This window comes from Nomascus leucogenys, chromosome 2, assembly GCF_006542625.1.
Source record: "Nomascus leucogenys isolate Asia chromosome 2, Asia_NLE_v1, whole genome shotgun sequence".
NCBI lineage: Eukaryota > Metazoa > Chordata > Mammalia > Primates > Hylobatidae > Nomascus > Nomascus leucogenys.
The window spans coordinates 15,340,622-15,412,710 of NC_044382.1; the positions used below are offsets into that span (position 1 = coordinate 15,340,622).

Consider the following 72,089-nt stretch of genomic DNA (forward strand, 5'->3'; position numbering starts at 1 on the left):
TCATTAGGTTCTCTGTCTCTCTTTCATTTGCTCATTGGGATAATGTCATTCAGTTGAGAGGATTTTAATGAGATGATTCATAGTACTAGACAGTAAAAATTATCACTGCCAGCCACAAATGTTAAATCGAAAATATATATTTTTAGATAGGATGTCTCATAATTGTAAATATGTACGAGGTTCAGATTACCTTTTTAAAAAATACTATGAAAAATTATTAAATAAGTCTAAGGCAAGTCAATTGTAAAAGGAGGCTGCTTTTATGAACAACTTTTCTTTCATCAGTAACTCCTTGCCGTGTCTACTTTACAGGATGTTAGTTTGAACACGAACAGTTCAAAATCATATTAATTGCTTCAATTCCAGTAATAATTACAATTGATCCAAGCAGGCTAACATAACACATGGTGGTTACCTGGCATTAGCAACCACGCTGCTGAAGTGCTGTTTAATTAGGTAAGAAGGCTGGCACAAAACTTCAAGTGGGCTGAAACTAAGAGTAAATATGTATTAAGGATAACATCCATAGCAGTGATGAATCTAAGTGATAAAAGGGATTAATAATGCATAAACACCAACTTTTAATGCACATTAGACAATTATTTGTCATCATTCTATGTCTATTAAAAAAACATTAGAGGCTAGGCACGGTGGCTTATGCCTGTAATCTCAGCACTTTGGGAGAACGAGGTGGGCAGATCACTTGAGCCCCCGAGTTTGAGATCAGCCTGGGCAACACAGTGACAACACTGTCTCTACAAAAAAAAAAAAAAAATTAGCTGGGTGTGGTGGCATGTGCCTATAATCCTAGCTATTTTGGAAGCTAAGGTGGGAGGATCTCTTGAACCTGGGCTGCCAAGGCTGCAATGAGCCGAGATCGTGCCACAGCACTCCAGCCTGGGTGACAAGAGTGACCCTGTCTCAGAAAAAACAAAAAGTAAAGTGTCAGCTAATAGTCATACTATTAATAGGGATTTTATTGTTTCTGGTACTATGCATCTAACTTTAGTACTAAATTTAAATATACTCAGTAGAGATAGCTTTTTATAGTGTCTCAGAAAAAACAAAACAAAGTGTCAGCTAATAGTCATACTATTAATAGGGATTTTATTGTTTCTGGTACTATTCATCTAACTTTAGTACTAAATTTAAATATACTCAGTAGAGATAGCTTTTTATAATGTTGTTACCACATTGCTAAAAGAGTTAATTAAATCAGAGGAGAAAAAAGCCACCCAGCAAAGGATTGAATTTCATTAACTTTATTGAAAGGTATATCCCTTAGTACTAAAACGTAATGTAGTTGGTTAGTTTACCTCTGCCAACTCAGAATTAACAATGATGTATTCAAAATATTGAAATTTATCAGCCTTTTGGGAAAACTAAAAAGTTACCCATAAAACATGGTTTACAAAAGTTAAGAATAAGATATACTGTGGTTCTTTGGTTTTTCATTGTGTATTGATCCATATCGTGATGTCAAATTGGTTATAGCCATCATGGATGGACTCAGGCTATACATTGCACCGAGTAACTGTTTACAACACTTTAACACTGTACTTCTTACATTCACTAACTGACATGGAGGATCCTAAAGACTACACCTCAGCAGCTTCATTCATAGTTATGAAGGTGTCTACTTGCTTTTCTTAAGATTTTTGTTTTGGCACAGTAAGGGCATCAGTGGAAGTATATTCTCTATTTATAAAATTGCCATCACTTCTAACTTAAAAACAGTCTTTAGTTAAAAAAAAAAACTTCTGGAGTGTTGAGTCTAGCCTGAACTTACCTTAGTGTGGGAAAGCAAGTTTTCGAAGTGATAATTTATTTTGAGTTACTAATACAATAGAAACTAGTTTTCTTGATGGGATTCAGTTTGAGGCAGTAGGTTCTGTATAAAAATTTTTATCGTAGATACAAATGTCACCTGTTTTCTAGAAAAAAATATTAAAAGATAACTTAATGAATATGCCAAACTTTATAGGTCTGTATTTTTCTTTATATAAAATGCCCTCAAATTTAAATGTAATTCCCATATAGCAATAAAGTACACATCTCTAGATTACCTATTACTTGCATTATGGGGTGTGTTTATACTGCCTAGGATGTTAACCCTTATTATGCCTTAAAAGTACATTTGTGACATGTTGCTTTTGATATAAACCTCATAACTTAAAATTTAATATTTAAGTAGGAGTAGGATTAGAATAATGAGAGTGATTGAAGCTGTGGGAAGACTGATAGTTGATAGTAATAGTGTGACTCCTCCAATAGCATTTTCAATACCACCTAAATATATTGATCCAATATCTAAAGTTAGATCAATGATAGAAATGAAGATTCACAGTTTACCTTCTCAGGCTTGTCATTAGCATTTCACATTTAGGCTTTTAGCTTTGATTTGAATGCTTCACAGATGAATTCAAATCTAAACACAATTCCACTACAGCATAATATTAGGCAGTTTTCCCAAGTCTGAGACCATCATGCTTATCTCGTGATGTTTTGAGGCTTCATAGCTTAAATCCATTGTAACATTATGGAATCCATAGAACAAGGTTGTGGAGAAAGGCTTCAGAGAAGTTTTTTGGTGCTGTAATAATCCTATTTAAATAAAGAAAACAAACAAAATCCAACTTAACAGAAGCCAGTCTGCCTAAATACTACTAAGAAAATTGAAATGTTCGTGTCTAATATTCATAATCATATGTAGATGTATTGAATGTTAACATTTAGTTTTGAGTAGAATAAATCATCACTGAGTTAGGAAATTTAGATGGCAAGAATGTATATCACATATGCAGAAAGCAAGTTTACATTTTTTATGCATATAACTACTTTTCAGTAGTCCAGCTGCTATAGCAATGATAGGTTACTATAGTGTTGACACACTCTGGCAGTTTCCAGATACCCAATGCAGAGACCATCTATCATATCCTACTTTCTTTTTTTTTTTTTTTTGTGGCAGAGTCTTGCTCTGTTGCCCAGGCTGGAGTGCAGTGGCGCAATCTCGGCTCACTGCAAACTCCACCTCCCGGGTTCCCGCCATTGTCCTGCCTCAGCCTCCCGAGTAGCTGGGACTACAGGTGCCTGCCACCGCGCCTGGCTAACTTTTTTTGTATTTTTTAGTAGAGATGGGGTTTCATCGTGTTAGCCAGGATGGTCTCGATTTCCTGACCTCATGATCCGCCTGCCTTGGCCTCCCAAAGTGCTGGGATTACAGGCGTGAGCCACCGCGCCTGGCCTACTTTTTTCTTTTAAGTACAATATCCAAGTTCATATTGATTTTACTTATAAGCTAACAGTCTCAAATTAGTTCATACTTGGTTCAGACTTCTGGTGCTGTTGTCCTGCCCAGCTTACGTAATTTTAAATGAGTCAGATACATACAGCAAGATCATGTGCAATTAAAAAAAAGCATGATTTTAGTGCTACAAGGAGGATGCTGTTCTCTAAGCTGAAAATGTAATGAAATGGCTAACGTATGCATCAGAGGTTGGATAATTCCTTACTCCTAAGATGTTGTACCTTGTATATAGTAAAGGCCTTCAAATATTAGCTGACTAGATCAGTGATGTCATCTCCCCCTTTACTATTCCAACTCCATTTTGTTTATTTTGAAGATAATTACTCTTCTTTAGTTGAAAATTATGGCATTGGAAAACGTTCTCTATCTGGAGAATAATAATGGACCAAATTTACCAGTTAAGGGACCATTTCAGGAATTGTTGGAAGGTGAGTTATTCTGTAGTAGCTATGCTTCAATTGCCGTGCAGTACGCCCGGAAACAATCCATTTCAACTTCTGAACATTTGGTTTGGAACACTTATTTGATGAATATTCAGTTAAACACTTGGATACAAGCTCTTGCCAGAAGGTCAAATCTCTGCCATTTATCTGTACGTAAATTTTAAAAAATTATTACTCAAAGTAAGTCCCACCTTATTTAACTACATTAATAAATGCAATCCTATGAACATGTATCTTTGCTCATTAAAAACATTTGAGGATAGCTACTTAAGTTTCAGATAAACATATGACATCTCCTTTTACTTCAGGAGATAGAAGGGGTTTAGTTTCTTTTACAGCTGTTAATAGGATTTAGGCTATGTCCTTGACATACCTTGGAATGTTTCTGAAGACATTCTATTCCTTCTGTTAACTCTACACACTTCTGTGCTTGGATCTCTAATGCAATGATAGACAATGCCAACACAGAAGGCTGAAAGAGATAAATGTAAAGTAAATGCCAAATATAAAAACAGATCATATAAATAGGCGTAATCTTTATAAAATATTTACCTTTGCTTTAGAAAATATGATCCTGCAATGACATGCCTTAAGTTGAGCTTCTAGTCTTTCAAAATTAATGCTATTTCTCCTTTAAAAAGAAAATGGTATTACTTTTATTAGGTAATACTACATCTAGTCAAAAGATGTTTTTAGAAAAACATTGAAGTCAATTTTTAAAGTGAAGCTTATGCACATTTATCATAGCAAGTGAACTATTGAAAGGAATTCCCCTTCCATCAGAGATACTAACTTCTAAAGGCACCATATGGGAGTTTTAGATGATTTGGGCCAAAAAATTAAAATGAATAGTACTATGCCACAAATATCAAGATTTATTTTCTTTTAGTTTTAATAAATATTTCAACATCTACTGAAGGTCCTTTTTTTCCATAAATTTGTGTGAGATGCTTTCCCACTAGGTTCTACAAAGTCAAAATATACTTTAATCCCAAGAATTAGCTTCAATGAAGCTATTGACAATGGAACATTTTCTCACTTATGATGGACATTAAAGTTCAAGGAGCCACAGCTGTCATTTTACTTATTTTTATTAGAATTCTATGAGGATACTGATTTTATGCAATATCCATACAATACCATTCTGATTTCCAAATCTCTCTTGTTCAAAACAAAAGTCACTTACCTTTCAAGTGGCAAGTTCTCTTGAAGGAGTGAATAATACAGTTGCAGAAATTGAAAGGCAGTAGTAGCTTTGACTTTCCAACACACCTTCTCCAATACAATCTTTTCCATTCTCATCAAGTCGGAAACCGTAAATCTATATTGACTTATTCGGATCAAGTCAGTTGCCAATGGGACATTCCTTTCCTCTTCTATTGATTTTACAGCCAAATAGAAGCAGCTCAGTCCAACACACCCAAGGTGCTTCGGCTGTACCTAAAAAATCAAAAACAAAACCAGTAAGCCCATGACTCTACCTTATTTCAATTAAAACACAAAGGATAATCTAGAACTCAGACCCAACATTTTGAAAATGTATACTTGAGGTTTATTTATGATGGACTTAACACGATCCACTCATACCTAAACTATAGCCTGTCAACACTATGGACCCCACTTAGAACCAATTTTTGAGTAACTGGACTGAGTTTCAGTATAATGTTTGGCTCAGCATAGAAAAATTGTGTTTTTATTAATCACTGTAGACCTATAAGTAAACATTGTTCTAGTTTGATCAAATAAGTTAACTAGTCAAAGATATATGAGGACTGAAATACTTTATGGCTTATTTACAAAATAAGCCATTTCTTTCCAGGATGTTGTATTTTTTCCAGGCTCTTGTCTTTGTGGGAACACATATAAAACAGTTTTAAAATACTATGGCATATACTGTTTACTCTGCCTCTAAGAGCTCTATCCACTACTAATCTTTATCATTTAATTTTCTGAATGTCTGCCGTATGAGGCAGAGTCAAAACTTTATCCAGTTGTTTACTTCCAGCTCACATGAAACTAAGCTTTTACCAGTATTAATATCTCTGTGCTCTCTCTCTTCTTGTTACCTCTTCAGCAGTACACTTATGCCTCTTTAAAGGCATAATGTAGTTATTTTTCTTATTATGACTTGTACATAAGAGCAACAATCTTATTCTCACATAAGACTGAATTATACCTGAGGGACAGCTGTATATTATTCATTTGTGCAACATTTACAGATTCAAAGGTAGTGACTATACGTGAAATGTCTAAAGAGTTTAGTCTATTGAAGCAAATTTCTTGAATCTTCAACAAATATTGAAGTCCTTTTTTATGATGCACTGTGTTAGATACCGAGGACTAAAATATGAGTTTCCTTCCAATTGTCACATCATCTTATTTTCCTCCAGTGACCATGGGTGTACAGGAAAGGCAGATGCATTTGTAACAGTTAAGCTCTGAAAGTGACATAGTCTTGTTTATCTAGTATAGGAAAATAGTTGCTCCTCCTTCAGATACACTCTCCTCCCTACTGCATGTACACTGAAGCTGGAAATGCCAAGCATAAGCAAGTCTTGACTAGGTCTAAGGCTAAAACATTTACAACTTTATATATGGGTAGTGATTAACAAATATATCTCAATTCTTAGCCACAATGTAGCCTCTAATAAATTTCTGCCACTAATAAATTTGTTTATATCTAAAAATAGTAAATAAATGGACAAATCCAACCTATCAAGACGGATTTTTTAAAAACAGCCAATTTTCTTACTAGGAAACTGCAATTAGTTTCTTGGTATTACATTATTTTTCATTTCAGAATTTAAGTCTAATATCTGATGTATTACTCTTGATTATGATAAGACATATTAATGCCGTAGTAGACAAAATTAATGTTTTGGCTACGTGCTGAAAATAAAAAAGGTCAAGTTTATGAATACTAGCCAAAAGGTAACAATTCCATCTCCAAAACACACTGAGCAAAATTACGAGAATCTAGCTTCAAACATACCTTCATTTTAGACAGGAATCTGTCCAGTAAATTCACAGCTAGAGAAAATGTCTCTGTGTCGAAGCCAAAGAACTGAGTTAGACTAAGAAGATCTTTTACTTCAAAGTCCCTTAGTCTTGCAGTCATTCTGAGGCCATTATCGTGTGCAGACTCAATTAGTCTCAAACCACAGACCTTTGGCTGACATCTAGACTCCTGTTCCAACAGGGCATTCAGCTGGTGTAGCAGTTTCTGAGAGTCAGTTGTTGTCAGTACCTCTATCATCTATATATAGAAAAAAAGACCAGAAAGGAGTGTAAGAGTTGTCCTTCCTGCTTTCCTTGGCCAGCTTTGCACTGGGCCAAGAAATGATTTATAAGTCTCCCATCCCCCAATGTGGCTAGTGCATCTAAGTCATTGCAAAGTGCCATCTGTTATTTATTTCCCTTCTACAAGTTGGTCACATCCTAAATTGAGTTCCTAGAGGGAAGGAACCATGCTTTTTTTTTGTTGTTTTTTTTTTTTTTTGAGACCGAGTCTCGCTCTGTTGCCAGGCTGGAGTGCAGTGGGGCACGATCTTGGTTCACTGCAACCTCCAACTCCCTGGTTCAAGAGATTCTGCTGCCTCAGCCTCCCGAGTAGCTGGGATTACAGGCACGCGCCACCATGCCCAGCTAATTTTTGTATTCTTAGTAGAGACGAGGTTTCACCATGTTGGCCAGGATGGTCTCGATCTCCTGGCCTTGTGATCTGCCCGCCTCGGCCTCCCAAAGTGCCGGGATTACAGGCATAAGCCACCGCGCACGGCCGGAACCGTGCTTTTTAGAAAAATAAAATGCAAATCTTCAAGAAACACTTGTTCAAGTTATTGATTGTCAATAGACAACCACGAATAAACACCGTAAGACAGGACACCGAAAGTGAAAAGCAGATGGTAGTTAAGTATTCTGCCACATATTAACAACATGAACTGTTCAAGTTACTTAATTGTACTTAGTTCCTCATTTATAAAGTAGGGATAAGGTTTATGACCTACCTCACAGATTTGTGTGAGTTAAATGAAATCACGTAAAGAGCTTAGCACATATAGTAGACACTTAAAAAACACTGAACAATAATAATGAGCTTGAGCTTATTTCTAGATTTATAAAATGAGGGTAACAATATCTGTCGCTGAATGTGAAGACTGAACAAGATGATTCACCACTTAAAGAGTATAGCACAATGCTTGGCACACAATACTCAATATTAGTTAACTTTTATTGTCGTTAGGAAGGAAAACTTAAAAGGTGACATTAGGAGCACGTATTGGGGCGGGGGGGTGGGGTGCGTTGTTGCTAACCTAGTCTGAAAGATGAACCTGGGAATTCCATTGATTTAAGTGTGCATAACACAGCCATGTCCCGGGCACAAGCTAAGCCCTGGATACATGGAAGGTCCCTCCCACACCAACCTAAAGACAGGAAGGCAGGAGATCTTCAGAGCTGGTCATGTGAGGAACCTCTAACTGCAGGGGTTCCATTCTTCCTCCCCAGGCTAGTCCCTGGGACCGGGCCGCCAGACACTAAGGCACCTCAGGAGGCCGGATCCGGCTCCGCCCCTCCAGCCTCGGACTAGCCTGGGCTTGTGCTCACAGCAGCGGTAGAGTTTAGTGAGGAAAAGGGCGCGGGTCAGACCTACTCCTCGCCCCGCGCCCCCAACGCCGCTCCCCACCAGCACCTGGCGGTCAACTCCCGCGCAGTCCCACTCACCTTGACAGTGACTGCAGCTCCTCAGCGGTAACCACCCTCCCCGGGCCTGCTCACCTCACCCCACGATATCAGATCCAAGAGGCCTACGAGGAGAGGGGACTCGTAGGCAAGAGGAGGGAGGCCCGGGGAGGTGGGGGCTGTCCTGGGTGGAGGTCTCGGCAGCGCCGCCGAGACGACCCGGCCCTGATCAGGATCAGCTCGGAGCCGAAGGGGCCGCGCCTGCCCTGCGGAGGAATATATTGGAGGGCGGGGCTTTCTCGCGAGAAGGGGGCATTTTCGCCGCTGATTGGTGTAATTCTTTTGATGGATGGCCTCCGCGATCCGTAAACGGCTGGGCCGTGGAGTGAGAAGCCCGGCCAATCGGCTCACACTTCCCGTTATCTGGCGTCAAATTCCCCGGCCCCCTTCCACGCCCTTACCTCTAAGCGTCTCTCATTGGAGAATCTAACAAAGTGTCTTCATTCAGTGGGGCGCCGAACTAAATACTCTGTGCACCAACCCTTGCCTGGGTCAGGTCATTCGGCTGCCAGCCAGATTGGCCAGCGTATCATTCCAGAATGTACTGTGTGTTCTGTGGGGTTTAGGAGTTCTACAGTGGTTCTGCCCCATCTTTCTAAAAATACAGTGAGTAGTTAAAAAAAAAAAGTCAACCTTTGATTTTTAATTACAGATAAAGAGGTGGTGGAATTTATATGGTGTGGTGGTTTATCAACTTCCAGAGTGCTCTCTTCGTGAACTTTGGAAGTCAGTTGATTCTTGCCTTAGTTTGCTTTTTGTACAATTTATCAAATAATGGAGTTGGACTGTGTAATTTCTTGACCCTCTACCAATTTTCTGAATTTGCTTTTAAAGCAAATTTAAAGAGAAAAGTTGGTACAATTTTTCAGTCGCTTAAAATGAAAGGTATGTGGCAGACTGTTAACAGGAATAATTGTGGTGAATGTGAATCTCAGTCTACAGACCCGAGTGTAAAGCAGTATTACTCTTTTTATTTACCATAATGAATTTAATCTCTATGAGCCTCTCCTATGCTAGATTAGTGGGAAAATAATTAGCCTGAACTCTTCTTAGACTCTCCTCACTCTCACTCTCCCAGATCATCACAAGTGAGAAAAGTCCATTAGTAAAAGGGCCTGAAAAAGGGTGCACAAGGAGTCAGTTCTAAACTCTTATGAATTACACAGTAGTTGGATGTCTCTGTTCTCATGGCCCCAGTTCAGTCTCTCTTACTTTGAAAAAATGAAAATCTGGAAGATTTGCTGTCACTCTGCTATTTGCCCTGCCGTGTACTTAGCTAAGGCAATGCCACAGAACAAAACTCTGGAAAGGGGGAAAAAGGGTGGGGAGGAAGGGGAAGGAAAAACAAGAGAAAACATTAATGCCTCACAATAATACCTTAGCCACATAATCAGGTCAGTTTAAGAAACTGGGGCTCAAATGGGGAAGAGGCCTTTGTTCCTTTTGAAAATAAAAGCTTACCTAGTGAATATAAATTAGCAGTTTATAACCTTTAACAAGTGATTTTATTTAAAAATACTTTTTGCTGTAATGTGTGAGTTTATAAATGTAGTTTCTCCTTTTGGCTTTTAGTTCCTATTATTCCTAATTCCTAAAATTAGGAATGTATATGCACAATTTTTAAAAAATGGCTAAAAAATCATAAAATCTTTATGGCAGGCTGGGCACGGTGGCCCACACCTATGATCCCAGCACTTTGGGAGGCCGAGGCAGGTGGATTACCTGAGGTCAGGAGTTTGAGACCAACCTGGCCAACATGGTGAAACCCCGTTCTCTACTGAAAATACAAAAATTAGCCGGGCATGGTGGCACGTGCCTGTAATCCCAGCTACTCGGGAGGCTGAGGCAGGAGAATCGCTTGAACCTGGGAGGCAGAGGTTGCAGTGAGCCGAGATTGTGCCATTTAACTTCAGCCTGGGCAACAGAGCAAGACTTGGTCTAAAAAAAAAAAAAAAAAAAATTCTTTATAGCAATCAAAAGCATGAATAAATTAACTAATATTTATTGAACACATAGCATAGGCCAGTGGAGAACAAATTAGACTGGTACCCTTCCTTGTAGAACAGGTAACCTGTGGGCAATATAAACACATAGACTTTAGAATAAAATAAACTTATATTCATATCCAGGAATAGCTCATAACTTGTTATGTGACTTTCAGCAAGTTATTTAATCACATTTTCTTTTCTCAACAATAAGAAGTAAAAAATACATTATTCATGGGGTTGTGAAGAGGATTAAATAATAGAAAGTGCATAAAGTGGTAGTTACTATTCCCAGATCACAGTAGATTTCTTGATAAATGGTAGCGCTTAGTATTAAACTACTATTTCTTTTTAAATGTCTTGCTTAAACACACTTTGATGTGTTTTCTCTGTTATCAGACTAGTCCTCTGTTTTCAGCCTAGAAGGATAATCAGAGTATTAGAATTGTTTATTTAACACAGATAAAAATATCTAAATTGCATGTATTAATTTCTATACGTTTTTATACTTGAAAATTTCACTTGAGGGCTTTTAGGTAATATATCATTGTTCATATAATAAAATATTTTCTCGTACATTAGAATATTTTTACTTTTTATTAAAATCTCTCACATAAAAATATTTCACTAGTACTGGAGAGACATTAATTAAATATAAATCAAGTCAAATTGATATTCTTTTCTTTTCTTCCTCCCTTAACCCCTCTGCCATTTTCATTTCAAAATGTTAGAATATAGACCATCATTTAAATAATTGAAAAGACCTAATTAGCAAAATGTGGAAATGTAGTACCCAATTATCCACTCTTGTAAAATAAAGATAATGAGCCCTTCATTAACTATGATTTTATTTTTAAAGAAGTGTGGATTTAATCATGAATTCCTATTAAAAATTCGTTAAATGACTGACTTCTGGGGGTATATTCTAGGCTCAATGATGTATTCAATTCCTATCATCATACTTTCTTCTCCATTAACAGTTAAGTACAACAAGAACTAATGGTCCGAATAATGGCCTTGAGGCTGGGCAAGAATCCAGGCAGTAATGGGAAGATTTAATCATATTCTCCGCATGGTAGGCTGTAGACGTGCCTTTCAACAACGAAGATTATAACAAGCAGGTATAAAACAGTGGCAGTGTGTCAAATACTGCCTTGACTCACAGGGAAATTTGCAGTTGGCTTTGTTTGTTTCCATCTTGGAGATGTGGGAGTCTGTGCCTTCCCTCCTGCACACAATGTCCAATCACCTTACCCTCTTTTCAGGCTCCCTGATAAATGTCTGGTACTTTTGTGTGTAGCCTTGTCCAACTATGGTAAGGGCCAAGGAAGTGAGGGTCAAAAAGATCTCAGCTGAGTTCCCTTCTGCTTTCTGATCCTTCTTGTAACTACGCATTACAGCCTCCTCCACTTCTCTAGCTGTTCTCTAGTGCATCTAGTCTATCTTATTCATTTGAAGATAACTTGCTTGTCAGTGGCTTCTTTGATTCTTTTTTAGTTCCTGGGACACCAGTGAAATTAAGTATGGTTGGGAGGAGAGAGAGAGAGAAGGATACATAAAAAACATAGATTAATAATTCCGTGAATATCCTTCTACTCAGAGGTTCTAGCTACCACTTCCGTACTCAGATAAAGTAACCCCTTCCAATTAATTGAGGTTTTACTATATATTTCATGAAAAACTAAATTTTTGACTCATCAAGTAACCACTGCTATATAAAGGCACCGGGTCACATTAGAGGGGGATCCTCTGTTCTCTAATGGCTTTAGATTCTTTTGAGTACAAAGCTCAAAGCCAAGACCAGCCAAAAACATACTATATAGGGTTTGCATTTATTATATATTTCCCATGTGCCAGGTCATCGTGCTGAATTTAAACACACTTGCCTTTGACAACTCTGATATTTTTATTCTCTTCAGAAATGTGGGATATTGTATATATCTCATGTTTAGTAACTGTTTACTATTTACTAAATATACGCAAAACTTGAATTTGGATTTTTCTGCAGTTTTTAAAAATGTTTCTATTTCAGAACATTTCAAACTCATTACCAAGCTTCAATAATCAACATTTTGCCCATGTTGACTGTTTTGTTTGTTTGTCCATCAACAAGTATTTCTTGAGAGCTTTGAAAGTGCCAGACCATTGTATTTTGTAATCCCAGATAAAAAATGCTGCTATAGCTTTTGAGCCACAGGATGTGTTGGCTACTGTTCTCTGTGAACGTAAGAGGTCAGAAGGATCAGCTGGGTCATTGTCCTCCAGTCAGAAGCCAGCACTGCAGGTGTCTGTTGTCTCCTGCTTTGGAAGGAGAAGGAATGGGAAGGGGAGAACAACTTCCTTTCTTATCCAGATTTCTGCCTAGGTTGCTAACCTTCCTCCCCCAAAAGCAGAAACACACACACACACACACACACACACACACACACACACACACACCATGTACACAAAACGTTTTGGCAGAGTTGAGAATTGGACTTCAGTAACCTTCCTTTTCTTCCTTTTTCAGGTTACTACTTTCCTTACCTTTCTAGCCTTTGAATTCTTTTATCCCCCTCTCTGATTTTGCCAACCCTTTTCTCTTTCCTCTCCCCAGACCTCAGTTTTCTAATAATTAGTACATCCCAAGGTTGTTTTTCACTGCCTCTACTGTTGGTAGGGTCAGAGACTCTCCGTGGCTGTCAGGTTCTCTGCCTGGTAGAGGGCAGTGAGGAGCCCTCCCTTGGCATTCCAAGGTTGGTGGGTGAGTGTGGAGGAAAAACACCCAAGTTAGGATAATGTATTGCACATTACAGTTTGTCTTCAAATCAAACAAAACAAAGCAAAACAAATAAAAAACTTCCCAGGGAAATGTATGAATAACCATAAAAATAAGTGCTATGACAGAGCCATGCATAGGGTATGAAGGGAACACACAAGAAGACTTAAACAAAATCAGGGGGGTCAGGGAAGGAGTGAAGGGAAGGGATCTTTGTAGAAGTCTTCCAAGATACTGTGACTCCTGATCTGAGTTTTTTAGGGATTTAGCCAAGTGAAGAGGCTGGTGCAAAGGGCATTGCAGACAAAATCAACAGTATGTGCAAAGAAAGGCACAATAGAAAGAGAGAATAAACTGATTTCTGCAAATGAAATAGAGATTACTCTGGCTAAAGTACAGAGGCTGTGGAGGGAGGTGGTTTAGCAGTGAAACTGGGGAGAGAAGCAGTTGCTCATGTTGAGGGACCATGTATACCATGTATACCATGTATACCATTCTTGAAATGTTGGACTTTGCAGACTTTGGGGAACCAACCATGGAATTTAAAAAGAACACCACAATTGGGTATGTGATTTGTGATGATCACTTGGCATCAGGGTGAAGATTGGAGAGATGGGCCAAGACTGGAGGCAGGAAGAACAGTTTAAAGGTCATTGCCTTAACCTAGGAAAAAACAGAAGGTTGCACTGAACTTTAGCAAAAGTTTGAATTGGGGTTCTATTCATGTATTTACCAGAGAATACAGAAAAAAGGCCAGGTTTGCTGGAGGAAAACTTTACGTTCAAGATGTCTGAGGGACTTCCAGGGGGAGGTGTTGAAAAGGCAGCTAGAGAAACATTTGTTGCTGCAGGTATCTTTGGGACTCATCAGAAATAGGGAGTGATTTGAGTCATGGAAATAGATCAGTTCAGGATAGTTGAAGATGATAAATCTGAAGAGAGAATCTAGGGAAAAGGAGTCTCCAAAGGGAATCTAGGAGAAGAGAGAGAGGGAAGAGGGAAATAAGAAGAGAGGGTGTTACAGGAATCAGGAGAAAGTGTTTCAAGGAGAGAGTGAGCACCAGTATCTGATGCTGCAGAGATGATAAAACATAGTATGAACAAGAAGGAGATAATATGGAACCGATGAGTATATAAACCATTCTTGCAATGAACTTGACTATAAGGGGTAGAGGCAATGGCCAGAGGGTGGACATGGTGATGAGAAAGACAGTTTGCTTTTCAAAGATGAGCTAGATATGTGCCTGTTTAAATGATGTCAGGAAGGAACCAGCAGGGTAAAGATGTATCTGACTGCTGGAACAATCTGAAGCCTCATATGACACTGGTCAATTTAATTGACACTAGTCAATTTACACTCAGTCAGCTGTATTGTTATAGACGCTTCTATTCAAATACAGACTACAATGGAAGCAAACAACACAAAAGAGTAGAAATTCTATGTATTTAGCATGCTTAAAATTCTCTGCATAGATGTTAAGAATGATCACAGAATGTTTTATAAATGTTTGTGTCTTCTGTAGCGATTTTATATGCCTGATTTTTAGTTTCAAATTATTCAAAGGTCTTTTCCTGATTTAAAATATTCTCACTTGTCAAGTTTAGGAGCTTTACATCAGTATTGAAGTAAGAGTAATAAATAAAAACATGAATTTTATGTACCCTTATGTAGTGAAAATATGATGGAACAGCACATCAGTTTGTTCAAGCCTTCTTAAAATATCTAGCTTTTGTTGGAAGTCACCCATGCATAGATTTAGGTCAAATAGAATAAAATCTTTAGGTACATTATGAATGTTTCTATTTTTAATGGAAATATATATTTACATCATGTAATGATAAACACAGTATGTGTGGGTGCGGAAATACTTGGAGGTGATAATAGTGCCAAATCACATTGGTGTAGATTTTTGTATGAAATTTTCTGTAATTCCTGGCCTTATAGAAGAACTTTTAATAACTAATAGCAGTGATTTGGCTGAGGCGCTAAGGGACCGACTACAGTCTGGGTCCCAGCTTCTCTACTTACAAGCTTTCGGCCTCAAGATCTTCATATTTTGAATAACAATACTACCCAAAATATTGTTGTAAGGATTAATTGAGCTAATAGATGGAAAAAAGTAGATGTAAGTGCTCAACAAATGTTAGATATTATTATTTTCTGTAGAAATATGTCATCTTCCAAGAGACAAATACATTACAACCCATGGCACTGCTGACATCAGTAACTGGGCAATTTTATCAGGGTCTTTGTCCTTACAATAATGTTAGTCTTCCCCTTGTTCTGACCATAAATTGGACTTCATCTCCTAAGACCACATAAACTGGGAGAAGTTGACCTAATACAAATCAGCTAATAAACATAAGCCAATATTTTTGTTTTTTCTTTGGTCTTCTGTTTTCCTTAAGTGGATTGTCCCTTATACGTGAAGGCAAATGATGACCCCATGAGAGATAATGGTACCTTCTCTTTTTGGTAAATTTCATAGTTTACGAAGGACTTTCACCTTTATTTTGTCATGCAATCTTTCCAGAATCCTTACCAGATTTTCAGGACAGGTTTTATGTATTAGTTTGCTAGGGTTGCCAAACAAAATTCCATAGACTGGGTGGCTTAAGCAACAGAAATTTATTTTGTTGCAGATCTGGAGGCAGGAAGACCAAGACCAAGGTGTCATTAAGTGGCTTGCAGATGGCCACCTTCTTACTCTGTCTTCACATGGTCTATGGGTGTCTCTTCTTGTAAGGATGCCAGTTATATGGGATTTATCTCAATTATGTGTTTAAAGGCCCTAGTTTCAAATAGAGTCACATTGGAGGTCTGGGCTTCAACATATGAATTTTAGGGGGATACAATTCAGTCTATAACAGATTGTGATCCATATTTTTTTGGGAGAGAACAATAAAGCCAAAGAGGTTCAATAATTTACTCAAGGTCACTTGGCTTGTGGATCATGAGTTAGGACTAAGCTCAAGACTTTTCATTCTCCTATTGTTTCCCATTGGACATCTCACATTCCCTCTGGAATTACTTCTCCAGAAATGTTTTCTTAATGGCATGTGTTTATGAAATGATTTCAAGTTCATGAACAAAGAAATGCTATTTTATCTACCTATGAAAACTAAGCTCGGAATTTTATTGCTTAGTTGCACTTTGCTCTGTTCAACTGAATTCACTCTTAGACTTCACTATTGATATATATATATATTATATATGTATGTATATATTATATATATTATATATGTATGTATATATTATATATATTATATATGTATGTATATATTATATATATTATATATGTATGTATATATTATATATATATTATATATGTATGTATATATAATATATATTCTTTTTGAGACAGGGTCTTGCTCTGTCATCCAGGCTGGAGTACAGTGGAACAATCATTAACTCACTGTAACCTCAAACTCCTTGTGATCCTTCTGCCTCAGCCTTCTCAGTAGCTAGGACTACAGGCATGCACCATCATGCCTGGCTAATTTTTGTTTTATTTTATTTTGTAGATACAGGGTCTCACTGTGTTGCCCAGGCTGGTCTTGAACTCTTGGGCTCAAACGATCCTCCCACTTCAGCCTCTCAAAGCACTGGGATTACAGGTATGAGCCACCATGTCTGACAACTATTAATTTTTAGACAATCATTTCACAATAAATTTTGAACTATTTTGAGTAATTAAGGGCTAACTTGTTCAAATACTCACTAGCATATAAGTCCCTTAACAATAAGCATTTTAAAAAGGAAAAGGGCCTATTATGAAGTTTCTGGTGAAGGATATGATATTAAAAAGCCCTCTTGGGCCAATAATTAACTATTGCTGCAGTTTCAAATTTTCTTTCTTTTTTTTTAAAAAGCAGTGGAACTCCTAAGGACATCTTGTAAATATCAGAACAAATAAAATGTCCACTGTGGAACATACAGTCTCAGTTTCTCTGCCCTCCACCAACCCCCAGTTCATGAGGAGCAGCCCTCTAATTCATCTCTCTCCCACAAGGCTCCAAAATGTTGCATTATTCATCTTGTCACTGAAAGTTTGTATGCTTTGATTAATATCTCCCCATTTCCCCCACTCCCAGCCCTAACAATCACCTTTCTATTGTTCAGGGAATCTAATATACAGCGTGGTAATGACAGTTAAAATGAGCAGAGAGTATGAAGTCTCCATCAGTAAAACTCATAAAATTTTTTTTTCGCTATCCAAAAACAAAACCAAAATTTTATTTTTATTTTTTATTTTTCCATAAGTTATTGGGGTACAGGTGGTATTTGGTTACATGAGTAAGTTCTTTCATTCTTTCATGGTAATTTGTGAGATTTTGGTGCACCCATCACCTGAGCAGTATACACTGCATCATATTTGTAGTCTTTTATCCCTCAGCCATCTCACACTCTTCCCCCCAAGTCCCCAGAGTCCATTCTATCATTGTATCATTCTTATGCCTTTGTGTCCTGATAGCTTAGCTCGCACATATCAGTGAAGACATACAATATTTGGTTTTCCATTCCTGAGTTACCTCACTTGGAATAATAATCTGCAATCTCATCCAGGTCACTGCAAATGCTGTTAATTCATTCCTTTTTATGGCTGAGTAGTATTCCATTGTGTAAATACATGTATATATCACAGTTTCTTTATCCACTCATTGACTTTTGGCCATTTGGGTTGGTTCCACGGTTTTGCAGTTGTGAATTGTGCTGCCATAAACATGTGTGTGCAAGTACCTTTTTCGAATAATGACTTCTTTTCCTCTGGGTAGATACCCAGTAGTGGGATTGCTGGATCAAATGGTAGTTCTACGTTTAGTTCTTTAAGGAATCTCCACACTGTTTTCCATAGTGGCTGTACTAGTTTACATTCCCACCAACACTGTAGAAGCGTTCCCTGATAACCACATCCATGCCAACATCTACTGTTTTTTGATTTTTTGATTATGGTCATTCTTGCAGGAGTAAGGTGGTATTGCATTGTGGTTTTGATTTGCATTTCCCTGATCATTAGTGATGTTAAGCATTTTTTCTTTTTCATGTGTTTTTTGGCCATTTGTATATCTTCTTTTGAGAATTGTCTATTCATGTCCTTAGCCCACTTTTTGATGAGATTGTTTTTTTCTTACTGATTTGTTTGAGTTCATCGTAGATTCTGGATATTTGTCGTTTGTCAGATGTATAGATTGTGAAGATTTTCTCCCACTCTGTGGGTTGTCTGTTTACTCTGCTGACTGTTCCTTTTGCCGTGCAAAAAGCTCTTTAGTTTAATTAGGTCCCAGCTATTTATCATTGTTTTTATTGCATTTGTGCTTGGGTTCTTAGTCATGAAATCCTTGCGTAAGCCAAAGTCTAGAAGGATTTTTCCAATGTTATCTTCAGAATTTTTATAGCTTCAGGTCTTAGGTTTAAGTCTTTGATCCATCTTGAGTTGATTTTTGTATGAGGTGAGAGATGAGGATCCAGTTTCATTCTCTTACATGTGGCTAGCCAGTTATCGCAGCATCATTTGTTGAAAAGGGCGTCCTTTCCCCACTTTATGTTTTTGTCTGCTTTGTCAATGATCAGTTGGCTGTATTTGGGTTTCTGGGTTCTCTATTCTGTTCCATTGGTATATGTGCCTATTTTATACCAGTACCACACTGTTTTGGTGACTATGGCCTTATGATGTAGTTTGAAATCAGGTCGTGTGATGCCTTCAGATTTGTTCTTTTTGCTTAGTCTTGCTTTGGCTATGCATGCTCTTTTTTTGTTTCCATTTTAATTTTAGAATTGTTTTTTCTAATTCTGTGAAGAATTATGGTGGTATTTTGATGGGGATTGCATTGAATTTATAGATTGCTTTTGGCAGTATGGTCATTTTCACAATATTGATTCTACCCATCCATGAGCATGGGATGTGTTTCCATTTGTTTGTGTCGTCTGATTTCTTTCAGCAGTGTTGTGTAGTTTTCCTTGTAGAGGTTTTTTGACTCTTTGGTTAGGTATATTCCTAAGTATTTAATTTTTTTTGCAGCTATTGTAAAAGGGGTTGAGTTCTTGATTTGATTCTCAGCTTGGTAGCTATTGGTGTATAGAAGAGCTACTAATTTGTGTACATTAATCTTGTATCTGGAAACTTTGCTGAATTCTTTTATCAGTTCTAGCAGCTTTCTGGAGTAGTCTTTAGGGTTTTCAAAGTAAACAGTCATATCGTCAGGAAACAGTGACAGTTTGACTTCCTCTTTACTGATTTGGATGCCCTTTATTTCTTTCTGTTGTCTGAATGTCCTGGCTAGGACTTCCAGTACTGTGCTGAAGAGGAGTGGTGAGAGTGGGCGTCCTTGTCTTGTTCCCAGTCTCAGAGGGAATGCTTTCAACTTCTCCCCATTCAGTATTACAGTATTATGTTAGCTGTAGGTTTGTCATAAATGGCTTTTATTACATTGAAGTATGTCCCTTGTATGCCGATTTTGCTGAGAGTTTTAATCATGAAGGGATGCTGGATTTTGTCATATGCTTTTTCTGCATCTATTGAGATGATCATGTAATTTTTGTTTTTCATTCTGTTTATGTGGTGTATCACATTTATTGACTTGCATATGTTCTTTTTATCTTATCTTATTTTATTTATTAATTTTTTGAGATAGGGTCTCACTCTGTCGCCCAGGCTGGAGTACAGTGGTATGATATCAGCTCACTGCAACCTCTGCCTACCTGGTGCAAGTGATTCTCCTGCCTCAGCCTCCCGAGTGGCGGGGACTACAGGTATGTGCCATCAGGCCTGGCTAAATTTTTGTATTTTTAGTAGAGATGGGGTTTCACCATGTTGGTCAGGCTGGTCTTTAACTCCTGTCCTCAAGTGATCCGCCTGCCTCGGCTTCCCAAACTGCTGGGATTACAGGCATGAGCCACTGCGCCAAGCCCCTTAATTATAATATTTTCATGGCATCTTTAGAGTTTTCTATGTATAAAATCATAAAACTAAGATAATTTTACTTTTTAATTTCCAGTTTGTTTATTCGTTTGTTTGTTTTTGAGACAGAGTGTTGCCCAGGCTGGAGTGCAGTGGTGCGATTTCAACTCACTGCAGCCTCCGCCTCAGCCTCCTGAGTAGCTGGGATTACAGACATGCACCACCACGCCTGGCTAATTTTTGTATTTTTAGTAGAGATGGGGTTTTGCCATGTTGGCCAGGCTGGTCTCAAATTCCCGACCTCAGGTGACCCGCCCACCTTGGCCTCCCAAAGTGCTGGGATTACAGGCATGAGCCACTGCGCCTGGCCTTTATTTCTGATTTGAATGCTGTGTTAATCAGGGTTCTTTAGAGAAACAGTACTAATTATATATATATATATATATATATGTAAAATGAGAATTGGTTCATATGATTATGGAGGCTGAAAAGTCCCATGATCTTGCAGATAAGCAGTCTGCAAGCTGGAGATACAAGAAAGCCAGTGTTGTAATTCAGTTCATATCTGAAGGTCTGAGAAAGAGGGAAGTTAATGGTGTATCTCCATCTGAGTCTGAAGGCCTGAGAACCAAAGATGGGAGGAAAACTGGTGTAAGGCTACCATCCAAAGACCTGAGAACCAGGAGCTTTGATATTTGAGGGCAAGAGCAAAATGGATGTCCCACCTCAAGAAGAGAGAGAGAATTGCCCCTTCTGCCTTTTTGTTCAGTTCAGTCCCTCAACAGGTTAGATGATGCCTACCTACACTGGTAAGGGCAGATCTTCTTTACTAAGTCTACCGATTCAAATGCTAATCTCTTCCAGAAACACCCTCACACACATACCAGAAATAATATTTTATCAGCTATCTTTGTATTCCTTCGCTCAGTCAAGTCGACACATTAAATTGACCATCACAAATGCCTTTTATTTATTTTTCTTGTCTAATTGTTCTTGCTAGGACTATGTGGAATATTGAAAGCAGGCAATTTTTCCTGATATTAGAGGATAAACTTTTAGTCTTTCAACCACTGAATATGATGTCAGCTGTGGGCTTTTCATTTATGGTTTGTTATGGGAAAGTAATTTTTTAAATTCCTAGTTTGTTGAGTGATTTCATCATGAGTGTTCAGTTTTGTCAAATGCTCTTTCTGCCTCAATTGAGATGATCATACAATTTTTTCCCCTTCATTCTGTTAATGTGGTGTATTACACTGATTTTTGCATAATGAACCACCTTGGTATTGATTCTTTTTTAAATGCTTGATAAAATTCACCAGTGATGCCATCTCGACATGGACTTTTCTTGTGGAAAGTTTTAAAATTACTAAACTTATTATATGTAATTATTGTAAGATTATTCAGATTTTATATTTCTTTTTGAGTTAGTTTTGAAAGTTTGTATATTTCTAGAAATTTTTCTATTTTATCCAAGTTATCTAACTTGTTAGTGTATAGTTGTGAATATTGTTTCTTTGTAATTCTTTTTATTTTATTGAGGTTGGTTGTGATATCCCTCTTTCATTCCTGATTTTTGTAATTTGAATTTCATTTTTTTCTGACCCATTTAGTTAAGTTTGTGGGGTTTTTTTTTTTTTGATGGAGTCTCACTCTGTTGCCCATGCTGGAGTGCAGTGGCATGATCTCGGCTCACTGCAACCTCCACCTCCCAGGTTCAAGCAATTCTTGTGCCTCAGCCTTCCAAGTAGCTGGGATTACAGGTGTGCACCACCATGACAAGCTAATTTTTGTATTTTTTAGTAGAGATGGGGTTTCACCATGTTGGGCAGACTGATTTCAAACTCCTGACCTCAGGTGATCCTACTGCCTTGGCTTCCCAAAGTGCTGGGATTACAGGTGTGAGCCATCGTTCCCAGCCAAGGTTTGTCATTTCAGTTCATCTTTGCAAACAATTTTTGTGTTTTAAAAAAAATTTGCTCAGTGTTTTTCTCTTCTCTACTTTATTTATTTTCATTTTAACCTTATTATTTCCATCCTTGGTCTCGCTTTGATTTTAGTTTGCTCTTCTTTTTCTAGTTTTTTAAGTGGAAGTTGACATTGTTGAGTGGAGATTTTTTTAAAAAAAGCATTTAAAGCTATACATTTCCCTCTGAGCACTTCTTTAGTTGCATCTATAAGCTTTAGTATGTTGTTTTTATTTTCATTCATCACATGGTATTTTAAAATTTAAATGTTTTCTCTGTCCCATTGGTTGAGAGTCTCTTGTTTAATTTTCAATTATTTTGTAGATGTCTCAAACTTTCTTTCATTGTTATTTTCTAATTTTATTTCTTTGTAGTTGGAGAATATATTTTGTATGATTTTAATTCCTTTACATTTATTGAGACCTGGCTTATGACCTAGTCTATGGTTTATTCTGAAAAATGTTCTATTTGTGCCTTAGTAGAATGTGTACTGGCCGGGTACAGTGGGTCACACCTATAATCCCAGCAATTTGGGAGGCCATGGCAGAGAATCACTTGAGGACAAGAGTTCAAGACCAGCTGAGCAGCATAGCAAGACCACATCTCTATTAAAAAAAAAATAATAATAATAAGAAGAATGTGTATTTTGCTGTTGTTGGGTGGAGTATTCTATAGATTCTTTTTATATATATTGTTATATACCAAGGTGTGTGTGTGTGTGTGTGTGTGTGTGTGTGTGTATTACATAGAAAGAAGTCACAACAGTTTCCTGAGAACAGTAAGTCATATACATCTAAGTCTGTGGATAACTTGAGCTTTCCTGGTGTAGAGGAAAGGGGTTGTAGAAGGTTGTTTTCCTCTGAAATGCTTGTTATGTGTGGAAGTGGTATAGAAAACTCTGCTGTAGATAGTTTGGAGTCTTGGCTACCTCATAAAACATGGAATGAAAAATTCGTCTTGAAAATTACTGATAATGGTAAGTATAACTATGCATTGCATGGTTATTTTTAAAAAGTCTTATTGCTCTAAAATATGAAATGCTAATATATACTCCCCATCCAAATAACTTGTTTTTGGAAATTCTTACATTCTCCTTCTGCCATCCTGCCATCTCTCTTCTCTCCCCCGCTTCCCATCCCTGCCAGGTTGACTCACCATAAGTGAAAAAGGCTTGCTTTAGATATAGTAGTTCCCTTCTTCCCTTTTCTCTTCATTAAGTCTTATTTGTACCATGCTATCATCCCCATGGTTTTTGTATCTGCTACAAAATAACTAATCTAAAAAACTAACTTGTACCAATATTAATGTGTTAGTCCTGTTTTGATTATCTATGGCTACATAAAAACAAAACAAAACACCAAAAATAGAAAAAAAAAAGCTCCAAAATGAAGTGACTTAAAGATATGATGTCATTTGCTTTATCATCAATTCTGTAATTTGGGAAGACATGCGGACAGCTCATTTCTGCTACACTCGGCCAGAGGCAGCTCAAATGGCTTGGAGGCTGGGTACCAGAATCTTCTGAAGGCTTCACTTGCTTACATGTGTGGCTTTAATGCTGGCTGTGAGCTGGAACTTCAACTTTGGTATGGCCAGAATACTTACATGTGGCCTTTCAGTGTGGCTTCTTGGCTTCCTTGCATGGTGTCTGGGTTCCAAGGATGAGCACAGAGATAGAGAGATAAAGATAGAGAAAGAGAGAGACAGAGAGAGAGAGCATGCCAGGCAGAAGTTGTGTTGTCTTTTATGAACTAGTCACAAAAGTCATGCAGCATCTGTTCTGTTGTTTTCTCGTTGGTCAAGGCCGTCCAAACAGCCTACCTCAATTCAAGGAAAATGAAAAGAGGCTCCAAATCTTGATGGGGAGTGCTAACGATCTGGTAGAGTGTGTGAAAGCAGAAATATTGCTGTGGCTATTTTTGGGAAATACAGTCTACCACATTTCTCAACGGTAGTATACACATTTTGATTAGGCAACATTGGGACCTAAAGGAATGAATGTCAAAGTGGGAATTTTAGACAATAAAGCATACCTCCCAGGGAGATATTTAGGCAGCATGTTCAATAACTTTCAAATACTATGGAGGCAACCACATATTCTAAAATAGATGGGCCAGTTCTGTAAAGAAACAATCAGCTTTTCTTTTATTTTTATTTTTCTTTTTATTTTTTGAGACAAAGTCTAGCTCTGTCACCCAGGCTGGAGTGCAGTGATCTCGGCTTACTGCAAGCTCCGCCTCCCGGGCTCACATCATTCTCCTGCCTCAGCCTCCCGAGTAGCTGGGACTACAGGTGCCTGCCACCATGCCCGGCTATTTTTTTGTATTTTTGGTAGAGACAGGGTTTCACCGTGTTGGCCAGGACGGTCTCAATCTCCTGACCTTGTGATCTGCTCACCTTGGCCTCCCAAAGTGCTGGGATTACAGGCTTGAGGCACTGAGCCTGGCTGAAACAATCAACTTTTCTAAGGACCAAGTGAGCCCAGCTTTCCATACAAAGTAGAATTTATTTTTGTAAATTTACTAATTTCAATATATGAAGAGAGTGTTCTAAGAAGCCTGTTGTCACTGCTGCTTCAACTTGTACAGAAATATTGCCATCCAAAATGATCAAAATATTATCAGTGTAGGTTCTCTTTCAAAACTCTGAAACCACCTAATTATAAAATTAGTAAAGATTAGACAGTTTGTAAGATGAATGTCAAAAAAAGTAATATGTCAAGGAAAGTCGGAAAAGGAAATGGACTTGAAAGTCATCTAAAATTCTACTAAGAAAGAATGATTCTGTTGCAACTGAGTGCCAAGAATATCAGCAGTGCCTTCTTCATGCTGTTTTTGAACTTAAAGGCTAAAAGCGATTGACATTTCTATAGCCAGTCCTGATAATTTCCATGGTCAATACGTGTCCATTGAAAAAGTTCCATAGCTGGTGGAGAAAAGAACTACTCCAAAATTTTTTTATTTGTCCCTTTGCCAATCAGAAAGTTCTAGAAATAGGCCCATTTTACACTTTTATGCAAATATCAGTCTAATTACTGGCACTGAATACTGAAAATTACTGGAATAGAGCACTAAGTGAATATTGGGTTGTGAGAGTTAGTTATGATTCTGATTTGAGAAGAAAGAGATTGTTTCTTCACACTCTTTTTTTTTTTTTTTTTTTAAGACGGAGTCTCTCTCTGTCACCAGGCTGGAGTGCAGTGGCAGGATCTCGGCTCACTGCAACTTCTGACTCCCTGGTTCAAGTGATTCTCCTTCCTCAGTCTCCCGAGTAGCTGGGATTACAGGGAGGCACCACCACGCCCAGCTAATTTTTGTATATTTAGTAGAGGCGGGGTTTTGATGGCTGTTACAGTCTGTTGTTGTCACTCCCTGTTTACTCCCATGAGTTGTAGGTTAAAGGTTAGGGAAACCCAAAGTTATCCCTCCTTCCCTCCCTCCCTCCCTCCCTCCCTCCCTTCCTTCCTCCCTTCCAACCTTCCTTCCTTCCCTCACCCTCCTTCCCTCCCTCCCTTGTTTCCTTCCTCCCTTCCTCCCTCCCTTCCTCCCTTCCTTTCTCCCTTCCTCTTCCTCCCTTCCTCCCTTCCTTCCTCCCTTCCTCTTCCTCCCTTTCTCCCTTCCTTCCTCCCTTCCTCCCTTCCTTTCTTCCTCCCTTCCTCCCTTCCTTCCTTCCTCCCTTCCTCCCTTCCTTCCTTCCTCCCTTCCTCCTTCCTTCCTCCTTCCTTCCTTCCTTCCTCCCTTCCTTCCTCCCTTCCTCCCTCCCTTCCTCCCTTCCTCCCTTCCTCCCTTCCTCCCTTCCTTCCTCCCTTCCTCCCTTCCTTCCTTCCTCCCTTCCTCCCTTCCTCCTTCCTTCCTTCCTTCCTCCCTTCCTCCCTTCCTTCCTTCCTTCCTCCCTTCCTTCCTCCCTTCCTCTTCCTCCCTTCCTTCCTCCCTTCCTCCTTCCTCCCTTCCTTCCTCCTTCCTTCCTCCCTTCCTCCTTCCTCCCTTCCTTCCTCCCTTCCTTCCTCCTTCCTCCCTTCCTTCCTCCTTCCTCCTCCCTTCCTCCTCCCTTCCTTCCTCCCTTCCTTCCTCCCTCCTTCCTCCTCCTTCCTCCCTCCCTTCCTCCCTCCCTTCCTCCTCCCTTCCTCCCTCCCTTCCTCCCTCCCTTCCTCCCTCCCTTCCTCCCTCCTTCCTCCCTCCCTTCCTCCCTCCCTTCCTCCCTCCCTTCCTCCCTCCCTTCCTCCCTCCCTTCCTCCCTTCCTCCCTTCCTCCCTCCCTTCCTCCCTCCCTTCCTCCCTCCCTTCCTCCCTCCCTTCCTCCCTCCCTTCCTCCCTTCCTCCTCCCTTCCTCCCTCCCTTCCTCCCTCCCTTCCTCCCTTCCTCCCTCCCTTCCTCCCTTCCTCCCTTCCTCCTCCCTTCCTCCCTTCCTTCCTCCCTCCTCCTCCCTTCCTCCCTCCTCCCTTCCTTCCTTCCTTCCTTCCTCCCTTCCTTCCTCCCTTCCTTCCTCCCTCCCTTCCTTCCTTCCTCCCTTCCTTTTTTTCTTTCTTTCCTGAATAGGATTTCTTTTTTGGAAACCTGTTTCCTGAAGTCATGTTTTAAGCTTTCTCAGCTCTGGTAAATCAGTTACCATTCCTATATCAACTTTCAATCTCAAAAAAACATGTTAATTTCTTCTTCATTGTCTCCTCTCCCATTCTCTTTACATTTTGAATTTAGACTTTTTACATTTATTTCACTATTGCTTTAGTGAATTTTTATTGAACTGTGTGACAATCAACCATATATTCAGCATGCCTTGTTAAAAGGTAGTTCAAATATGCCCTTAATCTTTTTGTGTGGCTTTAGAGTATCAGAAAATTTTTAAAAAATGATATAAAATAATGAAGTGATTCATATTCCAGAGATTCATCATCTCCTTTTCTGGGATAGGGCATCTGATGTACAAATAAGGGCCGATGACCAGGGGGCACACGTAATCAGGCCTGAAACAGCAGTGTTCACTGGAGAAAATTCAGACTGTAGGGGCAGCAGGCACATGGGCACCTTTGGCCTGTTTATTCTAGGCCAGCACAGAGTTCTAGCAAAGCCAGACTTCAGACTGCCTGAGAGGGACTTTCAGCTGCGTAATTAGGGACGCTCCAGCCCCTCTCCTAGAGTGGTAAGAGGCCATGATACAATAGCAATATGACGTGATGGAATCTTGGCAGCAGCCCTAGCCCTCACCTAGAGAATGGCAAAGCTGCAGAAGAAACTGCCAATGGAGTGCTCAACTCCAGGAGCCTGAAACCTATGGCGGCTTGGCAACGTGCCCTGCGCCCCAGTGTCCTGGCTGCGGTGGAGCCCTCCACTTCAAGGGGCCCTGCAGAGTCAGACAATGAGGATAGTGGCAGCAATCACAATGGGCTGAAGATTAAATAACTTTTGTTGACTTTTTCAAGTATTTATAAGCTCCCCAGATTCCCATGGAACTCTGCAGAAGGACATAATGAGAAAAGTAGGTTTAAAGGAAATAATGTGAAATTTCCTCCACACTTGAGTTGGTGAGTTAAACGCCACTTAGTCTATATGTGGTTTAAATGTTGTCCCACTGCCTCATTATGGCCTGATGTAAATTCATATGAAACTAGGATATTTAAAAGCTTATTGGGATAGCAAAATAGAGTTGATTTATTCACTGCAAAGATGATGGAGACCATTTATTGCTATGAACGTTTCAATATGTTGGCTCCTTGAGATTCCAAACCCAAGGAGACATGATAGTGATGAAGATGGGGAAATAGAAGTTTAAACAGCACAATTGGAAGAGGGGGCAAAAGCAACACTTTGATGAACCTAGATCATATAGACCAGTATAAGGTCAGCAAAGTCTGGAGGACCATGTACTCTCTCCCTAGATTGGACCAGAAGCCCAGGCTCTACTTTTAGGAACTGGCTCAGAGAGCACCCACTGAACTCGCCTCTGATGTCTTAGGCAGATCAAGTGCTTCTCTGGTCTCTGCTCTCACAGATGGAGGATTGGGGTGTGTGAGCATCACCCCGCTTGGTCTTGGAGATGGATCAAATCCAGACTGGTGAGTTCCGGGGGCTTGGGCAAAGTGTGGATAGAGTTTCTGAGGGTAGGATGATGAGTACATTTGGCTTGGGGGCTGAGAAGGAACATGTTTCCTATAAAATTAAATCTTTACTAAGACTACTGCCATTAGGAGCAAGTACTGAAGAAGATCATGTGTTTCAAAGTTAGTAGCTTGACAAGATGTTGTTTGGGTTAAAAATACGCATTTATCTTATTTTCATTTTCAATATCTTATTTTACAGGGTTCTCTATTAAGAGATGCTATGAGTGGCTGGGCGTGGTGGCTCCTGCCTGTAATCCCAGCACTTTGGGAGGCCAAGGCGGGTGGATCGCCTGAGGTCAGGAGTTTGAGAACAGTCTGACCAACATGGTGAATCCCCGTCTACTAAAAATACAAAAATTAGCCAGGCGTGGTGTGCATGCCTGTAATCTCAGCTACTCGGGAAGCTGAGGCAGGAGAATTGCTTGAACCTGGGAGGCGGAGGTTGCAGTGAGCTGAGATCGCACCATTGCACTCCAGCCTGGGTGACAGGAGTGAAACTCCATTTTAAAAAAAATGCTTTGAGTAAACAGCATTGCACAGTTAAGTAGTTTACAGGATCTGTGGAAGAAGACAGGGAGTCTCTTACCAAAAACAAAAAGCGTTCCAACTGCTGGAATTCAACCGTATGGATACACAGTGTGTTCTAGTTATAAAGTGGCTGATTTTAGGTAAAAGGAAAAAGTAAAGGAAAAAAATCCTGTAGTGAGTGGGAAATAATAAATACCTACGAGGCAATCTTTGGCATTCCTTGGCCTGTCACTCCAGTCTCTACCTCCAGCTTCCCATAGCCATCTCCATATTTCTCCTTTTCTCAAATCTCCCTCTCTTTTCTCTTAGAAGGATGCTAGTCATTGAACACAGGGCCTTCCTAAATCTGGATGATCTCATCACAAGATTCTTTACTTAATTACATCTGCAAAGCCATTTTCTCCAAATAACGTCATGTTTGCAGATACTGAGGCTGGGGCCTGGATACATCTTTCAGGGGCCACTATGCAACTCATTACAAAGGCCTAATTCATTTTTCCTGATTGGCCCACACTGCTTCTCCCTCCTCTGGGATCCTGCAGTACTATTCTGTTTGTGCACCTGTCTCACAGGAGTGATCAGCAGATCTTTATACTCGGTGTCTCTAGCACAATGCCTGATGTACCATAAGGCTTCAATGTGTTTGTTGAACTTAAGCAAAGCATCGCTTGCGTCATGTCCTGAGTGTAAGCCTGGCTCACACTCAGCAGTGCTATGTTATTCCAATCACAGCCACTCAGGATGCTCTGGGAAGTCAGCACGCTCCTACCAAGGTAGACATCCCTGAACTGGAAAACACTTTACTCAGAGCCACCCATCTTTTTTATGTCTTATAGAAGGGGCCAAGTGGAGAGAGCAGCTACTCATGTACTCATTTTTATTCATTCGTTTGTTCATCCGTTTAAGAAATGCTGAACACCTATTCTAAGCCAGGCCCTGCCCCAGGCATTTGAGATACAATGTGTGTATGGCAAAACCCTCTGCATCTGGGCTGGGATTGGAACAAGTGAATACTCAATTTACATTTATCGTGGCCATGGCCTGAGTGTGGAAGGAAGTGTAGGGTGCTGTGAAAGTCCTCAGACAGGCCCCGAACCTAGACTAGTGGTCAGGGAGATTATCCTGGAGGAAGTGACATAAATACGGAGACTTGGAGAGGGGGTGGTCACCTCAAGTGCAGTGGCGGTAGTGGAGAATTTCAGAAATGTAGGTGGTAACATAGGAAAGGTTGCTTTTTTGTTTGTTTGTTTTTGTTTTTGTTTTTTTTAGACAGAGTCTCGCTCTGTCACCCAGACTGGAGTGCAGTGTGTGATCTTGGCTCACTGCAACATCTGCCTCCTGGGTTCAAGCGATTCTCCTGCCTCAGCCTTCCGAGTAGCTGGGACTACAGGCGCGTGCCATTATGCCCAGCTAATTTTTGTATTTTTAGTAGAGACAGGGTTTTGTCATGTTGGTCAGGCTGGTCTCGAACTCCTGACCTCAGGTGATCCACCACCTTGGCCTCCCAAAATGCTGGGATTACAGGCGTGACCCACAGCGCCCAGCTGCAGGGAGGTTTTTAAAGGCAAAAAAAGGGGGAGAGGGAGCCGCTGATATAAAATTGTCAGGAATTCTCATTGGTTTATAGAAATAACATTGATTAATGATTGGCTACACATTGTTAAGTTATAGAGTGTGGATTATGGTGTCCATTGTTGCATTGTTAGATAATTTATAGCTACTTATAGCAACAGTAAGCAGTTTCAAGAGATGAATACATAGTTCCAAGGGCATGATGCTGGTCTCATTTTAATGTCTCTCTGGGCCTGGTAATTTAAAATAATTTGTATTGTTCACATGTTAATTTCTTGTCTCAGCCTGCAGAAATGCCTTTTAAAAATGGTCTTGCTCATTAGCTGTGTCTCATTATGAAATTGTGTCATTAGAAGCTGGTCCATCATTCCCAAACAGTGGTCCCCAGATAAACAATATCATATTCTAGGGGTCAAGGAAAAAACTTCCTCTTTGCCCTCTGAAGGTTTGCTGAAAAATGAACTCACAAAAGGCAGATTAATTAGAGAAAAGGCATACAAAATTTATTAACGTGTACGTGGGAAGGACTCCAGTGTGACTGCCCAACCCTGTAATGGAATGCATCTTGAGCTTACAGAAATCATGAAGGCTCACTGCATGGCCGAAACCAGGTTATGGGGGTCAGTCAGGTTATAGTGGCAAGACAGGTTATGGGACGGGGAGAAGAAGAGGCTTGTTTAGGAAAGGTGGTCTTGTTAGGTAACAAAGTAGCAACCTTCACAGAGATAGGTGGTAAATGTTTCTTTCTGATGTTTAAAGGTGTCAGACTCTCAGGTAATCTTTCCTACATCTGGACAAGGGAGGACCTAGCTGCATTAATGTAGATTCTCTACAGATGCAAATCTTCCCCACAAAAGACAGCCTTGCAGGGCCACTTCTGTTTGTGGGCTCTTTGACAACCATCTCCCAAAATATGTCAAGTAAATATACTTTGGGGTAAAATATTTTGATTTCCTTCAATAGTATCTGGGAACTCATTAGAAAGTCACATTTTCAGAAAGTGTAGTGATGGGGCCCCCATATTCTGAGCTTTAAAAAGCCCTCCAGAATATTCTGATGCACTTTGATGCAGCTGGAGAGACACTGCCTTAACGAATTGCATCCTTAGCTAAATACGTAGTAAAACCCAATGCAAAGTCAAATAGTATCTAAATGAAATCAAATTAAAATGCAAATCCCCATGGGGATACTTTGCAGTAGGAATTATTTTTAAGAAGATTACAATGTAAATGAATCAGATTCTTTTTAACGTAACAGCTGGCTGACAGCTGGTTTTGACAGGGTGAAAGCCTGTGAGACCACAGAACAGCAAGGCCTTGGCTGGGAATGTGGGGCACACAGTGGAGGAGAACTCGAAGAATGTGTTAGTAGTTTCATTGCTGTGATTAAGGAAGTTGGCACGTTGCTGCCAATCAAGTCTTGTGTTGAGGGGGTGTTTTTAAAATTAGAGGTGCCTTTTGCAAAGATTCTCTAGCTCTGGTTCCTGAACACAAGGGGTTTGGTGTTCCTCCATGTAGCCACTAGATGGCAGTCTCACGCCATTTTTCAAGCAGCCAGCCCTGTCTAAATTTAGGGGGGGAAATGAGCCTAGGAATTTGAAAGGGATGCCAGCTCATTCGTTTTTATCCTGCGCGTGGTTTTGACATTCTATTTTTTTGGACTTCATCCATTAATTATGACACTCAAAGTTTTTTGTTCACTGAGAGGCAAAGAGCCAAAGCTTTAATTAAACCCGTGGGGGCACTGCCTTGCGGCAGAGAAGGGTAACTACCATGTGCCAGCGCTTACATAAATTGTTTCATTTAATTCTCACAGCATCCTCATGAAATAAGTGTTGTTATCCACAGTTTTACATAGGAGAAAACTGACGGTCAGAGAGGCTTAGCAAGAGCCCAAGACCACCCAGCTGAAAGGTAGAAATGTATTTGCCAGTAAACCACGCTCATTAAATTCTTGAGGAATAGTCATTGCAATTAGTAGATTTATCGCAATCTTAGGAAAGTACAGCTAGATTCAACTCCAGGTTTTATGATGAAATAAGAATTATACACAAGTTTTTTTTAGAAAAATATATTCTCAGTATTGCAACATTATAAGTTCCACTGGTTTTATTTGCAGGATGTCATGTTAGCCTTTTCTAGATTTATTATAGAAAATAAATCAGTTTATTTTTATGTTTTTTGAGACAGATTCTCACGATGTCGCCCAGGCTGGAGTGGTGCAGAGGCGCGATTTCGGCGCACAGCAACTTCCACCTCCCGGTGCAAGCGATTCTCCTGCCTCAGCCTCCCGAGTAGCTGGGATTACAGGCACCCACCAGCACGCCTGGCTAATTTTTGTATTTTTAGTAGAGACAGGGTTTTGCCATGTTAACTAGGCCGGTCTTGAACTCCTGACCTCAAGTGATCCCCCCGCCTCGGTCTCCCAGAGTGCTGGGATTACAGGTGTGAGCCACCGTTCTCGGCTGGAAATAAATCAGGTTTAATTAGGATTTTGAAATTAAATCTCTGATTCTAACTGAATGTTAGAATTTTAATCCCTAAGCTCCAAACTGTAATCTATTTGCATAGAAATTTAGGTGTGATTTTCTTATAGCAGGCATCACTTTCTACTTTGTATTAAAATTGCATCAGTACCTAAAATCCTGTACTTCCTTGTGAATCCAGGAAGACAGGCTCCTTGCCTGAGTCATTTTTTAATATTGTTGGCTTATGTTGCCTTTATTGATTGTTTCCCCAAAGCATTCAACTTAGTTCTCATAGAAACAGCAACTTTTCTCCCTTTTTGCACTAAGTTTTCTTTGCCTTATGTATTAAATTTTACTGTCTAATTACAAACACACTCTTAGTAAGCGTGCAACACAGCTGGAGGCAGCAGAAGTGTGTGGGCATTCCAGGAAGTCACGTACAAGCCTCAAACATTCAGCCTGCCCTGGCCACTAGTCAGTAGGTTTTGCAGAGGTGATCAAGAATTTGCATTAATCTACTGAGTCTAGTAAGAGAGTTTCTACTGTACCTGGATTGTGTCTATCAGATAGGATGACAAAACCACAAGGTGGAAACCATGAATGGTATTAGTCCATCACAATAATAAAGCAACATTTGGCTGCCGTTTTATCTATCTGACTTTTCTGAATCAACTGATATCTCGGCATCATATAGAGGCACCTTTGTGTGTGTGTGTTTTGTTTTTTTTTTTTTTTTTTTTGAGACAGAGTTTTGCTGTGTTGCCCAGGCTGGAGTGCAGTAGCACGAACTCGACTCACCACAACCTCTGCCTCCCAGGCTTAAGTGATTCTCCTGCCTCAGTCTCCTGAGTAGCTGGGATTACAGGAGTGTGCCACCACGCCTGGCTAATTTTTTGTATTTTTAGTAGAGACAGGGTTTTGCCACATTGCCCAGGCTGGTCTCGAACCCCTGAGCTCAGACAATCTGCCCGAGAGGCAACTTGTTGGGAGAAATAACCCGTTTGAATGAGAGATCCTGTAAGAATTGGTTGATCTTCTTGGGGAAGAAAAATTAAATAAAATAATTAACCATGCAAAGAAAAGATTTAACAGACACCTCTCTTGTCAGGCAAGGGAAGTAATGTTTATTGAGCTCCAATTTTATGCTGTGCACTGAGTCAGAGATTGCACACATGCCACCTGATTCGCTCCTTACAACAGTATGATAAACTAAAAATTCTTATTCCCATTTGACCAATGAGGAAACTGAGTCTCAGAAAACTTTCAGTAACTTACATGTGATAAAACAGCTAGTAAGTGGCAGGAAGTTATCAGGAAGAGTGTGTGTAATCAGGGCTGGGGCAAAACTGGTGCAAAATAATTTATGATGAGTGAAACATCTACAATTTTCATAAGAACAGGATCAGTAATAATGCTGTGCTGAACCATATTGGAGCCCGAAGCCAAAGGAATTTTTTGATGCCCCTTAAATTCTGTGCCAAGACAGGAGCCTCACTTGCTTCGCCCTAGGCCCAGCCCTGCAAATACTACAAAGTGCTTGTTCAGAAAGCTTTTTTCCAACATTTATCTAACAACAATTTATTGAGTGGCTACTGTGCACCAGTCACTATGATCGGGCTTTGAAACAAAACATTAAGTTAAAATGTACCTGATTTCTGCTTTCCTGATACTTGTGGAACACCCTGCTCAAAGCTGGAAAGTATTATTATATAATAGATAACTCTTAGCTGGAAAGTTTAGGTAATAGATGACTCTTAGTCACTTACTCCTTTGTTGTAGATAAGGAAAATGTGGCAAACTTGAGCCATGGAATTGGACTTTCATGGCCCCCATGTCTCTGCTGAATTTTGTAACTTCAGAAAACAATTTGTAGATTGAGATCACAAAGTCTTATGTTTGATCTGTTGAATAAACCATGTTCTTCAAGATCTTCTCTTTCATTAGTATCCTTTGACCAGGCAGATTGGAGTATTGTCCTAATCATGGAGACCATACATTATCTTTCAGTTTCATAGTGATTACAAGCATGAGTTTTGGCCCAGCCAGACTTGAGTCTGTGAGTTATTAAGAACAACTGGGGCCTGGTATGGTGGCTCACGCCTGTATTTCCAGCACTTTGAGAGGCCGACGCGGGTGGATCACGAGGTCAGGAGATCAAGACCATCTTGGCTAACAGTGAAACCCTGTCTCTACTAAAAATCCAAAAATAATTAGGCGGGCATGGTGGCACGTGCCTGTAATCCCAGCTACTCAGGAGGCTGAGGCAGGAGAATCCCTTGAACCTGGGAGGTGGAGGTTGCAGTGAGCCGAGATTGCGCCACTGCACTGCACTCCAGCCTGGGCGACAGAGGGAGACTCCGTCAAAAAAAAAAAAAAAAAATGAAAAAACAAAAAATAAATAAATAAAAGGACAACTGGTATCCCAGTTCTACTGGTAACTTTGGAGAACTTATTTAACATCTCTGTACTACTGTTTCATCAGTAATGGTGGGTAATAGGAGTAGTAAGCTCAACTATATCAGGTGCTTAGAACAATTCATGGTACATAGTAGATGCTTAATATAAGTGAGCTTCTACTATTATAGTAACTGCAGCAATAGTTCTGTCACTAACTCTGTGATCCTCTGTAAATTACCTGGCTTATGTAAGCTTCAGTTATCTCAGTTGACAAATGAAAGAAAATAATTGTACCTACCTCCTGAGGCTCTTGTGATGACTAAGGCAGAGAATAAATGAAGATCACTTGGCTTGGCATATAAATGCTTGGAAAAATGTTAGCTCTTTTTTTTTCTAAAATGACTCTTTTAAACTAAAGATCTTTCAAAATTCAGTGGCAGTTATAGATCATTCATCTTCTGTACTTGATGTTGTTCATAGTGCCTGGGACATAGCAGTACTCAATAAATCTTTGATGAAAGCATACAGAAATAAATAACATTAGAGTCATAAAAGCCCATAAGTACCTGAGGTGTGCACGCAACGGTGAAGTAAGTAAAGGTCATTTCGTTTTGTGTGTGTGAGTGTGTGCGTGCGCGCGCGCGTGTGTGTGTGTGTGTGTAAGGAGGGAGGGGGTAGAGAGGGAGGGAGAGAAAGAGGGATAACATAAGAAAGTAAATGAGAAGCTTCATTGAATTCTGGTGAATTTTGTGCTTCCCTTGCCTATGTTTAATAAAGATCACACAGAAGGAAGCTTCAAAAAGACAATGCAGATTTTCACAAGTGGAAAAGGATATTCGTAGTTCTATGGCTATCAATTGCTCTGACAAATCACTCAAGTCCAGTGGAGTTATTCAAATAGATATCAGAATAGATTATTAGTTCGTTGGAAAAATTAAAAGCCAAAGAGCGCAGAACATTGGAGTTATATTTTTTGATCCTGTCCTTGATCATGTTCTTAGCTGAGCTTACCCTTTTATTCTCTTTCCACGTCTTTCTCAAAAGTTAGAGGAAAAAAAAACAGGTCAATCAATATTTACTTTGAAGATGAAAAGCTCTAACTTTCTTCGAGTACGTATTTTAGGCTGATGCCACTGAAATGAGAATACCTGAGCCCTCCTCACCACATTCAGAAAGGTTTTATCTGTATTTACTGCCAGTTAAATTGTTTTCAATAATTGATGATAAGAAATAATCAGCTCAGTTGTTGGGAGATCGGGCTGTAATGTTTTTGTCATCACAATGTCAAAATTGTTGGACTAGTTAAAAAAAATCATCTTTTAGAATTTTGCTTGTCCTTATTAAACAACTAGTTGGATTAAACCATCCACTTAATAAAAAACTAGTTAGGAGTGTGAACTTTTGGGTCACACAGCATGGCTTTGAATTCCAGTTATACTGTCTCTCATTGGTGAGATTTTGTAGTTTACTTAAATTTTCTGAGCCTCAGCTCCCTCATCTATAGAATGGAGATAATAATATCTGTCTCATATTGTTGTAGAAATTAAATGAAGTAATGCATGTAGAGTGCTTGGCAGTGCTGGCGTATTGCAAGTGCTCAATAAATAGTAATTCTCGTCATCATTATGCAGCTGATTGGGCATCAGAGAGCTAGAGCCACTGATGAAGTCACTTCTGTATGGGGAAAAGTCAGAGTGCACATTTTTTCCAAGGTTGCTATTTTGCAGACTTTAATATTAATGCACTCAATTCAAGATGAGCTTCAGAAAAGTTGGATAGCTGCAGAGGAAAATTACCTAATCAACAATGTAATCTGAAAGGTTGCTTCAAATTACACCAAATGCTAAAACTGAATGGTTAGGGAATAAGAATATGAATATGTCATGCCCTGGATTATTTTATCTTCTCATTTGCACCCCACATACACTTTCTTAAAAAATATTGGTGACTAGAAGTTCTTTTTGTGATATGGGAAAAAATGTTTTGTATGTAAACTATCTCTTTGAAACTGATTACGACAACTTTTGCAGAGAGATTCAAGCATCTCAGAAGTTTCTAAACAGTTAAACACAAAGAAATACAAGTTCAGAGTAAAATATTTTAATCACTTCTACCACCAGGTGAATACGTGTAGGTATTTGATTTAGGGGGAAAAAACTGATGATATTTCTGAGCCATTCTAATGAAACTCATATGAGTAAAAATATTTGAGGGCTTACTATTTTATAGACCTCATATTTATGGCTGTCAAAAATATTTCTGAAAGAGATTAAGAGCCTATTCATTTCTCTACTTGATGAAAATTATTTATTTTACTTTACTACACGTTTTCAGGATAATATACCAGCAGTTTTCATATAGAGAATGATTGTTGAAAGTGATCAGTTCTAACTCTGACTTTTGCAGGAATTAGTCAAGTGTAAGGCTGATTTTTCTGCTTAGGCACTACTGGCAGACAGATTAGGGTTTTAGAAGCTTTATAAGAATTGTGTTTGAGACCTGAAAAAAAAATTGTTTTAAGTGTCTTAAAAATACAAGAAAAACGCACAAAAAAGAATGAATATTAAATCAAATACTCATAAAACATATTTTGTCATTTTTAATGATTCTTTAATATATTAGTCATAAGAATTCTATTCAATTTAAAATCTTTTTTAGATTAATTTTCTTTCCTTCTAAGCATTTCTAAGTATTTGGGATGATTGCTTGTATAAATGAAGTATAATATATTACTTAGAGTCAAATAATTTAACAAATAAAAATTATAAAATGTTTTAGGATGTTATTACAGCCAAAATTATTTTTAATGAGGGATTTGAGATGCATTTTCCTATGATTGATATGATGAAAGGGGGAAAACTGTAGATGTAAGAGTGATTGTGATCATCTCAAAAAATCCCTGGGCTGGTTTTTATGTTTAGCTGGATATTTCTTTCTACATGACCAATATAGTAGTGGTTGAGCACCACGATGGGATTAAGGGCTAAAAGCAAAGACACCAAGCTCTATTTGTGCCTGTCCCATCATTAAGTCAACAGAAAATAAGCAAGGTAGTTGCTTTTCGGTCAATAATGTCAGCTGGGTACTGTACTGCTATAATGGCCTGTCAGCTCTGATCCCCTTACATAGAAAGATAGTAGAGGTGAGGGGGAAATGCCGTTTTAATCATTGTCCTGAGAATCGACATGCTGTTTCTCTGTAACCAAACCAGAAAAAACTGAAGCATAAGTGCTGATTTCTTGAATAGCCAGTGGAGCTCAATTATCAAAGGAAACACAAAATCTCCATTGTAATAACCAGTTTTAATTTTAGAGGATCTAATAGTTGCCTAGAATCAAGCCAATGCTTCAGATTGGGGAGCGAAGATTTTAGAAGCCACCAGTGTACTAAACTTGCACACTGCAATGAATTTAATTAATTGATTCATTTTGTAATAACGAAGAAAGCAAATCAAGTGCACTGAGTCCATGTTTTCTAATTCTAACATAAGACAAGTAAGAGTCAGCTCCTTTATTTCTAATACTAGGTAAAAAATTCTTTCTGGGTCTCTGCTTTAGCCTCTTTTGCTCGTTTTTTCAATAAATATTTGTTAAGCCTTTTTTAAGTTGCTGGCACAATGCTTGGCATATAGCAGTGAATCAGTTAGTTAAGCTTCCTTGTCTTATTTAGATTATGTAGAACACAGCACTAGTCATTCACACTGTGATGGGCACAAGTAAATGAGCCACCAGAGTGTAAGATAATAAGTTGCTTGGGTTCACGGTGGATGATCCAGGATGCCCCTGCTGAGGAAGTGACTCATAAGCCGATAGCTGAAGGATGAGAATAAGCCAGTCAATTGAAGAAATGGGGAAGAGCATTCCAGGGAGGGGAACAGCAGGTGCAAATATTGAGTAGGAAAGAGCAGCTCTGTCTTTGATGAATGGTACAGTAAGTAAAGAGTCAGGAAGAGTAGGGAAACAAACAAAAAAACACAATTCTCTATTTATTTATTTTGCAAATACTTTTTAGGAGGCATTGTATTAAGCACTTTCAGGGATAGAAAGAAGATTAAGATGTAATCCTTGCCCTCAATAACAGTAAAAGATTATTATTTCATTAGTATAGATTAATTCTATAAATCAATGGATATACTGTAGCATTATGTATGCGGATAATATATATCTCATTTTTTTCTTTTTTTTAAGACGGAGTCTCACCCTGTCACCCAGGCTGGAATGCAGTGATAGGATCTCAGCTCATGCAACCTCTGCCTCCTGGGTTCATGCGATTCTCCTGCCTCAGCTTCCTGAGTAGCTGGGATTACAGGCATGAGCAACAAGGCCTAATTATTGTATTTTTAGTAGAGATGGGGTTTCGCCATGTTGGCCAGGCTAGTCTGGAAATTTTGACCTCAGGTGATCCACCCATCTCGGCTTCCCAAACTGCTAGGATTACAGGCATGAGCCACCGCACCTGGCCATATATCTCAAATTAAATTTGCCTAATAAACAGAGAAAAATCGTTTTTAAGACAGAAATGATTAGATTTTTAAAGATACAGTTTTTTAAAGATAAGATATAGCCATATGAAGAAGCTGAGCAGTTGCCCTAAAATCCGTAATTCTTTTTGATCTCATGGTCTTAAAAATCTCAGATTTCCACTGTTTTGTAACCTCTGGAAGGGAGCTTTTACATTTCTGTGCTTCAAATACATCATCTGAAAAATGAAGGTTTTGTGTGGAACCTAGCTGTTGATTCAAACTGATTCGGGAACTGAATGATGTATCCACGTAACTGTTGCCAAATAATTACCAAAAAAAAAAAAAAAAAAAGGACACAGTTTCCAAATGTACTCTGTTTCTTCTTGCTGACATTTTCTTGGGGAAAATGGAAAGATTAGAATAGATGAATAGACATACAGTAATAAAAATTTGTTGATCTACTACTTTGTCCACCTACTGGGGTAAGTGCTTTATACGGTTTACTAGAGATTTCTTCTAGTACTATCTTTTTGAAGAAAAACCTAAGTGGGATACTTGTAGTCTGGAATTGCTGATAAGGGGAGCTCTGAGGCCTTTAAAACACAAAAGCTATTTAGCCAGAGGGTAAAAAGGAGAAATCAAGCAAGGCAAGATACTAACATTAATTGAGTGTGTACTTTCTGCTGATTCAACGCTATATTCTTTGTTTTTGAGATAACGTTTTGCTCTGTCCCTCAGGCTGGAGTGAAGTGGTAGGATCTTGGCTTATTGCAACCTCTGCCTCCCGGGTTCAAGCGATTCTTGTGCCTCAGCCTCCCACGTAGCTGGGACTACAGGCGCACACCACCATGCCCTGCTAATTTTTGTATTTTTTGTAGAAATGGGGTTTTGCCATGTTACCCAGGCTAGTCTTGAACTCCTGGGCTCAAGTGATCTGCCTGCCTCAGCCTCCCAAATTGCTGGGATTAACAGGTGTGGGCCACTATGCCTGACCCAATACTGTATTCTTTACTTACATCTCATTCAATTTTCCCAACAAGCTTTAAGAGGAAAGTGTGATCATTCCCTTTCACAGATGAAGGTATCAGTTCTGATGAAGAAAGCAAAACATAAGGAGGTTAAGGAACTTGTCCTTAGGCAGATAGCTGGTAAGTAGCACAGGTGACATTGAAACTCCCATTTCTTAGAATCACAAATGTGGGCTATTTCCATGAAGAGAAACCAAGTTTTAGATGTGAAGATAGATGATTTCTAGATGTTTTTGTAATTCCTACTATTTTTGGCTTTACTCTTTGGCCATGTTTTAATTTTTTTATCCTTACATCCACATTTTTCACATATACGAAACATTATTGGTGTGTTTGCTTCTTTTGAAGTTAAAAATCCTTTTTATTTTTTCATTTATTTTTATTTGTTATTATTTGTTTATTTATTTACTTGAGATGGAGTCTCACTCTGTCACCCAGGCTGTAGTGCAGTGGCACAATCTCGGCTCACTGCAACCTCTGCCTTCTGGGTTCAAGCAATTCTCCCTGCCTCAGCCTCCCAAGTAGCTGGGATTACAGGTGTGTGCCACCATGCCTGTTTCATTTTTGTTTTTTTTTTTTTTAGTAGAGATGGGGTTTCACCATGTTGGCCAGTCTGGTCTTGAACTCCTGACCTCAGGTGATCCACCTGCCTCAGCCTCCCAAAGTACTGGAATTACAGGCATGAGCCACCGCACCTGGCCTCTTTTATTTTTAATTAACAAATAATAACTGTGTATGTTTATGGGGTATAACGTGATGCGTTGATCTATGTATACAATATAAAATGGTTCAATCAAGTTAATTAACATATCCATCAACTCACCAACTTATCACTTTGTGGTGAAGAGAATGTTAAAAATCTATTTTTTAGCAATTTTGAAATACACAATACATTATTTTAAGCTGCGCAGTACAATAGATCACTAAAACATATTCCTCCTGTCTAGCTGAAACTTTGTCCTCTTTGATCAACATCTTCCCTTTCCCCCTTCCTCGCTTTTTCCAGCAGACTCTGATAACCAACGTTCTACTTTGTGTTTTTAACTGAGATCATACATTGTTTGCCTATCTGTGTATTGGCATATATTTCCAAATTTCCTTTACTTTTTGCTTAGATCATTTTAATATATCCGTCTTTTCGTCTGGTTTTCCCTTTGCTGTTTATGACCAAAGGCTGATTGATGAAAGGTTAACAATTCTCTAATTAACATATTAAATAGACTTTTATCACTCCTGCCAATGTTGAAGCAACTAATTATCAGCCCTGTTTGGGAGCAGAGAAAGTTGACCTCAGATAGACCAATAGAGCCCGTCAAAGAGAAAAATGAAGAAGTGGGGTCTCCCAACTCCCTCAATTCCAGGCCAATCTGTTATAATTGCTTAAGAACAAGGACTCAAATACTTGGAGTCTTCACTGATGCAGAGCTTCAGAAATAATGATTACAGCAAATTAGGGCTCATGAATATGCAGCTTATTTCTGCTTTGAGACACTTGAGTTATCTAAATTAAAAATACAAAATTATGGATTGCAAAGAAAGCAGCAGGAACTTTTTTATTTTAACAATTGGAAAATATCACTGGAAATGAAGTCTTCCTGCCAACATGAAGCACATAATAATCATGCCAGGAAAAGGATGTTTTTCTAAATGCTTGTTTTAAATAGATTTTCCCCCAAAAATTCTGTTTAAAGATAGACTACGGAAGCTCTAATTCATGTGATTTTTCTCTTTGTGGATTTCAGTTTCAGGGTTATTCATTTTGGGACAGAGTCTAACACCATCTCATTCACAAGATGTTCCTTAGAGTCAGCTTCTACCTTCAGAAATCCTGGAAGAAAGAGGCTTGATTTTGGTGTTTTTTCCTTTTCTGTTGTTTTCAGAGTCTCTTCCATGTTCTTAAGCCTGGTCTGTCAAAGACCTTCCATTCTACTAGGCTTAAACTTCCAGACCCTACCTTCATGTTTTAGACCTTATCTCTCCCCACTTTTGGTTTATCAAGATGATTTATTTGGTACTCTGTTTATTCAGAATCTTTTGAAGCAATATGGTTAATAAACAAGTGTGTGTATGTGTGTGTGTTAATATTTATACTTTTTCAGCTTACCATTTTCTTTTTACGAGTTAAATTTGCAAACCCCATTTTTGAATGTCTGAGCTTGCAACGCCAGGTGGCTACCACATGGATAGAATTGCCTGGATCACATGGCAACTATCAGAGGTAGGAACACATGACTGTAATAACTCTTTTAAAAGGAGGTGTATGTGTGTATTTGAGGAAATAATTAAACCAAAGCATAGGGTTTAGTAATACAGAGGATGGTTGGCAAATGTATATCAGTTGTTTTTCCATTCCTCTTTTCAGTGACTATGGCTGAGATTTCTGTGATACCCTTTTCCACTAAGATCTCAGAATAATTATTAACGTAAGACCTGAGCAGCATCTATCAGTTAATAATGAATGGCAATGGGGACAAAATCACATATTCTTCTTAATATAGAGCAAGCTTAAAACAACAACAACAATGGAATAAAACAAGGATGCTTACTTTCACCACTCTTCCTCAACATAGTATTGGAAGTCCTAGCCAGATCAATCAGGCAAGAGGAAGAAATAAAAGGCACACAAACTGGAAAAAAGGAAGTCCAATTGTTCCTCTTTTCAGATGACATGATCTTAATATATAGAAAAACCTAAAGATTTCTACCAGCTGGGCATGGTGGCTCATGGCTGTAATTCCAGCATTTTGGGAGGCCGAGGCGGGCGGATCACAAGGTCAGGTGTTCGAGACCAGCCTGGCCAACATAGTGGAACCCTGTCTCTACTTCAAATACAAAAATTGGGTGGGCATGGTGGTGCACACCCATAGTTCCACCTACTCAGGAGGCTGAGGCAGGAGAATTGCTTGGACCTGGGAGGCAGAGGTTATGGTGAGATGAGATGGCGCCACTGCACTCCAGCCTGGGCAACATAGTGAGACTCCATCTCAAAACAAAAAAACAAAAAAAAAAAAAAAGAAAGAAAGAAAAGAAAAGATTTCTACCAAAGACTTCACCAAAAATCTCTTAGAACTGATAAATTCAGTAAAGTCGTAGCGTATAAAATCTACATAAAATACATCAGTAGCTTCCTCAGGAGAAATCAGTTGGGCTGGGAGTAATTAGTAGCATTTTCTTCTTCTTTTTAAAGAAATAATTTCAATTTTTATTTTAGATTCAGTGGTGGTACATGTGCAGGTTTGCTATATGGGCATATTGTGTGATGCTGAGGTTTGGGGAATGAATGATCTTGTTACCCAGGTAGTGAGCATAGTACACAAAGGGTACTTTTTAAACCCTTGCTGTTTGCCCCTTGTCTACCCTCTGGTAGTCCCCTTTGTCTATAGTTCCCACCTTTACATCTATAAGGGCCCAGTGTTTAACTCCCACTTGTGAGAACATGTGGCATTTGATTTTCTGTTCTGCATTAATTTACGTAGAATGATGTCCTTCAGCTCCATCAATGTTGCTGCAAAAGTCATCATTTTATTCTTTATTACGGCTGCACGCTATTCCATAGTGTATATGTACCACATTTTCTTTATCGAATCCACTATTTATGGGCACCTAGGCTGATTTCATGTGTTTTCTATTGCAAATACTGCTGCGCTGTACATACGTGTGCATGTTCTTTTTGGTAGAATGATTTATGTTTCCTTTGCGTGTATACCTAGTAATGGGATTGCTGGATTGAGTGGTAGCTCTGTTTTTAGTTCCTTGAGAGATTTCCAAACTGCTTTCCACAGTGCTGAACTAATTTATATTCCCACCAATAACATTTCAGTGTTCCCTTTTCTCTGTAGTCTTGTCAGGATCTGTTATTTTTTGTCTTTTTAATAATAGTCATTCTGACTGGCGTGAGATGGTATGGAATTGTGGTTTTAATTTGTATTTCTCTGATTATTAGTAATGCTGAGTATTTTTTCATATGTTTATTGGCTGCTTGTATGTCTTCTTTTGACAGGCATCTGTTCATGTATTTTGCCCATTTTTAATGGGGATATTTGTTTTTTGTTCATTCAGTTGTTTAAGTTCCTTAAAGGTTCTGGATATTAGACCTTTGTCAGATGCATAGTTTGCAAGTATTTTCTTTCATTCTGTAGGTTGTCTGTTTACTCTGTTGATAGTTTCTTTTGCTGTACAAAACCCTTTTTTTTTATTTCAATAGGTTTTTGGGGAACAGGTGGTGTTTGGTTACATGGATAAGTTCCTTAGTGGTGATTTCTGAGATTTTGGTGCACTCATCACCTGAGCAGTGTATACTGTACCCACTGTGTAATCTTTTATCCTTCACCCTCCTCCCACCCCTTCCCCCTAGTTCCCAAAGTCCATTGTATCATTCTTATGCCTTTGTGTCTTCATAGCTTAGCTCTCACTTAAAAGTGAGAAATACGATGTTTGGTTTTCCATTCCTGGGTTACTTAACTTAGAATAATGGTCTGCAACTCCATCCAGGTTGCTGCAAATGCCATTATTTTGTTTCCATATTTTGCCAGTGTGAATTGTGCGGGTGCAAGTGTCTTTTTCATACTGTGACTTATTTTCCTTTGGGTAGATCCACAGTAATGGGATTGCTACATCACATGGTAGATCTACTTTTGGTTTTTTAAGGAATCTCCATACTGTTTTCCACAGTAGTTGCACTAGTTTGCATTCCCACCAACAGTGTAAAAGTATTCCCTTTTCACCACACCCACACCAACATCTATTATTTCTTATTGTTAAATTGTGGCTATTCTTGCAGGAGTAAGGTGGTATCACACTGTGGTTTTGATTTGCATTTCCCTGATAATTAGTGATGTTAAGCATTTTTCATATGTTTGTTGGCCATTTATATATCTTTTGAGAATTGCGTATTCATGTCCTTAGCCCACTTTTTAATAGGATTATTTGTTTTTTTTCTCGCTGATTTGTTTGAATTCCTCATAGATTCTGGATATTAGTTCTTTGTTGGATGCATAGTTTGCAAAATTTTTTCCCACTATGTGGGTTTTCTGTTAACTCTGCTGATTATTTCTTTTGCAGTGCAGAAGCTTTTTAGTATAATTAAGTCCCGTCTATTTATCTTTGTCTTGGTTACATTTGCTTTTGGGTTCTTGGTCATGAAGTCTTTGCCTAAGCCAATGTCTAGAAGGGTTTTTCTGATGTTATCTTCTAGATTTTTTATGGTTTCAGGTCTTAGATTTAAGTCTTTGATCCATCTTGAGTTGATTTTTGTATAAGGTAAGAGATGAAGATCCAGTTTCATTCTTCTACATGTGGCTTGCCAATTATCCCAGCACCATTTGTTGAATAGGGTGTTCTTTTCCCATTTTATGTTTTTGTTTGCTTTGTTGAAGATCAGTTGGCTGTAAGTTTTCGGCTTTATTTCTGAGTTCTCTATTCTGATCCATTGGTATATGTGCCTATTCTTATACCAGTACCATGCTGTTTTAGTGACTATAGCCTTATACTATAGTTTGAAGTCAGGTAATGTGATGCCTCCAGATTTGTTCTTTTTGCTTAGTCGTGCTTCGGCTATGCAGGGTCTTTTTTGGTTTCATATGAATTTTAGGATTTTTTTTTCTAGTTCTGAGAAAAATGATGATGGTATTTTGATGGAAATTGCATTAAATTTGTAGATCACTCTTGGTAGTATGGCCATTTTGACAATATTGATTCTACCTACCCATGAGCATGGGATGTGTTTCCATTTGTTTGTGTTGCCTATGAGTTATTTCAGCAGTGTTTTGCAGTTCTTCTTGCAGAAGTCTTTCACCTGCTTGCATAAGTATATTCCTAAGTATTTTATTTTCAAAAACTCTATTGTTTAATTAGGTCCCACTTGGCAATTTTTCTTTTTGCTGCAATTGCTTTTCAGGACTTCGTAATAAATTCTTTGCTGAGGCCAGTGTCGAGAATGGCATTTCCTAGATTTTATTCTGGGATTTTTATAGTTTGAGGTGTTAGACATTTAAATCTTTAATCCGTCTTGAGTTAATGTTTGTATCCAGTGAAAGGTAGGGGTTTAGTTTTATTCTTCTGCATATAGATATTCAGTTTTTCCTTTTATTAAATAGGAAGTCCTTTCTCAATTCCTTATTTTTGTCAACTTTGTCAAAGATTAGATGGCTGCAGGTGTGCAGCTTTATTTCTGGGTTCTCTCTTCTGTTCTGTTAATCTATGTGTCTGTTTTTGTGCAAGTATCATGCTGTTTTTGTTACTGTAGCCTTGTAGTATAGTTTTAAAATTGGGTAATGGGATGTCTCCAGCTTTGTGTATGTGTATTTGTGTGTGTGTGTGTGTGTGTGTGTGTTTTGTTTAGGATTGCTTTGGCTATTTTGGTCCATTTTTGGTTCCATATGAATCTTAGAAGACTTTTTTCTTTTTTTTTATTAATTTTTTTTTGCACACAAAACAATAAACATTTTCTAAAAATACATACAAACAAAAAGATGCATATCAAACATATTAGGAAGGTTGCACATGGGAAGTCGGGGAATAGAAATGGGGGGTGGGAATTAAAATAAATGAGAGAGGGACTTTATATGGATCAGTGATAATAACTCAATCCTGTATTTGACAAAGAAGAAGGAGAAGGAAGAGGAAGAAAAAGAAAGTGGGATAAAGGATCAGAAAGGGAGGAAAATAGAAAAAATTAGAGTATGACTCCAGGGTAGACCTGTTTTGTTGTCACTGAGTTGGTTGGTTGGTTTGTCTGCTGTATTTTTCATGTTTCGCCATGTTGGCCAGACTGGTCTCGAACTCCTAGCCTGAAGTGATCAACCCGCCTCGGCCCCCCAGAGTGCCGGGACCACAGGCGTGAGCCACCACGTCCAGCCCCCACATTGCTTCTGGCCTCCGTGGTAGACCTCCCAGACGGGGCGGTCGGGTAGAGGCGCTCCCCTAGAAGACTTTTTTCTAATTCTGTTAAAAATGATGTTGGCAGTTTGATAGGAATAGCACTGAATGTATAGACTGCTTTGGGCAGGATGGCCATTTTTACAATATTAACTCTTCTAATCTATGAACATGGAATATTTTTCGATTTGATTGGGTCATGTCTGATTTCTTTTAGCAGTGTTTTGTAGTTCTCCTTGTAGAGATCTTTCATCTCTTTGATTAGATGTATTTCCTAGGTACTTTTTTCATGTGCGTCTGTGGCTATTGTAAGTGGGATTGTGTTGTTGATTTGGCTTTCACCTTCAATGTTATTGGTATATAGAAATGATTGGTAGCATGTCTATACACTGATAATGAATTAGCTGAAAAAGAAACCAAGAAAGCAATCCCATTGACAATTGCTACCAAAACAAACAAACAAATAAAAGAAAACAAAATAAACCTAGGAATAAATTTAACTAAGAAGGTGAAAGAACTCTACAAGAAAAACTGTATAAAACACTGATGAAAGAAATTGAGGAGGACACAAATGGAAACACCTCCCATGCTTTTGGATCAGAATTAATATAGTTAAGATGACCACACTACGCAACACTGTCTATAGATTCAATGCAATTCCTATCAAAGTACCAATGCTGTTTTTAAAATACAAAAATAGAAAAAAAACCTTCAATTTATATGAAATCACGAAAAAAAAAGAATAGCCAAAACAATACTGAGTAATTTGCATTTCTCTAATGATCAGTGATGATGAGGCCTTTTTCATATGTTTATTGGCCTTATAAATGTCTTCTTTTGTCTGTTCATATTTTTTGCCCACTTTTTGATGGGGTTGTTGTTTTTTTTCTGGTAAATTTGTTTAAGTTCTTTGTAGATTCTGGATGTTAGCCCTTTGTCAGATAAATAGATTGCAAACATTTTCTCCCATTCTGTAGGTTGTCTGTTCACTCTGATGATAGTTTCCTTTGCTGTGCAGAAGTTCTTTAGTTTAATTAGATCCCATTTGTCAATTTTGGCTTTTGTTGCCATTGCTTTTGGTGTTTTAGTCATGAAGTCTTTACCCATGCCTGTGTCCTGAATAGTATTACCTAGGTTTCTTTAGTTTAATTAGATCCCATTTGTCAATTTTGGCTTTTGTTGCCATTGCTTTTGGTGTTTTAGTCATGAAGTCTTTACCCATGCATGTGTCCTGAATGGTATTGCCTAGGTTTTCTTCTGGGGTTTTTATGATTTTAGGTCTTATGTTAAGTCTTTAATCCATCTTGAGTTAATTTTTGTATAAGGTGTAAGGAAGGGGTCCAGTTTCAGTTTTCTGCATATGGCTAGCCACTTTTCCCAACACCATTTATTAAATAGGGAATCTTTTCCCCATTGCTTGTTTTTGTCAAGTTTGTCAAAGGAGTGAGATACCATCTCATGCCAGGTAGAATGGTGATCATTAAAAAGTGAGGAAACAACAGATGGTGGAGAGGATGTGGAGAAATAGGAATGCTTTTACACTGTGGGTTGGAATGTAAATTAGTTCAACCATTGTGAAAGACAGTGTGGCGAATCCTTGAGGATCTAGAACTAGAAGTACTATTTGACCCAGCAATCCCATTACTGGGTATTTACCCAAAGGGTTATAAATCATTCTGCTATAAAGACACATGCACATGTATGTTTATTGCAGCACTGTTCACAATAGCAAAGTCTTGGAACCAAACCAAATGTCCACCAATGATAGACTGGATAAAGAAAATGTGGCACATATGCACCATGGAATACTATGCAGCCATACAAAAGGATGAGTTCATGTCCTTTGCAGGGACATGGATGAAGCTTGAAACCATCATTCTCAGCAAACTAACACAGGAACAGAAAATCAAACATTGCATGTTCTCACTCACAAGTGGGAGTTGAACAATGGAACATGTGGACACAGGGAGGGGAACATCACACACGGGGGCATGTCGGGGGATGGGGGGCTAGGGAGGAATAGCATTAGGAGAAATATCTAATGTAAATGACAAGTTGATGTGTGCGGTAAACCACCATGGCATGTGTATAACTATGCAGCATACCTGCATGTTTTGCACCTGTGCCCCAGAACTTAAAGTATAATTAAAAAAAAATTTAATACAGATGAGATCAGTAGCATATGTGTATAATTGCATAAGCCATGTATGTTTTATATGAGCATAGAAAGAAATGTAAAAATATATGTACAAAATTGACTTTTTTATATACTCTTCTGTTTACTTGGCTTTGAAAAAATAATGTTCTTATTTTTGAATTTTAAAAGAAAACTGCAATAAAATGTGAATATGTTAAAAAAAGGCACCAAAAAAATACTGAGTAAAAAGAACAAAGCTGAAGGCATCACCCTATCTGACTTCAAAATATACTACAAAGGTATCATAACCAAAACAGCATGGTATTGATATAAAAACAGACACATAGACCAATGGAACAAAAACAGAGAACCCAGAAATAAATCCACTTATTTACAGCCAAATGAGTTTCAACAAAGGCACCAAGGGCATACTACAGGAAAAGGACACTCTCTACAATAAGTGGTGCCAGGAAAACTGGATATCCATTTACAGAAGAATGAAACTAGACTTCCTATCAGAGTTTGGAGGATATGTGGAGGAAGAGGATCAGGAAAAAATAACTAATAGGTAGTAGGTTTAATACCTAGGTGATGAAATAATCTATACAACAAACCCCCACGAAACATGCATATTTAAGTAACAAACCTGCACATGTACCCCTGAATTTAAAGTAAAAGTATAAAATACTTTTATATTATATATATTAAAAAGTATATATAAAGTATATGTTATATATATAGTATATATGTAAAAATATGTAGAGTATACATAGAGTATCTATAAAAAAAGAAACTAGACTTCTATTTCTCATGATATTAAACAAATCCTCAAAATGTATGAAAGAAATATAAAACCTAAATTTATAAAATTACTAGAAGAAAACAGGAAAATACTCCAGGATGTTGGTCTAGGTAAAGATTTTGAGGCAAGACCTCAAAAGCACAGACAGCAAAACAAAAAAATAGACAAATGGGACTATATTAAATTAAAAAGCTTCTACATAGCAAAGGAATCAATCAACAGAGTAAAGAGACAACTTACAAAATGAGACAAAATACTTGCAAACTATTTATCAACAAAAGAATCATATCCAGAATGTATGAGGAACTCAAACAACTAAACAGCAAAAATACAGATAATCCCATTAAAAAGTGGGCAAAAAATCTAAATAGACATTTCTCCAAAGAAGGCATATAAATGACCAACAGGTATATAAAAAAATTGCTCAACATCACTAATTATCAGAGAAATGCAAATCAAAACCACATGGAGAAACCATCTTACCCCAGTCAGATTGGCTATTACGAAAAAGACAAAAAATACCAAATGCTGGCCAAGATGTGAAGAAAAGGAAATGCTTACACACTGTTGGTGGGAATGTCAATTAATACAGTCATTATGGAAAACAGTATGGTGAGTGCTTAAAAAACTAAAAATAGAACCACTACAGGATCTAGCAATCCCACTATTGAGTATTTATCCAAAGGAGAAGAAGCCAATATATTAAAGGGGTACATATATTCCTATATTTATTGCAGCACTATTCACAGTAGCCAAGATATGGAATCAATAGTTCCATCAGCAATTCAATAGATAAAGAAAATGTGGTATATATACAAAATGTAATATTATTTGGCCATCAAAAGTAATAAAATCATCTCATTTTCAGCCACATGGATGGAACTAGAGGTCATTATGCTAAGTGAAATGAGCCAGGCACAGGAAGACAAATATTGCATGTTCTTACTCATGTGTGGAAGCTATAAAAGTGACTGTCATGGAGCAGAGAATAGAGTGGTAATTACCACAGACTGCAAAGCATGGTTGAAAGATAGAGAGGTTGGTTAATGGGTATAAATATACAGTTAGATAGAAGGAATACGTTCTCGTATTTAATATCTCAGTAGGATGACTATAGTTTTAACAATAATTTTTTGAATTTCAAAATAGCAAGAAAAGATTTGAAATGTTCCCAACACAAATAAATGATAAATGTTGGAGTTGAAGGATATCCTAAATATCTTGCTGTGATTATTATACATTTTATATATGTATCAAACTATCACATGAGTAGCAGAATTATTTACACTCATTATGTAATAATTAGAAAAAAGAAGAGGATGAGGTAGAGGACACAGACACGTAAGGAGGAAGAAGGCCATGTGGCCAAGGCTATAGAAGCCCACTTCTGGCATCAGTGAGCATGACCTGGATGTGAGACATGGAGTCAAAGAAGATCATTTTGGAACTTTAAGGTTTAATGACTGCCCTATTGTATTTTGGACTTGCATGGGGTCTGTAACCCCTTTGTTTTGGCCAATTTCTCCCATTTGGAATGGGAGCATTTAGCCAATGCCTGTACCCCCACTGTGTCTAGGAAGTAAGTAACTTGCTTTCGATTTTGCAGGCTCATAGGCAGAAGAGACTTGCCTTGTCTCAGATGAGACTTTGGACTTGGACTTTTGAGTTAATGCTGGAATGAGTTAAGACTTTGGGGGACTGTTGGAAAGGCATGATTGTGTTTTGAAATGTGAGGACATGAGATTTGGGAGGAGTCAAGGGCGGAAAGATAAGGTTTGGCTGTGTCCCCACTCAAATCCCATCTTGAATTGTAGTTCCCATAATCTCCGCATATTGTGGGAGAGACCCAGTGCAAGGTAATTGAATCATGGGGGCGGTTACCCTCATGCTGTGCCCGTGATAGTGAGTGAGTTCTCACAACATCTGGTGGTTTCATAAGTAGCTTTTCCCCTTTTTTGCTGGGCACTTCTCCTTACTGCCACCATGTGAAGAAGGACATGTTTGCTTCCCCTTTCACCATGATTATAAGTCTCCTTAAGTCCCCTGAGGTCTCCCCCAGCCATGCTGAACTACGAGTCAATTAAACTGCCTTCCTTTATAAATTGCCCGGTCTTGGGTATGTCTTTATTAGCAGCATGAGAAGGGACTAATACACCATGTGAAGATAAAGGCAGAATTGGAGTTAAGATGCTGCAAGGAAAACTTGGGGATTTAAAAGCTGAACAAATCATGGAAATGTTTCTTTCCTAGAGCTTATGGTCCCTACTGACCTTGAATTTGGACTTCTAGCCTCCAGAATTGTGAGAGAATAAATTCCTGTTGTTTTAAGTCCCCCTACCCCCACTCCTTAAAAACAGTAAATCAAGGCTTTGACTGACCTGGCTGGTGACCTGGTGCTGTGCTGTAGGAATGAGACAGAAGATTCTCAGCTACAGGAGTAGAGCTGAAGTAGGAGTGGGGAGGTAGTATGAATAGAGAAAGTTAGTAGAAGTGATTTCAAAATCAATAAGTAAGAATGTTTTACCTCTATGTGACTCTCAGGACCATAAAGCAAATTATTTCAGAATGTATTACTTTAATGTGATTCTCAGGAATATAAAGGAAAATAAAAAATTAAAAATGTTGGATGACTGCCATTCTTCTTTGAGACAGGGTCTCCCTTTGTTGCCCAAGCTGTACTTGAACTCCTGGGCTAAACTGATACCCCTGCCTCACCCTCCCAAGTAGCTGGGACCATAGGTACATGCCACGGTGCCTGGCTCTCCTGTGATGTTTAAATGTAATATCACTCGATGCAGTATATTTGTAGTTGTAAATGAAACTTTACTCCTTAAAGTAAGGAGGACACTTGACTCCTTAAAGTTCATATAATTTCCACTGGATACTATTTTGCTGTTAGCTCAAGTGTTCATTTGTTTTAACATATATGGACTATTAAAGCGTGTCTACAATTGTTGAGTTCAAACTGACATCTAAACTAATGTAACTGTGAATACCTTAAATAACAAACACAATTAAATGCAGCACAATTAGTTAAATAAAATTCCAGTGGCTCAAAAGTATGTTGTTGACAGGTCGTTGTCATGGGAATCAGAATTCCTGACATGGATGTTTGACCTGGAGCAGACTACCCAAAGTTTCTTTTTGGTCTCAGTTTCTACATGTAAAATAAAGGTATTGGACCCAAGAACAAACCAAACCAAACCAAAAAAAAAAAAAAAAGGCTATGTGTGAAGAGTCAAATCTCAAAGGAATGAGGGGCATGCAAAGAGGCAATAGTGAAACCCGACGTGAAAGGAATGTCAGCCAGATGGATTGGGCAGATTTGGGAGAGTAGAGGGGCTGAAATATAAAAGATTCCTGGAAGCTTTGAACTTTTATTTCTGCTGAGAACACATGCACCTCAATGCCTTTTCCAAATGCTCTCCATACCATCTACCTATACAATACAATTTGGCATTTGCCATTTTGAATGCATAGGTTGGCACATCTACCATGCTCTTTGCATTCTTCAGTGAGCTTCTGCAATTGTCAAACAGCCACATTTTGTCATTTTGTAACAAAAAGATAACAGAGACAAGAACAGGACCATAGGCTTCTCCTAGAACCCTTGTTTTTTGAATGATGCAATAACCCTGAACCCAGTTTTATTTCTGTGCCTGTTAGTGACTCCCAAGGAGGTTGGAATGGCAACAAAGTCTAGACTTTCCAGGCTGAGGGCCAATAGATAACTGCTTTCACTGCATCCTGCTTTCTTGCTACCTATTGGAGAAACAGTTGAATTTCATGATCAGATTGGCCAATGAATAAGTAGCTAGGGACCATATAATTCTGCCAAAACTGTACACTGACCTATGGAAAAAGCTGATTGGAGTCAGTGTCAGGGATATCAGATTTATAACTCTTCACTAAAGTTCTGATTTATTTTCTTGGCTAGGTGGGAGGCTAATGCATCTGAAACAGAAAAGTTGAAAAACCTTAGTCTCCTAGGCAGGTACTGGATCCCAACCCTACCTGACATATATACTATTACAGATAGTAAGGATTGCTACTCTTGCATTTCCATCACGGTCTTCCCTTCCCTACCCCCCAGCACTTGCATAAGAAGGAACATGAACCATCATAGAACTGAGCAGGAGGATTAGAGCAGACAATAAATCTCGGGCTGATTTGATTAGCAGGCAGTCACAGGTTAGCAGGGGAAAACCTAGGCTTTTTCTGGTCTCTTCTCTGTGGACCAGCAAACAGAATGAAATGGAAATGTAGTCTTTTTTGGTGAAAGGTGGTCTAAACTCCTCTACTTGAACTCAGGCTTACTTCCCAATGACTAGCCAAAACTGAGGGTTGAGACTGCAAATTTAGGGACCAGGAAGGAATCTAATTTTACTTATAAAACATAGTGGAATTTTGGGCCTGTGTTGTGAAGACAGTACCTTCAATTTCTGATTATTTGGTCTGGAGAGAATAGACTAAACTCTTTGTTAGAGTAAATGTAGGAATAAAAGATTAAAGTTGTTTTCAGAGGGAATGTATTCCCTCTTTCATTTCTTACCTGATGTTTCTTGCTTAATGCATTAGTTTCCTTGGGCTGCCATAGCAAAGTACTGTACACTGAGTGGCTTATGCAACAGACATGTATTGTCTCACAGTTCCGGAGGTTGGAAATCCACGATCACATTTTTGGCAGGGTTGATTCCCTCTGAGGCTTGAGAGGGAGACTCTCGCCTGGCTTCTGGTGGTTTGTTGGCAATGTTTGCTGTTCCTTGACTTGTAGAATCATCACATTGCTTTCTGCCTGAATTTTCATGTAGCATTCGCTGTCTGTGTCTTGCTGTCTCAAAATTTCCACTTTTTATAAGAACATCAGTCATATTAGATTGGAGCCTACCGTAATGACTTTATCTTAACTTGATTACCTCTGTAAGGGCCCTTTCTCTAAATAAGGTCATGTCCTGCAGTACAGGGGGTTAAGACTTGGACATATGAATTTTTTAGGAAACAAACGTATAACACTTGAATGTATTGTATGGATTCCTGATATTCATACTGAATATATAATTATAAAACCATAATCCTATAGTCTAAATGCCATTGACTTCATTAAAAGAGTCTAGGTGAATAAGTTTTTAAAATATATTTTCCTTTTTCTAACTTGAAATGAGAGAGTCAGAATTTATCAATATCTGTCCAGCATTGTGTTGAAACTGGGTTGTAATGCTTTTTCCTATCTGGGAAATAGAACTGGATGGACAGCTGGCTTCAGAGTTTGCATGAAGAGTACATAATCCTACTTATGTAACCCATCGTGTTTGCAAAATCTGCACTGCAGTTTTTTGGGAGGGAATGAGATGTTTGGAAATAAAATCTGCTGTGCAGGAGTGGAAAATTTATCCACTTTCCACATTATTTTTGTTGCCTATATTTTTATTTTGCATTCTCAAGAAGTATGTATCCGTGCTTGAATGTTTTGCCTTTGCTGCACATGTCAGGAATGCAGAATTGGTGAATTCTGTTGCAAGTTCTATTCATTGACCTTTACATGATAGGAAAGTTGTTTAACTCCTTCAGGATTATGATTTCTTAAGTTTAGAGTCCATTGGCCTCGACTGGGGTAGAATGGGGAAAGGAGGGCATGAGGAATGAATACTTATGCAGCCCTTAAAAGTGTGAGGGTCCATTGTACACACTGTAAATCTGCAAACAAAGTCAGTCATTATATCCATGTGCTGGACATTTTTTTTTTTTTTTAAGGCAGATTGTAGCTCTGTTGCCCAGGCTAGAGAGCTGTGGCACAATCATAGCTCACTACAACCTTGAACTTCTGGGATCAAGTGATCCTCCCACCTCAGCCACCCAAGTAGCTAGGACTACAGATGTGCACCACCATGCCTGGCTAATTTTCAATTTTTTGTAGAGAGGGGTCTTGCTATCTTGAGCAGGCTGGTCGTGAACTTCTGGCCTCAAGCAGTCCTCCTGCCCTGGCTTCCCAAAGTGTTGAGGTAACAGGCAGGAGTCACTGCGCCTGGCCTGTTTCGTTTTATTTTTAATTGGCCCTATAATACTTCCATCCTGATTCTGATTTACAGCACTGTTCCTTCATCGTTAGTAGGAACTGTCATTCCTTCATAACAAGTGATTCTGTTGGGACTGTAGATTATATTAACTCAGTTTTTGGGCACTGGCCAATAATATTACCCTATCAGCTGGTAACAATGATTGGTCTAAGGGAGGGGACATGGACAAGTTAGCCAGTCAGAGGCTTTCCCTGGGATTTTAAATACTAATAAGGAGGGATGGGGGAAAGAAACTTTCTCCCTTCCTTCCTTCCTTCCTTCCTTCCTTCCTTCCTTCCTTCCTTCCTTCCTTTCTTCCTTCCTTCCTTCTCCCTCCCTTCCTCCCTCTCCTCCCTCCCTCCCTCCCTTCCTTCCTTCCTTCCCTCCTTCTTTCCTTCCTTCCCTCCTTCCTTCCTTTTCTTTCTTTCTGTTTTTAGATGGAGTCTCACTCTTGTCACCCAGGCTGGAGTGCAGTGCTGTGATCTCGGCTCACTGCAACCTCCACCCCCCAGGTTCAAGTGATTCTCCAGCCTCAGCCTCCCAAGTAGCTGGTACTATAGGCGCACGCCACCGCATCTGGCTAATTTCTATATTTTTAGTAGAGACGGGGTTTCGCCATGTTGGCCAAGCTTGTCTTGAACTCCTGACCTCGGGTGATCTGCCCAATTCGGCCTCCCAAAGTATTGGAATTACAGGCGTGAGCCACTGCACCTGGCAAAACTCACTTTTCTTTTCTTTTCTTCTTTTTTTTTTTTTTTGAGACGGAGTTTTGCTCTTATTGCCCAGGCTGGAGTGCAGTGGTGCGATCTCGGCTCACTGCAACCTTTGCCTCCTGGGTTCAAGCAATTCTCCTGTCTTAGCCTCCTGAGTAGCTGGGCCTACAGGTGCCTGCCACCACACCCAGCTAATTTTTGTATTTTTTAGTAGAGATGAGGTTTCACTATATTGATCAGGCTGGTCCCGAACTCCTGACCTCAAGCGATCCTCCCGCCTTGGCCTCCAAAAGTGTTGGGATTACAGGCGTGAACCACCGTGCCCGGCCTATTTATCCTTTAAGACCAGCTGAGATACCACTATCTTTGTGAACTCTTCTCTAATTTGTTTAGTTAACAACAGGTCTCCACCTGTGTCCTGATGTCTTAATGACATCAATTCCATTCTGCCTTCTATTGTGTGTTCCAGTGTTGCGTAATAATTCACCCAAAATTAATGGAATAAGACAAGTATTATTTTATTATCTCATCATCTTCTTGGTTAAAGGTTTGAATAGAACTTAGCTGGGGGCTTGCTCCTCTTCACCTGTTGTTTTATGGTCACTCAATGGTATTTAGCTGGTCTGGTCTAAAAGGTCCAAGACAGCTTCACTTACCTGCCTGGCTCCTTGGGAGGAGTGCTGTTGCTGGTGTATCCTCTCTGTCCTTTTGGGTTTTGTTCTCTTTCCTTTTGGGTTCATGCCTTAAACAATTTCTATCCTGTTATTTTAGCAAGGTTTCTGGAGGGAGCATGTGTTCAATCTAGTATTTTTACCCGGAAGTCCCCAAAACCTAGTTTATAAAGTACTTTCATATTTAGTTTCTATTTTCTCTTTACAAGAGCCTGGTGAGTATTACGCCTCCATCTTTTAAGACAGAAAAACTGAAACAGACACGTGTTTTGGCAGTCAAGCCTTTCGATTGCAAAGAAAAAAACTCACTCAAGCCAGTGCAGGTATATGTGATATTCTAATTTAAAAAAATATTCTCATCAGCCCCCAGGCTCACGCTTGTAGTCTTTGAGGGTTGCTCTGGGTGCACCATGTAGATTTTCCTGGTTTTTGGAGTCCAGGTGTTCATTGGGATTCTCAGATAAAATATAAGATTCCCAATTTTATTTGCATTTCAGACATATAACTAATAATTTTTTAGTAAAGATATGTTTCAGCTATTTAATGGAATACTGTACTTGTACTAAAAAAATTGTTTACCTGAAATTCAAATTTAATTGGGCCTCCAGAATATTTATTTGCCAAAGATGGTAATCCTAGTCTACTTAGGTCAATAAAGGGTTCATGAGTATGAGGAATGATTGAGTTTTATGAAAATAGTTAAGAAAACACCCTTTGGCCTTAGCTACGGACTATTTCTAAACCTGGAATCATTCTTCAGCAAAACCCTAAAGAAAGGGGAAAGTTGTTCCCTGTTTTTTTTTTTTTTTAAAAAAAAACCTTTTTACCTTTCCCTTTATGTCTCACCACACATAAGGTGATTAAATTTTCAAGCTATCTTTCAGCAACACATCATTGTCATATACTCAAAACAATAGATGTCATTTTTTGAGCTCTTACTTCATGCCAGGCATATTGCTAAATGCTTTAGGTGTATTATCTCATCTAATTCTCATATGAACAGTAGGTAAGAGTGGCACAATCTTATTTTACAGGTGCATGGGGGGAAGATGCAGTTGATAAAGCTTAAATGAGTTGCCTAAGGCTGGTTACTAAGTGATTGAGGGGACAGTGGAACAGTAGTGCTCTAGTTTTTTCCTGAAAGCAGAGTTTTGTTGAAAAAGAAAGGCTGTGAAATTAGTACATTGCATTTTTTTTATTATGCTTTAAGTTTTAGGGTACATGTGCACAGCGTGCAGGTTAGTTACATATGTATACATGTGCCATGTTGGTGTGCTGCACCCATTAACTCATCATTTAACATTAGGTATATCTCCTAATGCTATCCCTCCCTCCTCCCCCCACCACACAACAGGCCCCAGTGTGTGATGTTCCCCTTCCTGTGTCCATGTGTTCTCATTGTTCAGTTCCCACCTATGAGTGAGAACATGTGGTGTTTGGTTTTTTGTCCTTGCGATAGTTTGCTGAGAATGATGGTTTCCAGCTTCATCCATGTCCCTACAAAGGACATGAACTCATCATTTTTTATGGCTTCATAGTATTCCGTGGTGTATATGTGCCACATTTTCTTAATCCAGTCTATCGTTGTTGGACATTTGGGTTGGTTCCAAGTCTTTGCTATTGTGAATAGTGCCGCAATAAACATACGTGTGCATGTGTCTTTATAGCAGCATGACTTATAATCCATTGGGTATATACCCCGTAATGGGATGGCTGGGTCAAATGGTATTTCTAGTTCGAGATCCCTGAGGAATCGCCACACTGACTTCCACAATGGTTGAACTAGTTTACAGTCCCACCAACAGTGTAAAAGTGTTCCTATTTCTCCACATCCTCTTCAGCACCTGTTGTTTCCTGACTTTTTAATGATTGCCACTCTTAACTGGTATGAGATGGTATCTCATTGTGGTTTTGATTTGCATTTCTCTGATGGCCAGTGATGATGAGCATTTTTTCATCTGTCCTTTGGCTGCATAAATGTCTTCTTTTGAGAAGTGTCTGTTCATATTCTTCGCCCACTTGTTGGTGGGGTTGTTTGTTTTTTTCTTGTAAATTTGTTGGAGTTCATTGTGGATTCTGGATATTAGCCCTTTGTCCGATGAGTAGATTGCAAAAGTTTTCTCCCATTCTGTAGGTTGCCTGTTCACTCTGATGGTAGTTTCTTTTGCTGTGCAGAAGCTCTTTAGTTTAATTAGATCCCATTTGTCAATTTTGGCTTTTGTTGCCATTGCTTTTGGTGGTTTTAGACATGAAGTTCTTGCCCATGCCTATGTCCTGATGGATGGGATCTCCCTCTGTCACCAAGGCTGGAGAGCAATGACGCAGTCTTGGTTCACTTCAACCTTCGCCTCCTGGGTTCAAGCGATCCTCCTGCCTCAGCCTCCTGAGTAGCTGAGATTATAGGCGCTTGCCACCATGCCCAGCGAATTTTTGTATTTTTAGTAGGGACGGGGTTTCACCATGTTGGCCAGGCTTGTCTCGAACTCCTGACCTCAGGTGATCCCCCTGCCTTGGCCTCCCAAAGTGCTGGGATTACAGGCATGAGCCACCATGCCCGGCCACTTCATTGCTTTTTTGTGTATGTGAATAAGTTGGTAAATTTTCTTTTTCCATGGCCTTTGGGATTTTATGTGGTTTTGGCCACAGAAGTAATCCAGGTCTCCGAGTCTCTTGTCGTTTGTGCCTTCATGGCACCATGTGAACTCTCCTTTTCTCTTTGTTGCTCATTTTTGTAGGCCTCCTGGACAAATTCAAATTCCAAAACAGAAGATAGCCAACAAACCCAGAAGATATTGACTCTTTATATTCATGCTTTCACAGAACAATGATGAGTGGTACTATTCTGCAGGATAAAATTGGAAAGAACTCAGTACACTCATTGTTCAAAGCAATTGATTCACCCTTGAGAAAGCAGGCCGGTAGTTGAAGTGTGTTTACACAGTGACTCAGCCTCAGCTCAGAATTAGGTAATAGGTCTTTATTATCTTTACTTTCTTTCTTAAAAAAAAAAAAAAAATTGACTAAGTTTTTACAGTGGAATGATTGCAGCATTTGGAGGTCTGCGTAAAAATTTCAAATATTGTTGTTCAGCATTTTTGAAGAGCCCCATTATGATTTAGTCCCCATTTCAATTCTTTATCACCACAAGAAAAAAGACGCAGTTTTCTTTTCTTACTTAAATCTATCAATGAGGTAGCTCTCTGAGTCGTGTGTGTGTGTGTGTGTGTGTGTTGTGTGTGTGTGCTATTGTGTATGTGTGTTGTGTGTGTTTATACCAATAAATTCAAAAGATACTAATAGGGCCTACTGAAGGTAATATTTTGCTAGCCACATTTCTTTCCCCAAATCCTTTTTTAAAATTTAATTTAATTTTATTTTAAATTCTGGGATACATGTACATGACGTGCAAGTTAGTTACATAGGTAAACGTGTGCCACAGAGGTTTGCTGCATCTGTCAACTGATCACCTAGGTATTAAGCCCAGCATGCATTAGCTATTTTTCCTGATGCTCTCTCTCTCACTGCACCCCGTGACAGGCCCCAGTATGTGTTGTTCACCTGCCTGTGTCCCTGGGGTCTTTCCCCAAATTTTAACAAATAGCTTTTCTACAGTTTGAAGCTGCGATTGAAAATGGGGGAATAGAAGAAGCTAGGAAGTCTTTAAACAAAGGACATTAAATTATGTCCAAATGAGTGGGAAACTGGGCCTCTTTATAATAGGCATGCTGTGTCTTTTTGTGTTGAATAAACACAGCTATTCTGAATGCATCTCTGCTTTCAGAGACACACTGCAAAAATGCTAAGGATAGCTTAGCCTCTGGTACTAATCCCTTTTGTGACTTTGAGCAATTCCTGTAGCATCACTAGATTTTAAGTTTTCTCATTTCCAAAGAGGACAGATTAGTTCAATGTTTCCTGACTTCAGTTATGTGCATATCTTTCATTGTTTGGTCATATCCCATTATTATAGATGTGGCATAATATTTGTTTATTTCTAAGCTAATTTTTTTTAAAAGGCTCTCTCTCTCTTTCCTTTTAACTGAGGTAAGTATATGAGGAATGCATGTCAGTGGTGAAGGCAATGGCCAGGAGAGAATAAGGTGCAGCCTGTGGAGAGGCCAGGGCAGAGGATGCGGTTCTCAGGCTGGGGGTTCAGGAAAATAGAGGGAAAGAGTTTGTGGGAACAGGGGCGAAGCAGACAGAGCTGGGCTTTCTGGCACTTCTTTCGAAAAAGAGTTTGGGCCCAGGGATGGAAGGGATGAAATCTAGAGCGTGGGAGGATCTGAGAATAAAGAGGGTGCTAAACTGAAGGGTTGCCAGGAGGGACTTAGGGAAGAGGAATCTAGGAAGCAGGGCTGGCGCCTGCTCCCTGGGAAAACAGTACTTTCCCTCAGCCTCCTCTTTTCCTAAACACCAACCCGCTGGCACATCCGGCCACAGCCCTGTGCCTTCTTCCTGCCCGCGGTGTCTCTGAGCTCTCACGTGCTACAGCCCCTCCTTAGGGAAGGCTGTGGCATGGGAATCTCGGCCCACGAGGAGATCTGAGAAGGTGAAGGGTAGAGGAGTTTAAGGGGGACCCAGAGGTGAGAACTCAGGTTTTTGGAATAAGTTTCAACTCTAAGGAATGCTTCCAGTTCTACTATTCTATTTCTCCACAAACTGTTGCCAGTCACTGAAGGGGAAAAAGTTTGTTAATGAGAAAGGCCAACCTGTAGGTTCCTTGTTTCATGCCCTTCGTTTTATAAAATTTCAAATCAGTAGGTGGGAAAAAAGACTTGCATATCTTTCTTTTTGGCAGTTTTCTTTATCACAATTGTTTTAAGTAACCTAGTTCTCTTTTCATTCTGCTCTTACTTTCAAGTGACTAGAAATCAGGTTATAGAATTAAAGGATGACTCAAATGGAATTTAAGGTTTGGGATAGAATGTGCTCGTCTTGGAATTAGAAGGCGTGGATATCAGTTTTGGGGCTACCACTTGCTGTGACCTGGTCAAGCTATTGGATGTCTCCAAATCCAATGTATAATCATCATAAAAATAACAATATTGATAATAATACCAAATTATTGTAAAAGGAGAAAGAAAAGATTAAGATGTCTATGACAATATTTCGTTAAGAGGAAGGCACTTGCAGAAAGCTTTCTTTTGTGCTAGGCATTGAAGTGGTTATTAATTAGGTCTTTCTCCAAGAGCAAAACAGAATTTTGGTATTTATTGTATTTGCGTGATCAATGCCTACTATCACACTGTGGATTTGAATTACAAATCTCGTTTGGTAATCTTTCCCTAAGAAATGAATTCAAAGATTGTCAAATATCTACTCACTTCATACTTGATTGTTAAGAAATTCTGGTATCTAAGTCTTCTAATATTCCACCAATATTCAAATAACCTACTGCTATAGGCACTACTAGTGAATTAACAAATATCTGTTGAGTGTTGCCTCTTGGTAGAGCATTCTGATTAAATGGAGCATGCGTTTGCCTGAAGTGAGGGGCACTGCACACAGCTATGCAGCACTGCCCTAGGAACATCATTTCTAGGTGCCGAATGCCATGATGTTGCTTGAAGATAGGCAATATGGTGGCCTGCTGGAGGTTGAAGTATATATTTTTTTGGTTGAGGAATTAAAGTATACAAAAATTTCAAGCTGTGTCCCAAAGGGCTTTTGAAAGCGATAACAATAGCTTGTATTGGGAAGTTTATTTCAAGGAAAGTTTACACATTTAAATGCAGGATTATCTAGTAGGAATTTTATACTCTGATATGAAATTCATGAAGGAATTCAAAAGCAATGCTTTGTTTCAAATTCATCAGACCTCTAATTTCCTCAACACAATAAATAGTTTTACCTTGAAAAGGCTTAAACAAAAGGCAATTGCCTAAACTTTCTCAAAATTCTAAATCTGAATGTGATTATGTTCTTCCTAAGTTGGAGCAAGAAAACAGAGGTACTTCTAAAAAGTTAAAAATTTCAGTATCAAATTCTACTCTCCTCCAGATCTGACATCTTTTAATATGTACAATTATTGACAGGTTAGTTCATTACTTGCAATTAAGCGGGAAAAGTACTCATATTGAGTAATTGAGTCAGATAATTGCAATTTTATTTTTTAAGGTAATTAGTCATTACACAAATATTTTAGGTTTAAATCTATTTAGAGTTGAGGTTAATTACATCTGCCACATCCCAATACAAATATTTAATTACTTTAGTGTTTGCAAGTTATATTTCCTCCCATGTTAAAAAACAGTGACTTCTAGTTTTATAATCAGCTTAAGTAAAAAGGGACAACACCAGATACTAACAATAGCTGTGCATTATAAAAATAGTTTAAGAATAAAATTATGCCAGTGGTATTTTAGCAATTGAATTAAGTAAAATTGTCAAAGAAAGGGCATAGAAACATTACTCTTAAGGAGTGATTTGTTTGACTACATTGGAAAAGTTCCTAGGAACTGATGAAGTATAGAATGGAATTGTGGAAAAAAGGGTGGCAAAGAATGAAAAACAAAACAAACAACAAAACAAAACAAAAAAACTACATTAGTTTGTTTGCTGTTAAAGACATACCTGAGACTTGGTAATGTATAAGGAAAAAGAGGTTTAATGGACTCACAGTTCCACATGGCTGGGGAGGCCTCACAATCATGGTGGAAGGTGAAAGGCACGTCTTACATGGCAGCAGGCAGAATAGAATGAGAACCAAGTGAAAGGGGTTTCCCCTTATAAAACCATCAGATCTTGTGAGATTTATTTACTACCATGAGAACAATATGGAAGAAACTGCCCCCATGATTCAACTGCCTCCCACCGAGCCCCTCCCACAACATGTGGGAATTATGGGAACTACAATTCAAGATGATATTTGGATGGGGACACAGCCAAACCATATAAAAAACCAAACCCAATAATGGATTATCCCGATAGCTTCACTTCACCTCTGTGTGTTTGGAAAGTGGGGTATAATGGGTAGTTTAATTTACTGTCAAATATCTGATTCACAAGGTTAAGTACACTATACGTCATCAGTATAACTGTTTGAAGAGTAGAAAACTTCCAAATTGTTTCTTTTAATTTATTCAGTACCAGATATTTGTTTTGGAGAATCTTTGAGATGTAACAGGGTAAGCAGTCTATTCAGTGTAGTAAATTAAGCTGTTTTCTGGTGACCTGAGCCATGCAGACAATCAGAATTAGATAACTATTAGCAGGTAAGAATTTCCAGGGATTATAGGTTCACTCTGACTGGAATACAATAAATTGAAGCAGTTTTCTCATATGCTATTGTTCATGGAATTAATTGGTTTTGAATATTTCTGACCTTGTACAATTGCTGTGGTCAAATATTAAATATAGTCATTATTACAGGTAATGAAGCTGTTTTTAAAAATTATTTTGAAAATGAATACTTACATATTCAAAGGATTATTATGGCCGTAAAAAGCTATTCCCTTATTTAATAATCTGTCACTAAGTAAAACAGCTCTAGAAATGTGCTGGAAAAGACTTTGGTGATCCAATAATTTAACTTCCTTAGTTAACCTATAAGGAAAACAAGGTATGCAGAGACACATATCTCTGCACACAAGATCACCCAGAATGATAATTCAAACCCAGTTCTCTTCTGAAATTGCCTTCAATAACACACAGGAAAACTGCTTATTATAGTAGAGACAGGCATTGTTTTTGACCAAAATAGAATAACACATTTTAATCACCACCTAACTCATGAGACATGCTTCCAAATCATTTGAGGCTTAAATTATTTGTTATTATGGAAATTTTCAAACACTACAGAAGTAGAGAGAAAAAGAAAGTGAACCTTGATATACATATTTTACAGTTTCCACATTATAAATATTTTGTTCGCTTTATTTTTCATCTCCACTACAACTACCCTTGCTACTATTGCTGGTGGTAGTGTTAAATTTTGCTGGTATATTTTATATTTTAGAGTCCCTAATATCATGTCATCTAACTTCTGTTACTAGTTTATTATGCATCCCTGACGTATAAGGACATTTAAAAAAAAACAATCACACTGCCGTTATCATACTAACGAAATGAACAATACTTTCTTAACATTATTTTATACCCAGTTCATATTCCATTTCCTTGATTACTTCAAAAACACTTTTTTAAAGTTAGTTTGTTTGAATCAGTGTCCAAACAAGGTGTTCACATTGCATTTGGCATTTATATTCTTAACCTTTTAATCTATAATAGTCTCTTTTAATTTTGTTATCTTTTCTCATTTATTTTGTCAATATTATTGATTGACAAATCTATTGTATACATTTATAAGGTGCAGTGTGATGTTATGATATCTGTATGCAATGTGGCATGATTAAATCAAGCTAATCAACATATTCATCACCTTGTTTACCTATCTTTTTTATGGTGAGACATTTGAAATGTACTCTCTTAGTAATTTTGAAATATATAATACGTTATTATTGACTATAGTTACTCTGCTGTGCAACAGATCTCGCAACCTATTTCTCCTCCCTATCTAAAAGTTTGTACCCTTTGATCAACAATTCTCCATTTGCTCCCTCACTGACTTGTTACATCCCCTTCCCTTGCCCCCTTTCACCCTCTGCCAGCCTTTGGTAAGCATCATTCTACTCTGTGCTTCTGTGAGTTCCGCTTTTTAAGATTCCCCATCTAAGTTGGTCATGTGATATTTGTTTTCTGTGCCTAGCTTATTTCACTTAGCTTAATGTCCCCTGAATTCATTCATGTTGTCACAGATAACAGAATTTTCTTTTTTTAAGGCCGAACAGTATTCCGTTGTGTACATATACCAGATTTTCTGTATCCATTCATTTGTTAATGGACACTTAGGTTGATTCCCTGTCTTGGCTATTGTGAGTAATGTGTTTGACAGTTTTGCATGTCTTTTGTTTCTTTCTTCCTCTCTTGCTGTCTTTCTTTGTGGTTTTGTGACAGGCCGGGTCTCACTATAACACAGAACTCCGTAACAACTGTTTCAGTACTGACTGAGTGCTTAAGTTAAATATTAAAAGCTGAAAGGGACAGTGCCCTTATACAAAGGCTGGAATGTAATAAAAGCTCACTAAGAGTTTTGCCTAGGTCTTTTCTGGGTCTTAAAGGATGAAAAAATAAAGCAATTCTTAACAGGATCTGTTTAAGATTAAACAAGTTTTATTGGGGGTCTGTAGAAACTCCCCAAACCTCCATGATTTAGCAGGAGACAGGATAAGGGTAATCACTTCAGCACTCGGACCCGTTTAGTAAATATACTGAGTAAACTTACCCATCAGGTAATTTACTGAGGTTCCAGAGGAAGGTGTTCAGGACTCAGATCTTAGTTATACATTAAAAGAAGTTAATCACTTATGTCTTTAGATGAATGCACACTTACACGTCGACATATAGCTTAGAAGTTATATAAGCTCTGGAAGACTTTGTAATTTTGAGTTGGTCTGGTGATGTTTTCCAGGCCTTGTCCCTATAACCAGTTACAGAAATAAAAGCTATCTTCCTCCCCAGTTCATCTGCATCTCATTATTGGGCCATGAGAATAGAAGCCTGACCCTCAGTTTGGTTCAGGAACAGTTTTATGGTTTTCTGCGTTGGTATGCTTTCAATCCTTTCTTTTTGTATATTGCACAAATACTATAGGTTTTTGCTTTGTGGCTACCATGTTTATGTTTACATAAAACATCTTATCCTTATAACATGCTACTTTAGGCTGATAACAACTTAACTTTACTCACATACAGAAACTCTACACTTACACGCTCCCCTCCCACTTTTTATAATTTTGATGTCAAGATTTACCTTTGTTTGGTAGTTTGTATTCTTTAATAATTTATAATTATATATATAATTTTATATATAGTTATAATTTAATAATTTATTGTAGATACAGTTGTTTTTAATAGTTTTGTCTTTTAACTCACATAGTAGTGATACAAATGCTTTCCACATCACTGTAACAGTATTTGAGAATGCTGGGCATGACTATGTATTACTTGTATTATTAAGTTTTTCACTTTTGTGTGTCTTTTTGTTATTAATTAGCTTTTATTTCAGTCTAAAAATGTATTATAGCAATTCCAATAGCATAGGCCTAATGATGGTGAACTCTGTTAGGTTTTGTTTTCCTGGGAAAGTTTTTATTTCTCACTCATTTCTGAAGGACAGTTTTGCTGGTTAAAATATCCTTGATTGGCAGTTGTTTTCCCCAGCACTTTGAATATATCATTCCATTCTTCTCTGGCCTGCAAAGTTTCTGCTGAGAAATCTGCTGAAAGGTGTATTAGAGCTTTTTGAATATGATGTGCTTCTTATCTTTTGCTGCTTTCTGTATTCTTTGTCTTAAATTTTTAATAATTTGATTACAATGTGCTTTGGTGAACTCCTCTTAAGTTTGAATTTGGTTGGTGATTCTGAGCTCCCTGTACCTGGATGTTGCTGTCTTGCCCCAGATTTGGGAAAATTTCAGCCATTATTTACTTAAATATGGTTTGTAGGTTTTTTTTTCTCTCTCTCTCTTCTTATCCTCAATTTCTATTATGTGAAAGTTAGTTCCCTTAATGGTGTCTCCTGATTACCATGGGCCCTCTTTATTTTCTTCATTCTTTTTTCTTTTTGCTCTTCTAGTTGAATGATTTCAGATGTCCTATTTTTTAGTTCACTGATTGTTTCTTCCGTTTGATCACTCTGTTGTTGAAGGTTTCTACTGAAAATTTTCCATTTAGTTATTGTATTTTTTATCTCTAGGTTTTCTATTTTTTATTATATTTCTTTGTCAGACTCATTTTTTATGTGTTGAATTTTCCAAATTTCATTTAATTTTCTATTAATATTTTTGGAGTTCCCTGAACTTTAAAAGGATTATTCTAAATTCTTTGTCAATCATGATATAGCTTTCCTTTTCTTCTGGGTCAATTATTGAAGTTTATTAGTTTCTTTTGGTGGTATCATATTTCCTTGATTTATAATAATCTTTGTGTTCTTACATTGATGTGTATACATTTGAGGAGATAGCTACTTCTTCCAGCCTTTGCAGGCATACTTTGATGGTGGTAGATCTTTACTATTTAGTCTGGCCTAGAATCCTGGATGGGCAAGCTGGTAGCAAACCTGGAAAGGCAGGTTTTGGTATCAGGCTGTCTAGATGGGCTAGGTGCCTTCCTGCTCTCTGTGGCCAGATGGGTAGTGCTGGCTGTGCTCCATGGTCTGGTGAGACCACTGGATGGATGCTGCCATCAGGCAGAGCTTTGCAATCATCTCTGGTCAGGCAGGATTACAGGTTTCTTCCCTGGTTGGACAGTATTGTTGTTTTGAATCTAGTTAGGCAGGTTTGGATGCTGGGTTCCCAGGCTGGTTGAGGTCTCTGAGGCTGCTGCTTGGCCACTTGAGTTGGGTAGGGCCAGAGGCTATGCTCCACAGATATACATATATGTAGGCTTGCCTCCTGGCCTAGGACAGGCTTTAGCAGAGCACTGAGACTTGCATTTGAAGTTGGGCAAGGCCAAGTGGGTACTCACTAACCTGCATTTGCCTCCTGTCCTGGTCTTAGTTGGATCACCTCTCAGCTGCTGGGGTTCAGAGGGACCAGATGCTCCTTCTGCAGGTAAATGCTAACCTATAGTTGCCTCCTGACTTGGGGAGGACCTTTTATCTTGGGTTTTCTCAGTTGTGCAGTTGAAGGGGATGTCTCAGCTTCACTCTGGAGTTCTGGGATATTCATGAAGGTATTTTTGCCCTTGGATAGTTGCAAGTTGGGCATCTGTGGAGGAGGGAGTGGAGCCAGAGAACTCCTTTCTGCTATCTTGCTGATGCCACTCTCACCCTTTTAAAATTTTTGTTAAAGAGCATCATCCATTTATTGAATACACCAAGCTTATTGTCCTGCAGGATGTGCTGCATCCTAGATATGGCTGATTGGTTTCTTCTAGTGTTGTGTTGTTTAACTTTTTTTCTAGCCTTTATACTTCTTGTAAATGGGAAGTTAGAACTCTGAAGTCTTGATTAGATTCAGCTTTCTTTCTTTTGTAAAAAGCAAATGCTTTGTACTTTTTATTGCATCACATGAGGTGAAGCAGAATTTTGGATGTTCCACTTTCAAATGCAGTCAGAATGATTTCTTCCTTTTAAAGTTTCTCATCAAATTTTAACTAATGGTTTTAGCATCTGTGATGATTATTGCCTTGACCCATTATTTTATTAGGGGTTGCAAATGGTGATTTTCTTATTTTATCATTGTTTTTGCTTTTATTTGCTAGAAATGTTCTGCATAAGACCTTTTCCTCAGCAACAATTGGTTATACTGAAATATAACCTATGCAGAAAAGTGGAATTAAATGCTCAATACATTCAATATATTTGTCATTTTTTATAATAATGGGTTGATGACACAGCAAATTCTGGTGACAACCAATAGGTTTTTAAAAATATGTTAAAAATTATCTGCTATATTTCAATCAGATACTATTATTATTGTTTTTTGATGCTCAAATTTGTCCCATCATAGGCCATTAGGAGACTTTCCAAGTTGGCTCTCAAGTACTTTTGATATCTTGTTCTCTGGCCTAACATAAATAATACATGAAAGAAGAGAGAAAATTTGTGCCTCAGACATTCAAAGAAAATATATTCTGGGCTCTGAAGACAATGTATAAAAAGGATTAAAAAACACTAAGTAAACAATGTTGAAATAACTGTTCAAAGTTTCTCTTGTGAAGTAGATGATGGTCATTTATGTACTACATTCTAGATATGGCTGCTATGTATATATATTCTTTTTTTTTTTTGAGACAGAGTCTCGCTCTTTCGCCCAGGCTGGAGTGCAGTGGCGCGATCTCGGCTCACTGCAAGCTCCGCCTCCCGGGTTCACGCCATTCTCCTGCCTCAGCCTCTCCGAGTAGCTGGGACTACAGGCGCCCGCCACCACGCCCGGCTAATTTTTTGTATTTTTAGTGGAGACGGGGTTTCACCGTGGTCTCGATCTCCTGACCTCGTGATCCGCCCGCCTCGGCCTCCCAAAGTGCTGGGATTACAAGCGTGAGCCACTGTGCCTGGCCTGTATATATATTCTTAAAAACCCAACGATGTCACATTATTTTACAGGCATACCTTAAATGTAATCTTAATTCTAAACCAACTGATGCAGAAATTCAGAATATTATGGTCCTATTTATTAATCATCCTGTATTAATCATACTTTACTGCTCATTAATCATCCTTTTTATGTGCTGAGGATCCAGGGATGAAAAACAAGACAAAAAAGTTGTACTGACTCAAAAAGTTGGTAATATAGTTTAGGTTCCAGAGGAAAACCAATTTGGCTTCTGTAAAGAAAAGCAGAGCACACTGATAAGGAGCTCAGGTTTTGGATTCAGAGGAATAGGGATCCTGACTCCTCCAAATCCTGGCTCTGAAGCCTTTCAAAGTCAGCTAACATTTTCAGGTTTCAGTTTCCTCATCTGTGAAACAGTGTAATACTACTGATTTCATAGTGCAGGGATAAGTATGTGATGAAATACTTGTAAAGCATTCAGCACAGGACATAGAGTAGTGACTGTTGAGAACAGCATTTGGTAAAGATGTCTGGCTGGGGTTGACAGGGGCAGGGAGGGAAGCTCACCATGGTGGAGTTGAGCCATTTGAAGGAACAATCTGCTGGCTTTTCAAGTCATTAATTTGTGTCACGCCTTGGGATTCTTTGTAACATTTCTGAATGAAAAGGGGCTTTGGAGGCCATCTTTCTAACCACCTCCCCCAACCAATTTTCTATTTAAGAAAATCAAGGGCCAATGAAGTTAAATGACTCACATTCATATCACTACCATGCAACCACTAATGACAGAACTCAGAATAAGCAGTATTGTCCAACAGAAATATAATACAAACCACAGATGTGATTTTAAATTTTCTAGTAACCCTTTGTATATTTCATGTTTACAGCACATTTTAATTTGGACTAACAACATTGCAGATACTCAATAGCCACATGTGACAAATGACTACTGTTTTGGACAATACAGGTCTATTTTGGTCCATATAATGTTGCTATAAAGGAATATCTGGGGCTGGGCAATTGATAAAGAAAAGAGGTTTATTTGGCTTACAGTTCTTCAGGCTATACAAGAAGCATGGCGTAGACATCTGCTTCTGTTGAGGGCCTCAGTCTGCTTCCACTCATGGTAGAAGCTGAA

The 72,089-nt window shown here is 38.6% G+C and overlaps 1 protein-coding gene across 1 annotated transcript; it reads right to left on the reverse strand.

The window, feature by feature from the left end:
• Positions 1 to 1,246: 1,246 nt before the first annotated feature.
• On the reverse strand, positions 1,247 to 8,713 carry CCNG1 (cyclin G1). Its single transcript, XM_030825484.1, has 8 exons — positions 8,473 to 8,713; positions 6,743 to 7,006; positions 4,937 to 5,190; positions 4,303 to 4,381; positions 4,124 to 4,222; positions 3,773 to 3,897; positions 3,703 to 3,723; positions 1,247 to 2,604 (listed from the first exon to the last, which is right to left on the reverse strand). Exons 2-8 carry the CDS (start codon positions 7,004 to 7,006, stop codon positions 2,538 to 2,540), a joined length of 909 nt encoding a protein of 302 aa, XP_030681344.1. The 5' UTR covers positions 8,473 to 8,713; the 3' UTR covers positions 1,247 to 2,537.
• Positions 8,714 to 72,089: the final 63,376 nt, after the last annotated feature.

Excerpts from the sequence above, each read along its gene's own strand:
- CCNG1 (XM_030825484.1), bottom strand. The coding sequence starts at position 7,006 with ATGATAGAGGTACTGACAACAACTGACTCTCAGAAACTGCTACACCAG. Across the intron at positions 4,223-4,302 it reads TCATATTTTCTAAAGCAAAG|CCTTCTGTGTTGGCATTGTC; the intron begins GTAAATATTTTA and ends TATCTCTTTCAG. Across the intron at positions 3,898-4,123 it reads GTCTTCAGAAACATTCCAAG|ATAAATGGCAGAGATTTGAC; the intron begins GTATGTCAAGGA and ends ATTTACGTACAG.